This window comes from Equus przewalskii, chromosome 2 (assembly GCF_037783145.1).
Source record: "Equus przewalskii isolate Varuska chromosome 2, EquPr2, whole genome shotgun sequence".
NCBI lineage: Eukaryota > Metazoa > Chordata > Mammalia > Perissodactyla > Equidae > Equus > Equus przewalskii.
This window is the reverse complement of record NC_091832.1, coordinates 37,224,906-37,295,554: the sequence shown is the minus strand read 5'-3', so window position 1 is coordinate 37,295,554 and position 70,649 is coordinate 37,224,906. Positions and strand designations below refer to the sequence as shown.

Sequence of the window (70,649 nt, the reverse complement as noted above, 5' to 3'; positions counted from 1 at the left end):
ATATGATTTATCCTTTGAGAATTCACTTGTCAATGAAATGTCAACAGAGGATGGAACCGTGTCACCCTGTCACTAAATGCAGGCTGGTTTCTTTCTCTCTTGCTGACTGGTGGGCAAGCTAACAATACTTAGCTGCCTCCCAGGGGTTTTGTTAGGGTTAATGAGCTCGTGTCTGTAAGGTGTGCGATAATAGGTTTATTTTCTTCGCTGTAGGACATACCCAGCAGGTTCCCAGGTTATACAAAACCACCCACCATCTTCCACTTATTAACTAGATTCACATAATGTAAACTAGCAGCTGCCTACGGATCCCGGTTTTCTTGCCCACTCACCAGAAGGATCGTATGGCGGGGAAACTTCCACAAGATCACAGCCCACCACGTTCAGGCCTTGACAACCGCGGATGATCTCCAGAGCCTGCCCAAGGTCAAGCCAAGGGGGTAAGCATTGATAATGAAAAGCAACCACAGAGGCTTCCTGGATTTCTCCCAACATGCCCACCTTCTGGCTTGGAACTGTTGCTTTCCCTCAGTAAACATTTATTGCCAGACACACTGGTGGACACCACAGACACACAAATGACCAATGCACAGTCCCTGCTCCCAAGGGCTCCACAGTGTGACTACAGAGATGAGCAAACCAAACATTTCAATATCATGCATTCAGGGCTTCAAGAAAAGCAAGCATAGAGCCAGCCCTGATGGCTTAGTGGTTAAAGTTCGGCGCTGTCACCACTTCGGTGGCCTGGGTTCAGTTCCCAGGCACAGAACCACACCACTTGTCTGTCAGTTGCCATGCTGTGGTGGTGTCCCTCATAGAGGAACTAGAGGGACCTACAACTAGAGTGTACAACTATGTACTGGGGCTTTGGGGAGAAAAAAAAGACGAGGAGGACTGGCAACAGATGTTAGCTCAGGGTGAATCTTTCCCAGCAAAAAAAAAAGAGAAAAGAAAAGCACACGTATCAGCCCAAAGAGGCAGGGGAAGGCTTCTCCGAAGTGGAAAGAGAAGAACTTGACCCAGCAGATGCACATGGGAAGGGCGGCCGTGACAGAGCAAAGACACGTGCAGAGGCACCAAGATGGAGGAAGTACCAGCAGTTAGACGTGGCTAGAAGACAGGATAGGTGAGGGGAATGGTGGAAGAGAGCGGCTTTGTCTGAAAGGGTTTCCATTCTGCAGGTGAAAAGGCCAGATGGATAATAAGCTGAGGAATAAGGATTGTGTTTTAGAAAATTCCCTGATGGGAACTGAGGGTGGCTCTGAAGAGGTGGTTATGACCATCCTCCTTTCTTAGAGGATGTAAGATGATCCATTAGGGGCCGGCCCATGGTCGAGCAGTTAAGTTCACGCGCTCCGCTTCAGGGCCCAGGGTTTCGCCAGTTCGAATCCTGGGCGCGGACATGGCACCACTCATCAAGCCATGCTGAGGTGGCGTCCCACATGCCACAACTAGAAGGACCCACAACTAAAATGCACAACTATGTACCGGGGCGGGGGGGGGGGGGGGGGGGGGGGGCTTTGTGAGAAAAAGGAAAAATAAAATCTTTGGGGAAAAAAAAAAGATGATCGGTTAGGTTTAAGCAGTCTTCATTCATTTCCTCACAAATATCTTTGAGAACCAACTGTCTGTCTGTCGGTCACAGTCTAGGCTCCAAGGATAGTGACCAAAACAAGGCCCTGCCCTCTTGCAGCTTCCCTTCTAGCAACAGCCACACTGCAGCTCTGCCTCCCTGTGCTTACGCTCAGCGGGCCTCGGGGAGCTTTACTTGGGTGTTTCTAAAACTCCCCGACTACCTTGGTAGGTGGTTAATCCCATTGTGCGCACTTTTAAAACTTAACCCCGAAAGGTTAAGTTTAGTGTTCTTAAGAGGGGGTACTACAATATTGTCCCCATGAATCAACTACAGGTGGACCAGAGGCAGAAAGACCAAATAAAGGACCATTGTATCCCAGGTAAGCAATGAGGGCCCTTGCCAAAACCAGTCACTCCTCAAGAAGTGCGTATGCTCCTACGGTCAGCCCTGAGAACAGTGAAGGCGCCGGTGCTCTGCTTTTAAAATCCTCCCCTGATTCCTGAAGACAGTACAAGTCCCAGGAAAGTGGGGAGTTAAGTATCCTCACCCCCAGGAGTTGTCACTGGTGCAGCACCCTTACCTGACTAGGGGTGAGACCAGCAATTTCGGGTGTCCCTGTGCCCGGGGCATAGGCGGGATCCAAGCTGTCAATATCGAAGCTGATGTACATGGGTTTGCCTCCCATCTGCTGCCTCACTTCCCCCATCAGAGGAACCAGCGACTTCATCCAGCAGTCTTCTGCCAGGACCACCCGGAAGCCCTAAGGAGGGAGGAATGAAGGGAGGTCGACGCTTCTGCATGGCAGCACTTCCTGGGCACTTCCCATGTGCCTACCCCAGGCTAAGCTCTTACGTGTACATCACATTGGACCCTCAATCCCCAGGAGGAGGGAACTATCATCCCCATGTTAACAGGCAAGGAAGGGAGGGACAATGACAGGTAAAGAAACGGAGTAAGTAAAAGCTGACCCGTGACGATGGGATCAGAGAGAAGCTTGGCTAAAGCAAGAGTGAGAGTCAGGACAGCTCCTGCCAGCAGTCCCCCAAACAGCTCTGTCCAGAAGACTGGCCTTGGCACTCTAAAACAGGGCACTTGAGTCTTTCCTTTTGGGGTCCTGTCGTATGTTATTACCCAGGAGCCACTCTGGCTAGTGGGTATGAGGATGAGGACTAAGAAGGTGGCCACTCGCCTTGGGCTAGGACTTCCTCAGCTCTTTTCCAAGCCAGCACCAGTGAGGGCTTGGATGGTTTCTGCTGCTTTCCCCAGCCCAGCGATAAGAATCCTCCGCTGCCTCATGAACTAACAGCTTCCCTCCTCTCTGCTCCCTGTGACCCTCTTGATGCAAATTCAGCCTTTCAGCCCCACTTTCTGAACTTGATTAGCAAAGCCCCTGTTGAATCCATAGCCGCCACTGAGTGAGCAATGGAGAGGAGGGCACTTTGGGGGTCAGGGACGGAGGGAGGGCATTCAGTCTGTCACCTTGCTCCGGCTGTAAGTGTAGGGATCCAAGGTCATGGAAGAGCCCCGGATGCCGATCTGCACCACGCGCTTACAATCCAGGAGTCCTTCGTCCATACACCGGCGGAAGGGTGTCCCGTGATAAAGCTTCTCTCCTAGGGCCTTGTCAGCCGTGTCCGTGTGAGCGTCCACATGGAGCAGCCCCACAGGGCCATGCCTGATGACAACAGGGCAGCTCAGAGGCCAGGGCTCCCTGTGGGCCTGAGCACAGCTGCCCTCCAAGCCACCAAAACTTGATGACAATTCATAGCCACAGAGGGCACACTTGGCTTCAATTACTAGCCTTGCAACTGGTTTCTGTCTTCAAACCACTTAGCATCTCAGAAGAAGAATAAACTCAGAGAAGTCAGGCAGAAAAGAGACCTGTGCTTTAGCTTGCATTCACTACTAGTCACCCAGAATTTTCTTCACTCAGAGATGGAGAGGGCTGGGAGGATGAGAAGAAAGGGTGGTGGCTCAGGTGAGCTCGACTGAAGGGTGAACTAATCAGAGCCACGGTTTCTCCAGCTGCAGCACCCAGAAGCAGCTTCCACCCAGCTCTCTCTCCATTATCTCCATCAACGCTGCCAGGCACCCAAATAAACACACAGTACAAATCAGTGCTGGCAAACACAGCTTGGAGAAGAGACTTGTACCCACCCCCCCGAACCAGGATGCTACCGCCATGTCCCTCCCACATATGGATTCTGGAGCTGCCAAGGCCCTCCTCTCTCTTTCTCAGACTGATTAACCAAAGCCAGTGAATCCCTGGTAGACTTCCACTGCTGGAAAATCTGTCTCCTCACTCTCTGGGAAAGGGGCCCTCTCAGGAAAAACCAGGGCCTCCACTCAGCAAGCAACAGCATCGTGCCTGGCAGTATCTGCATCTGGCCTTTGAAGGAAAACAGAAACTGAAGTGAACTGAGGGTGTCTATTTCCCTAGGGCTCATCTTCCAAAAACAGAGGCAAATGCTGAGCGCGCATACCAGAGCAGATCTAAGGCAAGGGGGGTGGCCAGAAGTGTTAATAATAAACGGTCCTGGCTTCCAGCTGGTGACTGACAGACACACCTGGAGCTCGACCTTAATTTGGATCCACAGAAGCAACTCAGTCGGGAATTTCCCATCACCCCCCATAACCTAAGCCACTGAGGTCACCTGATGCCCTCCAGCAGCAAACAACTCATTCCTACCTCCTGAACATTGAAACCTTGCTTGGGCCTAGCCGCTTGGCACTTACTTTTTTGCCATCGCTTGCAATATAGGATATGTGATTGTGTGATCTCCACCTGCAAAGAGGAAAAAGAAGAAAACATCTGCAATGTGGGTAAGATTAGAGGACCATGTATCACACAGAACAATCTTCAATTTGCCCAATTCTGCCACCCTTTCGAATAGAGTGAAGAACAATAATCCTAGCTAAAATAAGATCTTATTCAATAGTGAGAAAATGGCCCCTGGATGTTTGAGATTACACTGTCACTGAAAAGTGGGAATTAAACAAATTGAGGCTTACAGGTAAAATGTCCAGAACAGCGCTGTCCGATAGAACTTTCTGCAATGATGGACACGTTCTGTATCTGCACTGGCCAACAAGGTGGCCACTAGCCACATGTAGCCATTGAAATATGGCTCATGCAACTAAAGAACTGAATTTTTTTATTTTAATTAATTTTAATTTAAATAGCCACATGGAGCTAGTGGCTACCGCATTAGACAACGGAGGCCTAGAAAGTATTACTATTGATAATTAACGACAATAGCTAACATTTATTAAAACTTAAAACATGCCAGGCACGATGCTGGGCACTTTATATGCACTTTTGTTGTCTGACCCTCACCCCAATATAACAAGGCGGGTGTTGGTGTTATTATTCCCATTTTACAGATGAAGAAATGAAGCATAAACAGCTAGTGAGAGGTGGAGCTGAGATTTCAAACCATGCCATCCAGAAACCACACGCCTCGCCACTATGCTCTGCAGGCGAGGCCCTCCGATTTGGCAAAAATAAATTTGGATATTGAGAAAAAGGTGTGTGTCATTTTAACTATTTGTGAACCAGATGGGGAAGAAATGCTATAGCGAGAGTGGGGCAGGGTGGGGGAGGATAAGGGGCCAGCTGCCCTATGGATGGATACAGACCTTGAGGAGCAGGAAAAGACCCCTGTGCAGCTCTCTTCTCAAAGAAAGTCATTAAAACAATGTCCTCGAAATAGTTAAAAAGCCACAATTGAGCCCCTGTTGGCAGCCTTCCCCAGGGTGGGATCCAGAGCTGGGACAAAGGTGAGGGCAGTAGAGGCGCTTGTCGGAATGCAAAGATTAAGGGGTGCCAAAAAACTCAGCAATCAAGATAAACACTGTGTTGATGTAATATTTTTAAAAATCAAAATCAATGCAAAAAAAATTCCATGATAAATTTTAAAGAAAGACAGGATCAGTAACTATGTTGTTCTGAGCCATACTGGAGCCTGACGCAAAAGGGGAAAGTCAGTAATACTCGTTGATTTCTTTGGCACCCCTTAAATTTTGCACCGAGGCCAATGCCTCACTTGCCTCAGCCTAGTCCATCCCTGTCAATCATACTGGTCCCAAAATTTAAATATCCTCTCCCCAGGGGTTAAAATACATGAATTAAAAATGTTCTCTTGGGGCGGGCCCTGTGGCTGAGTGGTTAAGTTTGCACACTCAGTTTCAGCAGCCCAGCATTCGCTGGTTTGGATCCCGGGCACAGACCTACACACCACTCATCAAGCCATGCTGTGGCAGCATCCCACATAGAAGAACTAGAATGACCTACAACTAGGATGTACAACTATGTACTGGGGCTTTGGGGAGGAAAAAAAAAGTGGAAGGTTGGCAACAGATGTTAGCTCAGAGTCAATCTTCCTCACCAAAAAGCATTAAAAACAAAAGTTCTCTTGAGGCCAGCCCAGGGGCATCGTGGTTAAGTTTGGGCACCCTGCTTCAGCATCCTGGGGTTCATGGGTTCAGATCCCAGGCACAGACCTACACACCAGGATCAAGCTATGCTGTGGTGGCATCCCACATACAAAATAGAGGAACATTGGCACAGCTGTTAGCTCAGGGCCAATCTTCCTCACCAAAAAAAAAAAATGTTCTCTTTCCTACTGTCTCCACATTCACAATGGCTTGTCCTGGAGAAGTAGTTGTACTCAAGTCCATGATAAATAAACTCTGAGCACATAGAACGACACTTGTCCTTGCAGATGCCATTACCCAAGGTCAGAGGAATACAGCCAGCGGCTATAATTCTCTGATAGGCCTCTTGAATTAGGCGGCAGCTGTCCTGAAGGTTGTAAAGATTGACATTCACATCTCCTAGGTCTGCAACCATGAGGGACTGGAAGGGGAGGGCCCCCGTGCTCGGGTTGGCTGTTCGAAGCAACACTGATTCCTCCCGGATCCGTCGGGGTCCAAATCTGGAGGAGGAAGAATCATCCTGTGAGCCAATCATAAAGATTTAGAGGCCCTGCCTAGACTGGGGCTGCTCATCTTCTGCACTGTTGACATTTGGGGCTGGATGACTATTGTAGGGGCCATCCTGTGCATTGTAGGATGTTTAGCAGCATCCCAGGTCTGTACCCACTAGATGCCAGTAGCACCCCTCCCCCAAGTTGTGATAACTAAAAATGCCTCCAGACACTGCTAAATGTCCCCTGGGGGCAGAACCCTCCCCCCACCCCCCTTTCTTGAGAACCACTGATCCCGGCTACATATTGAAGAGATTAAAGGCACAGACTTAGGAGCCCATCTATCACCAATTTACTAATGGCATTAAATAATTTCTTAACCTCCCTGAGCCTCAGTTTCCTAAACTGTAAAAGAATAATAATGATGGGGCCAGCCGGGCGGTGCAGCAGTTAAGTTCGCACCTTCCGCTTTGGTGGCCCAGGGTTTGCCAGTTTGGATCCCAGGTGCGGACCTACGCACCGCTTGTCAAGCCATGCTGCGGGAGGCATCCCACATATAAAGCAGAGGAAGATGGGCATGCATGTTAGCTCAGGGCCAGTTTTCCTCAGCAAAAAAGAGGAGGATTGGTGGCAGATTTAGCTCAGGGCTAATCTTCCTCAAATTAATAACAATAATAATAATAATGATATTTATCTTAGCCTATTGTAAGAATTAAATGAGGTCATCTATGCAAAGTGCCTTGCACTTAGTAGACATTTAATAAATGGTGACATTTATAATTCAGACCAGTAGTCAGATGCACTGTTGCTGAGCTGAATGAAAATAGCTGATGCTCAATAATTAAGAAAATGGATTTTACTTCCTCTGACTTCATCTCAGGAAAATTGCCTTAATTTGAGCCATTCTTGAGTCAGGTGACATCTGGAGGTTTTGAGAAGGGGCAGCCAGCTCTTCTGTTCTCAGAGGTAATGTCCCCTGACACTGTAAGCTGGGGGGTGCTCACAGCCCCACCCCAGCAAGGCCCAGGGATAGGCCTGGAGAAGGCTCAGTGCCCTAGACCCCTTCCTGTACCAGTGGATGACACGTGCATTGAGCTCCCAGGGTTGCCTGATGAGTGACCAGGGAAACCGACTGTCTCTCAAACCATTAGGGGCACCTTGGAGCAAGGCACCAGCTTCCAAACTGACCCTGGGCGAGCCGCAATGCCTCTCCCTGTGTTTTGTGTGCACAGTGGCCGCCAGGCTGTCCAGACGCGTGTCTTCCAGTCCTTTGAGCCTTACCTCGCTCCGGGCCGGTTGGAGGTCCCAATGTCCAGGGGCACCCCGACGAAGGCAGCGTCCAGCCCCTCGGGGGAGGCCTGCACAGGCAGCCGCATCATGGAGCAGACACCCACCGGCCGGGCCACGAACTCAGAGCTAGGGGGCTGGTTCCAGGGGCCATCAGAGGCCCGGCGGCTGGGGCTGTGGCCAGGGTCGAAGAGTGCTGTGGCAGGACGCACGCCGTGCCCCAAGTGGCCCGAGAGCAGCCCCCGCACGCCCCCACCGGCCTCCAGACCCCAGGCGCAGCCGGCCCCCAGCAGCCGCAGCATGCCACCGGCCCTTCTGCCCTTTGGCACGTGTGCCAGCCCCCGAGCCGCCGGGCTCAAAGGGCAGGGGCAGATTGAGATGGGGAGGGGCCCAGGCTAGGCTGCTCTGTCCACACGCCCCTTTCTGGACTTCGGCCTCTGGCTCCTTTGGTAAAGAGAGCCACGCCAGGGGCTCCCATTCATGCCCACGTGCACTGTCCCGGGTAGGTCTGCGCCCCCAAAACCAGACCCTTGGCAGCTTCTTCTTCCATTCAGAGTAATATTTTCAAAACTTGAAAGATTTGAAGGAAAAATACCTTTCTCTAAGCGAGAGAAATTGGAAAAGCATTTTTAAAAAACAATGTATTAAGAAATGTCTGAGGGCTGGCCCCATGGCCCAGTGATTAAGTTCTCTCGCTCCACTTTGGCAGCCCAGGGTTTCGCCAGTTCGGATCCTGGGCGCAGACATGGCACTGCTCATCAGGCCATGTTGAGGCAGCGTCCCACGTGCCACAACTAGAAGGACCCACAACGAAAATATACCAACTATGTACTGGGGGCATTTGGAGAGAAAAAGCAAAGAAAAAGATTGGCAACAGTTGTTGGCTCAGGTGCCAATCTTTTAAAAAAAAGAAAGAAAGAAAGAAAAATAAATGTCTGGGTAGAATTCTCAGGAAGCAGAGTCTTTCTAAATAACGTTTTGTTTTGGTTTTTGAGGAAGATTAGCCCTGTGCTAACTGCTGCCATTCCTCCTCTTTTTGCCAAGAAAGACTGGCCCTGAGCCAACACCCAAGCCCATCTTCCTCCACACTATACGCCTACCGCAGCATGGCTTTTGCCAAGCAGTGCCATGTCTACACCCGGGATCTGAACTGAGGAAGCCTGGGCCACCAAGAAGTGGAACGTGTGAACTCAACCGCTGTGCCACGGGGCCGGCCCCTAAATAAAGTTTTTTAAAAAGGACTTAGAGGCAAGCCCACCAGCCTGCAGTCCTTTTTTCCCTTTGTTTTTTCTTTCATTTTTCTTCCCCTCCCCTGAGGAAAATTTGCCCTGAGCTAACATCTGTGCCAGTCTTCCTCTGTTTTGTATGTGGGTCACCACCAGAGCATGGCAGCAGTGGAGTGGTGTAGGTCCACGCCCAGGAACCCGGCTGCCCAAGCAGAGGGTGCAGAACTTAACCACTAGCCGTCTTTTTATTTCTAAGAGGAGAAAAAGATACACAGAGAAAAAAAGAAGGGATTTGTAATGAAGTTATGTAAGCCATTTGGTGGTGGTATATATTTTTTAATATTTAGAAGTTGAGATTGAATGGAAAAGGTCCGAGTTTGCATTAAATAATAACCTTTTCAGGAAAGTCACACATTAAACCCCACACCGGCCCAGCCTCCACTCTGCAGGCCCAGGGACAAGTTTCATAATGGTCAATCCAGGTATTCGGTGTTGGAAGAGGCTGCAAAGCAGCTCCCCGCCATTTTCCAGAATAAAGACAACCTCTCTGCCCAGATGCCACCACTATTTCTTTCATATCGCTTGTCCTGAATGTATCATTTTCTTACTGCTGGTTTTTCTTTCATTCTTCTCACAAATATTTGAGTACCTACTTGTGTGGCAGGCACTATGTGACAATGATTCCAACTTCTCTCCATCTTTTGCTACTGCTGAACACTCCTTTTCTTTGCACTTTCCTCAGGTGGCCTCTTTGACCAAGGACAGCACCCCTGCTGTCCTTCCACCTTTCTGATGGCTCTCTCTCTTTCAATACCAAGGTGACAATTTTCACCTATAGGCGGTAATTCACAATGCCAAATCCCGCCCTTGACTCCAGTCACCTATTTGCTGACTTCCCACCTGGATGTTCTGACAGTGCCTCAGGTGGGCTGCAAGGTCAGCCAGTGACTTTCCACCTCCCTCTCTGGAACCTGCTCTCTGCCCTGTCCTTTGGTAAATCTTGATGGTTTCTTGCATGCAAGCCCTCCCCTCGTTTTGTCTGCTCCTACTCTGGTTCAGGCCTTCCCACCTGTAGCTTTCCAGTTGGTCTCACCACTGCTCGTATCACTGAGTCTTTCCTGCCAGATAACGCTTCCTGAAGCCAGTCCACTTGCTAATCGCATTTCCCATTATGCGTCTTCCCGTACTTCTCCCTCCAGCCATTGTTGACATTACACAGCCCCACTCTCTTGCCTCCTTCCTTTGCCCAGGCCGTATCCTCTGCCTGGAATGCTCTCTCCCCAGCTCCCAGCTCCACACGCCCAATGTTCAGCGGAAGCCCGAGCTCAAACCGCTCTCTCTGAAACGCTCTTAAAAGCTTAACAATTTTCTACCTGGGATTATTAGTACGGGACCTAGAATCAGAAAAGAGTTAAATCCTGTCTCCACCGTCAGTGTATCTCAACCACTCATGGCAGAAGAGAGAGCTCCTCCCCATTCCCCACGGGTCCGGGTATATAGCTCAGAGTAGCCCCCCATTAAGCACAATGTTTCTTTCAAGTTTCATGTTTGATCTTGCAATTTGTGCAAAGTTTTCATTTGATTTCATAATACACGTTTATTTTAGCATAAAAATATATATTATTTGTCAGTTAAATTTTCCCCCCAAATTTTCAGGTAAAGCTGTCAGTCCAATTATGCATCATTTAACCCAGCTCACCCCCATGTACACCCCTGAGGCACCCCAGTTAGGGAAGTGTGGACTTAGCGTGTCAACCTGAGCAACTTACCGTTTTGAACCTATTTCCTGCTCTGTCGAATGGGATGATAATTCTTACTGGTTGTTCTTATGAGGATTAAATGAGGTCCACTGTGAAAGAGCATTGTAAACCACACATTGATAAATAATAGGTAGTGTTATCATTGTACATTTATTTCCTCTACCGCAGAGTTTCCTAACCAGCAGTCATTGCACACTGGTGTACTGCAATTGGGTGACAGGTGGGGTGCAATATAAAGATCCCATGGTCCTTGGGTCCACCAGTTAGGCCAGTCACCTCCGGGGGCATGCAGCCCGTGAGGAGCTCCTCAGAGGATGATCCAAGCAGAGAAGGGTCTGACATCCTGCCCTGTGATCCCCACAAGTAGGCAGCAGGATCAGCGGTATTTGCCGTTTGCCACGTGTCACCACCTGGGCATCAACCTCAGAGGCCGGCTGCACAGCGCACTGCTGCAATCACAGACGAGGGCCCAGGGCCCTGCTAGAGGAGCTGGGTTCCAGGAGCCCAAGGAGGATGAGCAGCAACCCATGGTGCAGCTGGTCACGAATGGAGAGCCCAGGAGACTGGTTGGGGGAGCCTGGCCAGAGCAGCTCCAGCCAGCTGACCCAAATCTGTCTTCACATAGCGTCAGACATTTCTGTACACTTTTGGCTGATGCCCAAGCAGTGTCCTAGCTAACTTCAGGGTGACTGCTTCAACCATGCTTATGGGCAGGGTGATACTAAAAATATTTAACACCTGAGATGGCACAGACATTGACCAATCAGATCAGATGTCAGCTAGCGATAAACAGTGAATACCAGTATAGATCAAATGGACATCAACCCCGAAGGCACGTGCTTTAAATCAGAGCTCTGTCCTTATTTTAAAATGCTTGACATCAAAGAGTTTGATTGGATTCAAAATCCATTAATGTTATCACAAGAAATTTCAATTGTACAATTGTTAATGAAAGAAAATAAAACATTTCTTAAAATATTGTAACTTTCGTAAAGTTTTTAATGTTAAAATGTCCTTTTAAACTTTTATTACCTACTTGCGTTTCTAATTGTTCACGGCGATCCAGAACTTGAAGAGATCCTTCTTGAAAAGTCCTCGTCATTATTGCATATAGCCCTTTCAAGCATAAACACTCCCAGAAGAAAACTAAAATTTTGAAAACACTTTATTTGGCAATTTTACATAAGCTCAATATTTAATTCTGTCTCTAATACTTTCATTTTATTTTTTCAAATCATAATTATCCAATTTATAGAAAATGTAATTATTTGTTTTAGCCAAATCCCATGCAGATGCCCCTAAATCCACCCCCCACCAAGTTTACCTCTGGTAGGACATACAAATTGTATAATTTTCTATGTGTGCCATGACAGGAAAAAGGTTCAGGAGCACCGTTCTAATAACCATACGTTCCAGTATCTGCTTCGTCCTTTTGGCTGGCTTCTAAGGGGGGGGTGCCTTGTAAAAAACAAGTGATACAATAAACGTTTGGTAAGCGAGTCAATGTTTGAACAGATCTTCTGGAAGCTGTGGAGAGCAGCTCTCGGGTGATTACTATTTCAGCCAAAAAACTGTGACAGCCAAAGCGGATGAAGTAAACACCGTGTATGTTTCAGTGGTCTGCTTGGATTCCCTTTGGCCTGGAGAATGATGCAAGGACTCCTCAGGAGTCAACACTTTGAACTTGTCTGTGCTTGTGGAGGCTCAGAAATGATCCTGCAGCAACTCCAGCCTCCCCGAGACGCCCATCTAGGGGCTTTCTGTGACACCCCACTCCCCTTGTTACCTCATCAACGGTCACCTTTACCTTCCTTGTCCTCTAAAGAAAAATACAGATATTTTTGAGATGTTCAGAATACTTTTATCAAAGTTTGCCAAAATCTACACTCTTCTATTTATTTTTCCTAAAAAGTGACACATTCAACAATGCCTCAGGGAATACTTCACACATTTGCGTGGAGTTACCTCCAATTATAGCATAATTTTTGAATATAGAAAATAATATGTACCATTTGAACACAAGATTGGTCGTTCAGTCTCTCTATTCAGCTTGCTGAATGGCCATCTGGAGCCTGAATCATCCGACCACTTTTATCCACACGCCAAGTAATTGGCCCCGTCTGTCTCTCTCTAGTCCAAAATGACCCTTCTAGGGCAAAAGGGAGGGGAGAGCAGGAATTTGTTTAAGGAAAGTCCTAAGCAGTGAAGTTGGGAGTATCACTGTTATGCAGTTTCAAAGTCAAGCCAGGAGAGGGCACAGAAAACTTCTGCTTGATCATCTAACAAAGAAAAGGAGAATTCAGGAAATGGACAGAGCTCTCCTTCAATCCACTCAACCAGGTGACACACAATTTAGGTCAGTTAGTCAGTCTGATTTCATCCTGAGACTGCAACAATTTTATTATACAACAGACTATCTTAATGTAGTCTTTGCATCATTTAATTTTCTTGAAGAAAATGCTCAGATTTTTTTCAAGCCCCAGCCAGACTCCTATGCATTTCTTTTAGTTGGCATTTCTCTCTGCCTCTCTAAGGAAGGCAGCTGCTTCTGAAAAGCCCCTCTTCGTCTGCAAAGCGAGGACTGTTAAAAGGTCACCTTCCCTGACTTCCTGGTGATGATGTCAGCTCAAAGTACGTCATCACCCTGGTCCTTAGAGAGAAAGGTATGAGACAAATGCAAGCGCTGATTATTAATTATAATCTACATACTTTGGGTAAATAGATCTGACTCAGGTTATTAGACTGACCACTCAATAATTAATGACTACAGGGACTGTAGCTTAAAACCAAGTTCTAAAGTGACACAAAGCTCTGGGATACATGGGAAAATACTGTTTAGACAAATCCATCTGAGCCAACTCATGCTGGGCAATTCAAGCCAGGAGAACATCATTTTCTGATTACAAAAGTAATATACGTGCATTGTACAAAAGGAGAATCCACTGCAGTCTACCCCTACCCAATCAAGCTTATATTTCAATGTATATAAGGCTTTTGAAAAAATCAAAACTGGGTTTAGTCTATAAAAAGTGGTTGGCAACTTCCTTTTTTCACCTTAAAATGCCTTGGAAATCTTCAAGATAAGATTTTTTAAAAAAAATCTTTTATTTAGGTGTAATTTATATATCACAAAATTCACCTATTTTTAAGTGTACAATTCAATGATTTTTTATAAACTTGTATAACCCAGTTTTAGAACATTGCCATCAGCCCCAAAAGTTCCCTCATGCCTGTAAATAAGCTTTTTTAAAGGGTACATTTTTGTGGATAATTACAATCATGAATAAGAAGTCCCAGAAATTTCCATCTTGCCTAGCTTTCTTTTGCTGCTGGCAGGCAAGAAGAAAATCGCAAAAGCCTACCAACAAATGTTGGAAGAAAACACCAGAAGCAGATGGACAGCTGTTTGCTCAAAATAGTTTATTCATTCGCCAGCTTTTACTGAGTGTCAGCCAAGCACCAGGCTATTGGTTAAGTCTGTAGGGATGTAAAGACAAGAAAATAGCTGTCTTCGCCTGGAATCAATTGGATGTGAGTTCAACAGTATGCAACCTAACTTAAGAGTTTCAATATTCAATGGTTTTGGGTGGTAAGTGTTCCAGATGGGTGTGACATTTGGACCTCCATTTGCAGAAGCCAAGACAGAGAAACAAGGACCAGATTTACTTCCCCACCTAAAACAACCAAAAGAGGGACAAAAAATATGAAACAATGGTTTTCAATACACTGAGAAAAGTACAACAAAGGAGGTGAGGCTTAGTATTGCCCCACTTCACTGCCTCGAGTTCCCAGGCTACAGTGCAGGGAAGGAAAACTGAGGCAGAGTTCAGGGGAGTCCCAGAGTGAAGGAGTCAGAGCTGAGAATCTAGGGAGACCAAGACAGCTCGAGGTCATAGGGCAGAGCACCAGAGGAGAGAGCTGTACAGAGAGAGTTTTCTAGTGTGCCAAAGTCCTGCTTAACACATATGTGTAAGAAAACTACCCAAGGCTGGGGAAAGAACCACTTCAAAGGGTTAGAGAGAAAGGTGTTTGATGCACACACAGGCTGGGAATAGTGCCTATTCCCACTAGCCAGATTAATTACGGGGCATTGGGAAGAGCATTCATGTAGGTCTCAGGGGGATTAATCGGCCCTAGAATTAGCACTGGTTAGATGGTCTGGTCCCATCTAACAAATCTTAAAAGCAAGACCCAAAAGAATTGAACTATTTCCAAGTAACTTAACTGTACCCCAGAACAAAGCTCAAGAATTACAGGAATACAAGAATATCCAGCACTTCACAAGGTAAAATTCCTAATACCTGGCATCCAGTCAAAACTTACCAGACATACAGGGACTGGCCCGGTGGCACAGCAGTTAAGTTTGCACGTTCCGCTTCAGCAGCCCGGGGTTTGCAGGTTTGGATCCCAGGTGCGGACCTATGCACCACTTGTCAAGTCATCCTGTGGCAGGCGTCCCACATATAAAGCAGAAGAAGATGGGCATGGATGTTAGCTCAAGGCCAGTCTTCCTCAGCAAAAAAAAGAGGGTTGGCAGCAGATGTTAGCTCAGGGCTAATCTTCCTAAAAAAAAAAAAAGGAAAAAAAAATTACCAGACATACAGAGACAGGAAACTGTGACCCACAATGAGTAGACAAATCAGTCAATAAAAATTGACCCAGAAATGACACAGATGTCATTAGCATCTGTGTTAGCAGCAAGAAACTGCTGAATTAGCAACAAGCAAAGACATTAAAACTGTTATTATAACTGCATTCCATATGTTCAAAATATTAAGTAGAGTCATGGGAGATACAAAAAAGATTACAATTGAACTTTTAGAAATGAAAACTACAATTCTGGGGGAATAATTATCTCCTTTATTTTGGATATGACCACTTTATATATGCAATATAAAGCTGCAAAAATGCTTTCTCTCTCCCTTTCCTTTTTTTTTTTTTTTAAAGATTTTATTTTTCCTTTTGTTCCCCAAAGCCCCCCGGCACATAGCTGTATATTTTTAGTTGTGGGTCCTTCCAGTTGTGGCATGTGGGAGGCCGCCCCAGCATGGCCCAATGAGTGGTGCCATGTCCATGCCCAGGATCCAAACCAGCAAAATCCTGGGCCACCATAGCGGAGCGCGCGAACTTCATCACTCAGCCACGGGGCCGGCCCCCCTCCCTCTCCCTTTTCTAACAAGCACATTATGCTAGTAATTTATATTGAGTGTGCAATCAGCCAAAATCACTGCTTTTTGTTTTTCACGCAGGAACTCAGGTCTCCCTTACCTGGGGCATTGAATGCTTGAATTCAACTACAGATTCTATATTTCATCTTGTTAGTTTTGATCCAACATTCTAAGCTGTCTAGATCTCTCTGAATCTTGTTCCTGACAGCTGACTTAGTGCTATCTCCTGACTCTGGTCAACTGAGCACTTGACACGCCTGCTCTCTTTGACTTCCAAGTTGCCAGTAAAGATGCTGAACGAGGCAGAGTACATTAGCACCATCTGGAGAGATTTCCTCCAGGTAAACACTGGCACCTTACTCATCATGCTTTGGGAAGATCTCAATCCTGAGATTAAAATCACACTGGACAGAATTAATGGTAGATGAAATATTGTCCCCCAAGATTAGTAAATTTGAAAACATAGCAATAGAAGTTATCTAAAATTGATGAAAGAAAAAAGAATTTTTAAAAAAGGACAGAGCATCACTGAGCTGTAGGACAACTTCAAGCAGCCTGATATATGCGTACTTGCAGACCTTAAAGGAGAGGGGTAGGTAGAAAAGCACTGGAAGAAAGACAGGCCAACATTTTTCCAAATTTAATGAAAATCAAAAACTCGCAGATCCAAGCAGCTCAATGAATCCCAAGCACAAGAAACACTAAGAAAATCACAGTACCATACCCTAGTCACAGTCTACTTAGGACATTCAAATCTTTCATAAATGATAATATACTGATAGTCATTAATTTTTACATATATGAAACCTCATCAATTCTATAAGTCATTGTGCTGAGTTTCTGGATATCTAATTTCTCTTTTATCATTAAAAATGTCTTCTTGTAAATAGAGCATAAATCGGCTAGCCTTCGCTGCTTAGTCTCTGCGCTCAGAATTGCAGGTGTGTCACCATTTGATGAAGCTTTTTTTTTTTTCTTTTTCTCCCCAAAGCCCCCAGTACATAGTTGTATATTCTTTGTTGTGGGTCCCTCTAGTTGTGGGATGTGGGATGCTGCCTCAGCGTGGTTTAGATGAGCAGTGCCATGTCCGCGCCCAGGATTCGAACGAACGAAACACTGGGCTGCCTACAGCGGAGCGCACGAACTTAACCACTCGGCCACAGAGTCAGCCCCTCATGAAGCTTTTAAGAGAATTAAAGGATGGGATGCTTGGTGAGTCAGTGGGAGTCAACTCTAATCTATAGGTCCTCTAAGTGAAATATACCCTTCAACGTCAGGGGAAATTTCACCTCATTTGTTTAGTTAAAGCCTTTTAAAACAACAAAAAAGGTTGATAACTTTAAGTTCATTATTTCAAATACTGTAGATTCTCAGATGATCAAACTAACAAAATAACCAAAATGAATCCTGAATAGAAATTCTGTGTGGACTATCTGCGCTATTCGTCATTTCCATCTTAAGACTGTCCCTTCATATGTAACTGAAAGTTCACAGATGTTAAGAAATTGTTGTTTTGGCACAAAATCAGATATGGAAAAGAGGGAACTGTGCCCTTAACTAGGAATAGCAATTACCTAGGGCTACTGCTATTCGAAGTATACATCAGGCCCACGGCATCATCTGCACCTGGAGCTTGGTAGACATGCAGACCCTCAGGCCGTGCTCCAAAGATTCATAATATGCATTTCAACAAGGTTCTCAGGTGTTTGCTATACACCGGTTGCTACACATTCAAGCTTGAGCAGCACTGTTGTCTGGCAAATAATTTCTCTGATATTTCCTTATGCATGGAAAAGCAAAAGCTGCTCACCTTATTTCACAAATTGATAGACTAAGTGAAACCCAGTCCATCTATGAGTTAGGTACACACGAAACATCAAACTTTCTAACAAACAGCGAGCCACATACACGTCCCAGGCACACCACAAGCATTCGCGGATTGAAAATGTTGAACAGCAGACTACCACTGTTATTGGAAATCCCAAACACGAGGCCTTTTTAAAGAAATGTCAAATATATAAACAACAAACAAAAGTATTTGACTCTTTTCACCTCTGGGAATATCTTCCTTTTTTTTAACCGAAATCTGTTTTCTTTCAGTCTGCAACTATTCAAGTAACAATCTTTTCAGGAAATAAGCATAGTACACAGAGTCCCTATTGCCCATTTCCCTTCTTTGGTCAAACAAGCCTAAGCGTTGACTCGACTCGCAAGGAAGCTGCAGGAAGCCACGCCTGGGACCACTCCTGGGCACTCGTTTCTTGGTCCGCCACTGCCTCAGTCACATCCCTGCCCGAACTCGAGTCTGAGCCAGTCTCTCGAGCAGAGCTGGGCTCGTCAGTGGACCGGGCCTAAGCTGCGCGGCCCTGCGGCATCCCAGCCGCCGGGTCAGCGCCGGAGGGGCCGGAGCCCGCCCGCCCGCGCACGCCGGGACGCCCGGGGTCGAGCCTCAAAGGCGCAAGGGCAGGGGGGCCGCCATCCAGGTTTCCGCCAGAGAGAAGGTGGCAGCCGCGAAAAGCCCTCGCAGACCCCCGCACGTCCAAGACCACGGGCCGGCCGTCGCTCCCGGGACGATCCCAGGCAGCGGGAGTCCGGCGGGGCGGGGTCGCCTAGCAACCAGGAGCCCAGCGCGCGGACTCCAGGCATTGGCCGGTGTGCGTCACGTGAGAAGGCGCCGCTGCCCACTGGGAGATTCCGCTGCAGGCATGTGACGCGGCGCAGGCGCGTTTCCGCAAAACCCTGGGAGGGCGCTCTGGGGGACGAGGTCGTGGGGATGGCGTCTTGGGGATGAGGGCGCGGGAGCGTTCCCTCGGGTTCCGTGCCGGCCTCGCGCGAAGCGCCTGGTCCTGGCTGGCGAGAGCGAGGAGAGATGAAACGGGCAGTTGAGGCCTTTCCGTGCTGGCTGTAGCGAAGCGATAAGACGGTGCTAAGTTGCGCTCATGTGGCTAGTTTGGTGGTGCAGGAGCATTTCCTGAGAATAAGACTCGTCAGATGCTGAAATCTGCCTCCTGTGGAAACAAAGTTTTGACCAACCGGTTCAACAGCAGCAACTGTTGGGATGGCAGGAAGTTCCGTGACAAATAAGAAGTGAAGATTAGGGATATTAAGGATATTGAGTTAGTATATTCAGCGCTGCCTAGAAGAGAGGTACTGCATCTGGGGCGAGAGGAGGGGTCTTTTGGGGGGAGGTATGGGGACCGTCTTGCTAAAGTAGTTATTGGAGGGGTAGAACTGCCATTGTGGATTTCAAGAGCTAGTTCAGTTTCTCATAAGTAACGAGGCAGTGCCTAGTTAGCCACACGTCAGTTCATGAAATCTAGGTCCCCGTGTGCAGACCAGGATGTATGGGGACCCCGCCACAGTACTGTGATGCCTGGCCAAAAGAAGGTCGAATATGAAAGGGATTTGAGGAGATAATTGGGACGGCCCTGCTCTTTTTAAAAACTGCCAAGGAGGTTGATTGCATGCCGTCCTTTGATTCTAATAAATTTCCTGCCAGCAAGCAGAGAAGTTTCAAATACCATGTCTACTCTGGAACACTGGCACATAGCCTATAGCCATCCTTGATTCCCCTTTCTTTCACAGTCCATATCCAATGCATCAGCAAGTCCTGTTGGCTCTACCTTCAAAATGAATTCAGACCCTGACCGTTTCTCACTACTTCCACAGCTACCACCCTGGTCACAACCCCTAAGATCTCTCACCTGGGTTATTGCAATAGCCTTCTAATTAGTCCACTCTTGCCTTCCTCTACAAGCCAGCCAAAGTGATCTTTTAACACACGTGTCACTTCTCTGCTCAACACCCTCCAGTGGCTTCCTATTTCAGTCAGTAAAAGCTAAAAGCCAAGGTCCTACAAACGCTTACCGCATAACCTGGTCCCATGGGCTCCTATCTGCTCTCCTCCTTATTCGTTGATCTCCAGAAGTGCTATTCTTCATGCTGTTTCATGAACAGGGCAAGTATGCTTTCACATTTAGGTCTTTGCACTTGCTATTACCTGTGCTGAGTGTTCTCCCTGGATGTTCGCATAATTTACTATCACTCCATTCGTCTGCTCAGATGTCACCTTATAAGACAGCCTTTCCTGACCACCTGTGTAAAGCAGCAAGCACTGCGTGCCCCAATTCCACCCCCCTCCCCAAAACTCCTCTCACTCCTCCCTATCTGCTGCTTGCTTTTTTTTTTCTTTATAGCACTTATCACTGCTGGCACATTTTATATGTTCTTTGTCTGTTACCTCTACTAGAACGTAGCTCCATGTGGATAGGCACTTGGTTGTGTTCCCTGCTGTACCACTAGTACCTAGAACAATGTCTGGCAGGCAGTAGAAGTTACTAGTTGTCGAAGAAATGAATAAGTGGTCTATGCTCAAAGTGGTTCTGTTGCTGATTATGCTGAGTGGACCAAAGTTGCTCCAAGTAGCTAAAAGACTTCAACATATCCACAATACTGTAATGATTCAGACATTGGTAGAGCCCACTCTCAGAATGCTTTGTACCCACTTTGTATCTTTTTTTTTTTTTGAGGAAGATTAGCCCTGAGCTAAGATCCGCCACCAATCCTCCTCCTTTTGCTGAGGAAGACTGGCCCTGAGCTAACATCCGTGCCCATCTTCCTCTACTTTATATGTGGGACGCCTGCCACAGCATGACTCGATAAGCAGGCATATGTTCGCAGCCAGGATCCAGGCCACTGAACCCTGGGCCACAGAAGCGGAGTGCACAAACTTAACTGCTGTCACCAGGCGGCCTCCCCACTTTGTATCTTAACACATGGCTCTATACTATTAGCCGTGACACCTGAGATTCCTCCACAGCTGTGATGTGGTGTTCCAAGAAGAAAGATGCTCCGCTTTTTCATGAAAAAGGAGGAGTTTCTTGAAGAGAAAGAATAGAAAAGAGCAATTTAACTACCAAGGTGGGTATTGAACTAGATATATCAAGGGTAGATCAACAAAGTCCTGCTCAGATGTAAGCAGAGTAGGTGAAGTAGGCTTGTGTCAGTCCAGAAGATTCTTGGGAAAATTTACCTTCCCCACCAAGTTCTCTGAAGACCAGAAATCTGCAGCTGATGACTGATAGATACCTTTATCCCCTATTACAATGCAAATACCCTGAGAGATCATATTGTGTTTCAGCAGTCATTAGTACTTTATTGTGAATTAGTCCAGATCCTTCCTTCCTTTTTTTTTTAAAGATTTTATTTTTCCTTTTTCTTCCCAAAGACCCCTGGTACATAGTTGTATATTTTTTTCAGTTGTGGGTCCTTCTAGTTGTGGCATGTGGGACGCCACTTCAGCATGGCCTGGCAAGCGGTGCCACGACCTCGCCCAGGATCTGAACCGGCGAAACCCTGGGCCACCGCAGCAGAGCGCGTGAACTGAACCACTGGGCCATGGGGCCGGCTCCCAGATCCTTTCTTGAGAGCAGGTTTTGAAAGGGCTAAGGAAGAAAGTAGGAGCATATGAGGACTAAGAGGAACAGGTGGAGAGAAAGTTCAGGAGCCAAGAAAGGAGCATAAAGTTGATCTTGCCAGGGACAAACTTTGGCCTCTTTTGTGGGTTTCCCCAGGGTTGAATCTGGTAATCAAAGTACATATTGATCTCTAGCTCCAAACTTCTGAGTAGGCAAATTATGGTGCTTGAAATTACAGCCATAATTACCGGAAATGTTTTGATAACCCAAGAGCACAATGTAAGCTGGAAATGAAGAGGAAGGATTGACCTAAAACAGTGGGACTGAAACGCTATCAGATTTTAGGAAAGATAAGCAGGAAAGGGAGGAGGCATTGCATTATACATAGGCACATGATCCTGGCCTAAGAAAGAGGAAACTGAATGAGAAAGAGTTTTTGTGTCAAGGTAAAATGGGGCACTCTCTGCTATCAGTTGACATGCCAGAAACAATAAGGTAAGATAGGCTTCCTGGAGCAACCAGGGACTGACGATAAGGGAAAATTTTAAAATAATAACATATACCTGCTTTAAAAAAAAAGGAACAAGTCACAAATATCAAACAATTACAGTGTTTGGGGGATTTAGTTCCTACTATAGGAGTTTTTAAAATCCACTGGGGTAGATGCCTTTGCTGATTAGTTCTTTCCAGTCGAGAAGAATTAGGCAAGATTCCTGCGGTAGACAGAAACTTCTCTGGGGTGACCATATGGTGATGAAATTCGGGGTTTTGGAGCACAGTAAGGTGTCGCCAAACGTAATGTGCAGGCAGAGCATTTGTGCTCTAGTTAAAGGTTGGAAACAGATGTTTCTTCCAGTTTGGAGAATCTGCCACTAGCTATGTGAACTTGGGCAAGTTAATTAAAATCCCCACACCTCAGTTTCCTTATCTGTGAAATGGGAATGAATACTAATATTCCTATCTCTGAGGGCTTTTAGAAGGATGAAATGAGGTCTTAAAATCGTGGTTAAGACTGTGGATTTGAGTCAGATTGCCTGGTTTGAATCCTGGAGTGACTATTTATGACTTGTGTATCCTTGGGCAAGTGACTGACCCTTCTCTATGCCTCAGTTTCTTCATCGGTAAAATGGAAATAATGCCTCATAGGATTTTTGTGAGGATTAAATGACTTGACATACATAAAGTGCTTAGAAGAGTGTCTGGCACAAAGTGAGCATTCAGTAAATGTTAGCAACCATCTGCAAAGTTCTTGACACCCAGCAACGATCGACACGTGGGGCTCGTTCTTTTTGGTAGTCCTGCTTTCCAGGCCTCCTCTCAAGGTCCACCCCACCCCATCCTGACTTAGAACTAAGGATTGGAAAGGTCTCAAGCCATTTGTGGTTTCCAGTAACAGAGGTGCAAAGTCTATCTCCTAGAGGGATAGAAGTGGGACTCCACACTGTGAGTGAGATGCCAAGAGGCAACTGAGCAGAGTCCAAAAGGGGTGAGGCCCAAGAGGAAAGGAGCTGATTGGTGAAAAGCTGTGGGAGCTCTCTGCTCCAGAAATGGTTCTCTCAAGAGAGGCAGGAGGGTGGGGAATGAGGAGTTCAAGGACATTAGACTAGTCAGCAGAGCTGTTGACAGGGGGCTTTGCCGCACAAGCTTGGTAGATCCAGTGGGGCGTGGGAGGGTTGTAGAAGATCCTTCCATTCCAAGAAATAGGACCTTGGGTCTGAATCCTAGTGCAACAGAGAGACAGAATACATCTTGGTTACCCGGATGTGCTGAGTATATTTTATTTCTGAAGGTTTTTTTCCTCTTAACTCATGAGTCATTCCTCCCTCTCCCTCATCCTCCAAGTCCAATCCGTTAGCAAGTTGTGTTGACTCTTTAAAATATTTCTCTAATCCACCTGCTTCTTGGTCTCAACTGCCATCTCTTTAGTCCAACCTTTCTCTCATTTAGACCTCTGCTGTGGCCCCCCAAACATTTTCCTATCTCCTCTTTTGCCCCAGGAAAACTCATTCTCGAGGGGCTGGCCCTGTGGCCGAGTGGTTAAGTTCCCGAGCTCCACTGCGGTGGCTCAGGGTTTCACCAGTTCGAATCCTGGGCGTTGACATGGCACCGCTCATCAAGCCATGCTGAGGTGGCATCCCACATGCCACAACTAGAAGGACCCACAACTAAAAATACACAACTATGTACCTGGGGGCTTTGGGAGAAAAAGGAAAACATTTTTTAAAAAAACCCCATTCTCCATTTAGCAGCCAGTGTGAACTTAAAAAAAAAATTTTTAATAGCTTTATTGAGATATAAATCACATATCATACAAATCGCCTATTTACATGTTCAATTCAATGGTTTCTAGTATATTCACATGGCTGTATAACCATTACCACAATCAATTTTTGAACATTTTCATCACCCCAGGAAGAAACTCTGTACCCATCAGCAGCCACTGTCCATGTACCCCCTCCATCACCCACCAGCCTTAGGCAACCACTGATTTACTTTCTGTTTCTATCTATTTGCCTTTTCTGGATATTTCGTATAATTGGAATCATACAATATGTGTCTTTTGTGACTGGTTTCTTTCACTTAGCATAATGTTTTCAAAGTTCATCTGTATTGTAGCAATATTTCTCTCTTTTTTGCCAAATAGTATTCCATTGTATGGATATATCACATTTTTATTTATTCATTCATCTATTGATGGGTGCTTGGGTTGTTTCCACTCCTTGGTTATTATGAATAATGCTGCTATGAATATTTGTGTACAAGTTCTTGTCTGAATGTCTATTTTCATTTCTCTTGGGTGTATGCTTAAGAGTGGAATTGCCGGATTATGTGGTGATTCTATGCCTAACTTTTTGAGGAACTGCCAAACTGTTTCCCAAAGTGGCTGCACCATTTTAAATTCCCAAAAGCAGTGTATTAGGGTTCCAATTTCTCCACATCTTCAGCAGTACTTGTTATTATCTTTTTGATTATAGACACCCTAGTGGATGTGAAAGTGTATCTCATTATGGTTTTGATTTGCATTTCCCTGATGACTAATGACGTTGACCATCTTTTCACATTGGTCATTTGTATATCTTCTTTAAAAGGAAGAATAAATTCTCTTCTTTAGAGAAATGTCTTTTCAGATCTTTTGCCCATTTAAAAAATTGGGGTTGTCTTTTTATTATTGACTTGTAAGAATTCTTTACATATTTTAGATACAAGTCCCTTATTATTTATTATTAATTATTAACTAATTAATTAGTAATTACTTATTTAATTATTAATTAGTCCCTTATTATTATTAGAGATATGATTTGCAAACATTATCTTTCTTTTTTTAAATTTATTTTATTTTATTTTTGAGGAAGATTAGCCCTGAGCTAACATCTACTGCCAATCCTCCTCTTTTTGCTGAAGAAGACTGGCCCTGAGCTAACATCCATGCCCATGTTGCTCTACTTTACATGTGGGACGCCTGCCACAGCATGGCCTGACAAGTGGTGTGTAGGTCTGCACCCAGGATCCAAACCAGTGAACCCCAGACTGCCGAAGTGGAATGTGTGAACTTAACCACTGTGCCACCAGGCCAGCCCATCTTTTCACTTTCTTGATTGTGTCCTTTGAACCACAAAAGTTTCTTATTTTGATTAAGTGCAATTTATCTATTTTTTTCTTTTCTCACATGTGCTTTTGGTGTCATATCTAAGAAGTCTTATGCCTTCTTAGGCTTTGCCTAATCCAAGGTTACAAAGATTTACTCATATTTTCTTCTAAGAGTTTTATAGTTTTAGCTCTTACACCTAAGTCTCTGATCCATTTTGAGTCAGTTTCATATATGGTATGAGGCAGTGATTCAAATTCATTCTTTCACAGGTGGAGATCCAATTGTCCCAACACCATTTTTTGAAGAGACTATTCTTTCCCTCAATTCATTGTCTTGGCACCTTTGTTGTAAATTAATTAACCGTACATGTGAAGGTTTATTTCTGGACAGCATGAACTTTTTAAAAAATAAATCTGATGATGTAATTTTTCTACTTAAAACCCTTGTAATGGCCTTCCTTTTCCCTTTCGGTAAAATCCAAATGCCTCACTGTGGCCTACAAGGCACTACATGATCTGGTGCCTTCTTACTCCTGTCACCTCATTTACCACTTTTTCTCTCTCCCACTCACTCCAGCCCCACTAGCCTTTCTTCTAACAAGACACCAAACTCTTTCTCACCTAGGGGCCTTTGCATTTCCTGTTTATTCTGCCTGAAAACATCCTCTAGGTGCTTCAGATGGCTGATTTCTAATTCCTCAGGTCTCAGTTCAAATATCGCCTCCTCAGAGAGGCCTTCACAGAAACATCCCATCTAAGGCATGTTTTTCCACAAACATCCATCCTCCAGCTAGTCTCTATGACGTCATCCTGTTTATTTCTTCTATAGTAGTTATCAAAGCCTGTACTTATTTTGTTTGTTTATTTATTTGTGTTATTGTCTGTCAGTTCTACTAGAATGTGCACTCCATGAGGCAGGGACCTTATCTGTCTGGTTAGGCTTCAAATCCCTCTGTCTAAAAGGATATCTTGTGCATAGTAGGTGCTCAATATATATGTTGGGGGGCCGGCCCCGTGGCTGAGTGATTAAGTTCGTGCACTCCACTGCGGCTGCCCAGGGTTTCGCTGGTTCGAATCCTGGGCATGGACATGGCCCCGCTCATCAGGCCATGCTGAGGCGGCATCCCACATGCCGCAACTAGAAGGACCCACAACTAAGAATATACAACTACGTACTTTGGCTTAGGGGGCTTTGGGGATAAAAAGGAAAAAAATAAAATCTTTAAGAAAAAAAATATATGTTGAATGACTGTGTGAATACCTTAAACTTTCTAATACTTAATGAGTGAAGTGTGTGCAAGTGAGGGAACTCAGAACTGCTCACGGCATGCGTACCCTGGGTTTGGAGATGTGGGCTTATGTTATTTAGGATTCTCATGGTTGCAAATTTTGGAAACCATTATTCAAAATGTATCTACTCAAATGCCCATCAACCACAGAATGGATGATTGTGGTATATTCACAAAATAAAAACAAGATATTATGCAGCAATGAAAATGTACAAGCTATAATTACATGCACTGATATGGACAAAACCCACTTACTGTTGAGTGACAAAAGACAGACATAAGATTACATGCTGCATCAGTCCATTTATATGTAGTAGAAAACCAAAAAACTAATCTATGCTGTTAAAAGTTAGGATAGCGGTTACACTTGCAGGGGAGTGGGAGGGCGAGTTAGTGATTGGAAAGGAGTATACAGGGTGGGGGTGCTTCTGAGGTAGTGATAATGTTCTGTATCATAAACTGAGTGCTGATCATGCAAGTGTGTTCAGTTTGTGAAAACTTACAACTATATACTTAAGATATATGTACTTTTCTTTTTGTATATTATATTGCAATAAAAAGTTCTCTCTTTTTTTCGGAGTTTATTGACCGTTCTTGTATTCAGTGTGCCAGTTATTGTTGCTTCATGGCAAACCACCTCCAACTTAGTCATGTAAAATAGCCATTTTATTATGCTCACAGATTCTGTGGGTCAAGAATGCAAAAACAGTATAGTAGAGACGGCTTCATGATGTCTGGGGCCTCAGTTGGGAAGCCTCAAAGGCTGGAGATGACTCAACAGCTCGGGCAGAAATCAACCAGAAGTGTTTACTTCGTGTACTTGGTGGGTTTTCCTGGTAATTGGCTTTGATCTTATGTAGATTGTTGCCTGAAACATCTACGCATGTTCTTTCCATGTAGTCTCACTGCCTGGGGTAGTTTGGGCTTCCTCACAGCATGGCTGGTGGATTTCAAGAGCAAGTGTTCCAAGAGAACCAGGCAGAAGTTAGATTGCCTTTTATGACATAGCCTTAGCAGTCACACAGTGACACTTATGCTAGAGTCAGTCTGCCATGATTCAAACAGAGGGACATATAACACATCTCTTAATGGAAAGAATGTCACCACATTGTAGGAAGAACATTATAAGATGGGAGATATTGTCATAGCCATCTTTGGAAAATAAAATCTGTCACACCTGGGCACCTGAGTGCCACTAGAAATAAATGTAACAGAAAAATTAATCAATCCATGATTCCAACCTCAACTGAATCCTTGACACCACCTGGCAATCCTACATTATTCCTCTGCTCAACTTCAACTTGCAATGGTTATTGCAAACCTTCTCTACTGTAGTAGGCACTATGTATGTCTCACCTAACACCCAATCTCAACCCCTCTTTCCCCTGTCCATGTCCTTTAAAGAGGTGAGAAAAGCTAAATACTCCCTTTCCTAGCCTTCCTTGCATCTGTGTGACAAAATTCCGGCCAGTGGGATGTAGGCAGAAACCTGCTGGGGGACCTCTGGCCAAGCTCCTGCCTTGAACAAGAAAATGATGCGCGGAGTGGAGGCAGCCGGCCATACTGGGACCCTTGGAAAAAGGCAAAGATTTGCAGAAATATTGGCCCTGATATCATTGAGTCACTGAACCAGTGCAGCCGTCTACCTCCAAGCTTCCTATCCTGTAAGAAAAATAAAACCCTGTTTGCTTAAGCCACTGATAGTCAGGCTCTCTGTAGCTGATACAGTCACTCTTCGCCAACCTCTGCGCCTCCACCTCTCTTCATTCTCCACAGATGACACTCCCTCTTCCTTTACAGAGAAAAGTCTTCAGCTAGTCATTCTCCTACTTCCTTGCCACCAAACCTACATATTTACCTGCATCCATAGCCATCCTGTTTCCTCCTTCCTTCCCATTAGGAGAGGGGTCCCTACTCCATGGATGGCGGAAAGGGGGGTAAACAGGGAGATGCCAATCTTCCATTTTATCTTCCTCTTTCCGTCTTGGTTTTCTAACTCATCCTCATGTTCTGGGCCTCTGTCGCTCATCAGCTATGTGGCTTTAAACAGGCCATTAAAGTAGCAAATATTTTATTGAGTGGATTTCAGGCTGTGCCCAATAAAAGCACTGCACGAAATACTGGGGGTTGCCAGGGCTAGGAAAGAGACAGTTCAAGCAGAGAGAAAACTATTTACAAGGCAGAGCAATGGAGCCTTGGAGGAACTGAAAGCGTGCTGGGAGGGCAGAGCGCAGGAAAGGCTCAGGACGCCGAGCTGGAGACAAAGGCATGGGCCACAGTGAGCTGGGTTCTATAGATCAGGCAGGGTAAGGATTTTGGTTTTAACCTTAAATCATCGGGACAGGAAGTGAATTAACTTCTCTGAGCCTCAATTTCTACTTCGGAAAATACGTTTTAGAACTATCTGCTTAGTTCTCAGTCTCCTATACTAGCTTGAGAGCTCCTTAAGGGCAAAGACCTGTGTTTTTACGCATTTTTCTATCCACATGGTAGGCACTTAATAAATGCCTGTTGGATGAATAAACGAGTGTGAAGCCGTCCACAGACTTCAGTTATAAAATCAATCAATACGTTTTTCTTTCTCCTCCCTCCTTGCCTTCCCACCCCTTTTCTCGCCCTCCCTCCCTCTTTCTGACCTCCCACGCCCCCTCCAACCCTCTCCGCGCTTCCCGCCTCCCCTTCCCTGGCCCGCCCCTCCGCTGCGTCGCGAAGGCGGAGAGGGCAAGGCGGGCTTTACGGCAGCCGCGTTGCGGCGGGGCGGGGCGCCGGGCGACTGGCGCGCTTGGCGGCAGCAGTGGGAGGCAGGCCGGCAGGCAGGCAGACGGAGTCGCAGGCGGGTGGCGGCGGCCGTGCTCGCTAGTGAGGGCGGGAGGGAGTGAGTCACTGAGCGTGTGTGAGGGAGGGAAGGAGCGAGCGGGCGAGCGAGCAGCCCCGCGCCGTCCGCCCGCAGCCGCAGCCAGGCCGCGCCGCCGCCCTGCGCCGAGGCCGGGCCGAGCCGAGCTGGGTCGCGCCCGGGCCATGCTGCTCACCGTGTACTGTGTGCGGAGGGACCTCTCCGAGGTGACCTTTTCCCTCCAGGTCGACGCCGACTTCGAGCTGCACAACTTCCGCGCGCTGTGCGAGCTCGAGTCTGGCATCCCCGCAGCCGAGAGCCAGGTACGCCGGGCAGCGAGCGGGGCCTCCCTCCCGAGCTAGCCCTCCCGCCTCGGGGCCTCACGCCCTCCCTTTGCTTCTGCTGAGGAATTGGGGCGGAGGGGGGTGGAGAGCAGGCTGGCCCTTCCCAGCTCGCCCCCGCGGCCGGGAGGGAGCTGGAGTCGGTGGCTGCCCCCCGCACCCCGAGCCTGGGGTGGGGTGCTGGGGCAGTAGCGGAGAACCTGACCGCGGACGCACCCGCTGCAGCCCGGGCGGCGCGTGGACTCCTGGGCGGCTCGCCCCACCTTCTGGCTCTCTGGCCACTTCTGCCCTCATGTTATCCCGAGCTTGGGGTGTCGTCGTGGACCTCAGAAGAAGCCCTAGGTTTGCAAGAGTTCATACATCCTGCTTCCCCAACCAGAAATACCAGTTTGGATCACTGTGGGAGATAGATGTTCAACTGCTTTTTTGGAGAAGGTTCCTGCTTAAGGAAACGTAATTCACCTTTAAACGCAGAGATTTGCACTCTAAGTGAAGGAAAAAGTTTGAGACTTGCACTGCCTTGTTATGAGGCCTTTGGAAATGCTCTTTTCCCTGCCACATGCGTTTCTGGTTAAATTCTTTAAAAAAAAAAAAAAGCAGTTATTAGTTCAACGCAAACTGTTTGTTTCTCTGGTTTCTTCCCTGGTAGTAGGCCAAAATCCCTCCTTCTTGTCACAACTCAAGAGTTTGAGTCAGTTCAAAGCTCAGTGCTTTAAGAGGATATTTGCTTTAAAATGGTCTAGTATCGTCTCTGTGATTGGGTTGTTTCATTTCCCTACCCTGCTGTAAAGACGTTAAGCTGCACTTGCATTTTAAATAAGCAGAGTAATTTATTTTCAGAATGCTTTGGGGCTGCCACTAAACAATTGGTGACAGTAACTCTGTGGCCTTCACACTGAAACATTTAAATCTTGACTTGGTAAGTGGACCTCGGAGGACATAGTCTAAACATTAAGAAAATTATAGAAGTCCTCCGAGGCCCCAAAATGTAAATCTTTATTTCCTATTGCAGTTATGAAACAGTTCCAAAAACTATTGCCCAACTACAGCTTGTTCTGCCCTGTGTTATGGTAAACAAATGTGTCAATATTTTGTTCAGAAGTGAGTACAGTTCCTTTACACTGTGTGAACTTTAGAACCTTGGCATAAAGCTCAGCATCAAGAAAGAATTTATTTCAGGGCACACAGTGTCACTCAGATACAAAGTCTGGCCAAAGGTACAGAGAAATTGGTAAAAGGGATTTTTTGTAACTAAAACTAATCCACAAAAACTCAAGAGCCAGTTCCTGTCAATGAATCCCTGAAGGGGAAGGCTAGGAGAGGATGCTTTAAGCAGGGAGGGAAAATGAACTCATATTTTTGAAGGTGGCTTTTTCAATTGTTCTTTTCCCTCTAGCTGTTGTCACCCTGCTTATAATCACCAGCTGGTAGGAGAAAGAAAAAATTAAAATGTAATTTGATTTCGTTGTTATTAGGGCTTGGGAGAAGACAAAGGTTGAGATCGTCTCTACTCCTGCATTTGTTGAGATGGCTGTAACAAAAATTCTAAATTAAAGAGGGTGTCAGATTGAAAGACAAATAATTGTATGGTCAAGGCAGGTACTGTCCTCTGCCAATCCAGAAGGCTAAGAATACCTTAATAATTGAACAATTAGGCTAACTCCGATTTCTTTCTTATTTGTTAGGTCAGTGTTTTGGCATTTACTTCCTTCTCAAGCCAAATTAGCCTATGGAAACCTGGGCTCCAATTAGTGTTAAGCCTGTATTACATAGCCGTAAACAGCTTCTGTTTTTCAAGTTTGTTCTTTTGGATCCATTGCAACCTAACACAGTATCTATTTTAAGATATCTGGTGGTCTGTTGTCTTTCAGTTGCTTGCCCATCAGGGAGGAACAGGATCCACCCTAGACACTTGAGTCATTTCCTTTCACCAAATCATAATAGTAAACATCATTATAGTTTTTACCCGAAAATATGTCATCTTCATTTACTTGAGGTTCCCCCCCTACCTTTACCTCCCAGGGTTTTCCCATATTATTCATCTTTCCTTCCTTCCTCTCATAGTTCTCCTGGCATCTTACCTCACTTCTCTTATTTACCTTCTCCATTCTCTTTCCTTCACTTTCATTTCTGATTCCATTTCTAAAGGGACTTTTTTTTTTTAAACCTTCCTGGCTGTTCTTTCCTGTCCCTGTGTGTCCAGACCAGTGGTCTCCAAACTTTTTTGATCACGTGTGCCCCTAAGTAAAATGTTTTGGAACATGCATCTGTGTGATGTATATAATAAATTATATACATCAACTAATGTTATATGCATTGTATATATGCATGTATATTACATGTATATAATAACTGTAAACACCAATTACATTTTATACATGAAGTAATACTTTCTGTACATTATAAATAGGTACAGAATAGAATTTAAGGAAGGGTGAACTAAAATAAATGGAAATCAAAATGCTACTATTTTCTGTTTTCTTCCTGTATCTGTAAAGAATTGTCTTGCATGCCTGCCCCACATTGAGGATTACTGGTTTAGAATTCAGTCTTTCACATCAGCATCGATTGTGCATAAGCATACACGTGGAAAAAGTGTTCATTTTTAACAGCTCTAGTCTGATTATAGTAGTTATAATGTGATGATAAATTTAGAATAGAAACCATCTCTACTTGTACATGTGATTAAAGCTGGGCATCTTCCATCTCTTAATACAAGTGTGGGCTTGGAAGCCAGTTATGGCTCTGTTTAATGCTTTGATGCAGGCTTGGCTGGGCAAACTTCAAACAATTATCAGAACTTAGTTTCACTTTAAGTTAAAGTCTTTATATTTTTGAAACATCGTTATGATTTACCCCTGTAGGTGGCATGTGGTAAAAAGGTGTGCAGAGTGTGTAAGGACTCTAACATGAAAGGCATATTGAAATGTCAAATAATAGCAGTAACTGTGATCCTGGAAACGCAGCTCTGCGCTCAGCATGATTTGTGGTTTGTAAGACACTATTTTAAACCAGTGGAAACTGAAGTTTTCTCTTATAGCTGGTTTTGGCATGTGTATTTTCACAGGTAATTTTCGTGTATTTTTTTTGGATAGCTACTACATAATCATAGGAAACTTGTAACATATAGAAAAGGATAAAAAAGAACACACTTACTTATTACCTCATAACCCAGAGATAACTGCAGTTTACTTTCTAGTAGTTTTTTTTTTGGTAAGGATTTTTCCCCTTTGTATAGTTAAAATGTATCTTTTAAACATGATAGAACTATATAAACAATTTCATGTCAGTCTTTCTTCAGACAGCACTACATTGTTAGCATTTTCCCATAACATTTCAAATTCTTCAAATTTATAATTTTAATGGGCACATAATATACCATCATATAGTGTACTACAATTTATTTAACAGTTTCCCTATTGCTGGGCATTTGGATTGGGGAAAACTGGAAGCAGTTACGAGTAACATTTCCATGGATATGTATATACTTCAGGCTTTCTCCCCATTTCTGATTATTTTCTCAGGATAAATTCTTAGATATGGAATTGTCAGGTCTTTTGAGAGGCTTTTAGTAACTATTGCCAAATTATCTTCAAGAAGGGTTGTAAAAGTCAATCTGACTATTACATGGGATGGTACATGTAGATTACTTGGCATATAATGGGTTTTCAACTAATAGTAGATACTATTATGAAGCCATTCAGATGTAATTCCAAGCATTTTGTGGCTACTTTATGGTCCTCAATGCTAGAGACGTTAGGATTTCTGTTCATCCAAGGCTGTCATTCAGAGACCAAAAACATTGGACATCATGCTTAAAGATCCTGGAGTGTATTAATTAGTCTATTGTTAAATGTTGATTAAGATTAGAATCCCGTCTCTAGGGCGCCTCCTCTGCAGTAGGCACTAGCAGTTGTGCCACTTTGGCAGATTAAGCCTTGTAGCTGTGTACATTTTCCTGTTGCATGTTCCTCTAACTGGCAAAACTTGAATTTTGAGCTTTGTAGCCTTTGACTTGGGTATTATGATGCCATTACTCATTTTGTTTTTACTGGTAGAAATTTGAAACCACTGGACTAATAGATACTTAACTTGGAAAATCATTCAGATTTATTCTGGGACTTGAGATGCAAAATGACTGTCTTAGACTCTTAACCCTATTTTAACAAAAAGAAATCAGTTCTTTGTGGCAGTTATAATTTCAACTAAGCCTTTGTTTATCTCATTTGCGTCCTTGGACTAAAATGGAATACACCTGCTGCTTTGTCGGCGTGGAGACTGTTTGCTCCTCACCCACATTCTCCAGTCTAGTATTTTTAGGAAATTGGGGCAAATGGCAATATTCCTTATTTCATATGCATGTTTGGTGGTAATGATTACCTGGATCTTACATTTTTATTTACTTAAGATACCTTCCTTTAAGAAAATTATCTTGTCTACTGAGGAAAAGACTGTGTTAGCTGAACAGTGATGGGGTGAGGTAGGGCATCTGTAAAATGGGAGTTCAAAGAGTGAAGACTTAGTGTTCCTTTCTTCATGTTCAGGGCAGGGGATTCACTGAGCAGTGGGCAGGGTTTTGATCCCCCTAGTGAGTACAGGCCCTTAGTGGTGATGGATGGCTGAATAGCTCATGCTAAGGTCACCCAGCTCATCACCAGGCCACTTTCAGCTGCTGTTTGGGAAAGTTGTATGTGGTACTAGGGAAGAGTAGGGGCTTTAAAGTCAGGCGGCTGTGGTTCCAGTCCCGGTTCTCTTCTTAATAGCTGTGCAGCCTCAGGTCACTTAACTCTCTATCTGTCTCCCTGTCCCTAAGATGGCACAAATAATGCCTACCTCCTAAGATGACTGGGAGACGTAAATGAGAAGACATGAGGATTAAGTGGGAGACTTGAAGACCTAGTGTGATGCTGCCTCTAGTAGAAGCTCACTCAGTAGTAGCTGTTGCTCTTTTAATACAGCTTTCCACATCGCATTTCCAGCCTGAAGAGAATTCGGTGATCTTGTGGACAGGAATGTTCTGATTCTCCTGAGTTTGATTTCTTGTTGGAGATAAATAAATGTTCTCTTAGAAGTACAGTTAGAATATATTGACTGATCATATATTTCTAAATATACTGATAGTTGAAGCTCTGAGCCTGGAAAATTAAGGAGTAGGCCTTGGACACTGATACCTTCATTATGGTGGTGTCACGGTGTTGATGCCACCTTGTCAGAGCTGCCTGTGTGGGTTTGGCATGCCTGTTGATTCTTGCTGTACACTTCAACCTTGGACACTTGTCACTTCAGGTTTATGGTGGTTTTTCCAAGCAATCCCACACGTTATAATGACTCTCCAGTTGTATTTCAAACAACTGTGTTGATTCTGGTGTACTTTTACTATGAGATATATGCTTAAATAAGGGAGTGTGAATGGATGGGTAGAGTGACAGTTGCAATCTGTTGTAACATGTTTTAACTTTGCAGGTGAGGGTAAGAACTAACAATACTTTTTCTAGTCATTTATAGAACTTATAAAGTATAATTGGACCTACAAACTCGGCAAATCAATTTTTTTTGCTCATCCCCAGAAGTATTTGATTTTGCAGAGAACTAAATTCAGTTTCCTGTTATTTCTATTCCTCATGTCAGTGCAAGTTCTGAGAGCAGATACGACAGACCTTTTTTTTCCAGTTTAAATCCTGTATTTTTCAGGTTCTGTGTCAGGCAGTCTTACTCTGAGAGCTGTGAGGAAACATCGTAAAGTGGTGGTGTAGCAGAAAGACCTGGAAGGGACAGCTGTAATGACTATCTAGCCCCAAGTGGTTGCTTAACAAATGGGAAATGTGAAGCCTAGACCAGCTGAGTGACAGGGCCCCTGTCAGAGCCAGGGCAGAACTCAAGTTCCTCCGTTTGCATGTGGCCTGGTACAAAGTGAATTGTTAGGAAGAAAACCTTCCAAACTCTGAGTTTATTCTGAACGTCCCTCTGGAGTATATAATAATGCAGGGTGGGTTTTATGCTCATTCACGATGAAGTTACAGTATGCCCTTTATGTGTTCCTTTTCTTTCCACAGCACATTATTTCATCTATTTTTATGTTCTCAGGCTTTCTTCAATGTTTGGTTGCACATCATAATAATATTTTTGTTGGTGGTACATTGCTGATCTTTTTTTCCATCTGTGTTTATTCTTTTCTGAATTTATTCCACTTTTGTTTCCACCCATAAACATAGGAGTGATAAAACTTTGGGGATGGTAGAACAGGAGAAGTATACAGGAAGAGTGGTATTTGGGGACCTTTTAGACTTGCCCGCATGCAAGATCATTTAAAAATGGACACATTGAGATGTCAATGTACAGCCTGGTAACTAAAGTTAACAATACCGTATCATACATTTGAAAGTTGCTTAGAGAGTAAATCTTAAAAGTTCTCATCACAAGAAAAAGAATTTTGTAACTATGTGAGGTGATGCATGTTAGCTACTTACTGTGATATATATATACATCTAATCGTGTTGTACACCTAAAATAAGTACAAGATTATGTCAATTATATGTCACTAAAACTGGGGGACACATTATTTAACAGTATTGTAGTTCGCGTGCCCAGAGTAAATTATTCCCATTTTCTTCCCTGCTCAAAATTAAATCTGATTTTAAAGTAATATACATTAGATTCATTCGTCCTTTAATTCAACAAATATTTGGGCATTATTTATCTAACATGCCCTGTTCTAGGCATTTTGGATATGGTGAACAAAACAAAGTCCTTGTCCTCAAGTAGCTTACATTTTAGTGGGGTAGATAGACACTCAATAAATAAATATAAAATATGTGAGGTGAGGGTACATTTTAAATAGAGTGATTAGGCAAGGGCCCTGAAGAGGTAGTGTTTGATCAGAGACCTAAAACAACAATGAGTGGGGAAAGAACATTCCTCAGGTAGAGAGAAGAGCAAGTGAAACAGGCTTGAGGGGGAAGTTATCATGTTACTTGAGGAACAGCAGTCATTTTATAACCAGCTCTGGTGGTCTAGTGGTTAAGATTCGGCACTCTCACCCCCACGACCCAGGGTTCATTTCCCAGTCAGGGAACCCCACCACCCGTCTGTCATCTGTCAGTTGTCATACTCTGGTGGCTGCATGTTGCTGTGGTGCTGAAAGCTGTGCGACCAGTATTTCAAATAGCAGCAGGGTCACCCATGGTGGACAGGTTTCCGCAGAGCTTCCCACTAGGACAGACTAGGAAGAAGGACCTGGCCACCCACTTCCGGAAAAGTTGGCGATGAAAACACTGCATAGCAGCGCAACACTGTCTGATATGGCACTAGAAGGGGAGAGGATGGCGTTAAAGACCAGGCAGGGTTCAGCTCTGCTGCACACAGGGTCACTAGGAGTCAGGATCAACTCAAGGGCACTAACAACAGCAAATCGTGTTATGAGGTGAGGTCAGGAGGAGCCAGGGACCAAGTTGTTTGGGCCTCGTAGGTGATGAGAAGGACTTGGGCTTTTATTCTAGATATGATGGGAAACCATTGGAGGGTTTTGAGCAGGGAGTGACATTATCTGATGAAGAGGAAAACTATGGTCTTTCTTCTTTGCGCTGTGTAACAGTGATTCATACTGTTAAATCTTTTCTGGTTGTAGATTGTCTACGCTGAAAGACCTCTCACAGACAACCACAGATCACTGGCTTCTTACGGCTTGAAAGATGGGGATGTTGTGATTTTACGACAGAAGGAGAATGCAGACCCTCGACCTCCAGTGCAGTTCCCAAGTAAGACATCTCGTAATGGTTTGGCATCCCCTGACATAAGCATCAGTAGATAAAATCGCACAGTGGTTCAGAGTTTTGGATTAGCTCTGGATTCAGACTACCAGGGTACAAATCCTGACTACCCCTTGCTTGCTGGTACGTAACCTTGGACGAGTTAACTTCTCTAAGTCAGTTTCCTTATCCATAAGTTAGGTGCTATAATTAACCCCAACTCCTAGAGTTGATGTGACAATAATGCGTGTAAAACCTTCAGCATGTAGCAAGCCCTCAATAAACGTTAGCTTCTGTTTTGTAATCAATGATAATTTTATCCTTGGGACTTGAGAGGCTGCATATGCCTGTGGTTCCTGACTGACTTTTGCTGTGTTGTGTCTGGCATTCAGTGGCAGGCCCTTCTGGGGCATTTTGTCAGCCAGGGACTTGCTCCCTCATTTCATGTGATCTCATAACTCTGTTGTAGGAGAAGAGATTCCTCCTCACAATTTATTGTCATTAACAGATGAAGCTCTGATTTTAAATAATGTCTTCAAAGTTACTTAGCTAGTAAGTGAAGGCACAGGAATTAAAACTTGGTGCTTTTTCTATTACCCTGAGTTTTGTGAACATAAAGCAGCTGGACCACCAAATCTGGTTCTTTTCCACCAGCTTTGTTAATCATGTAAAAAGAAACTGTTATCTATCTTAGCTGTTCCATCCAGAATAGGTGTTTATAATCTGGAATCTGTGTGTTGGGATTTGGGAGGTTTCTGGGTCCCTGAAATAATATGCATAATCGTGTGGGTGTGTGCATTTGATGGGGAGGGGTCCATAGCTTTCTTCAGACCCTTGGATGAGTGCGTGAGTACAAACGTTTGTACGGTTCTAATGTGGAACCACTTGATGAAATGTGTGAGTTTTTTTCCCATTCCCTGTCATATTCTGATAGATTTCTTTGAATAGTGTTTGGTCTCTAGCTCACTTGGTTTTAAAGTTTATGGTAACAGCTGATAGGTGTCTGGGTAATGACAGACTCCAGCTTAGAACACAGTGCTTCCATTCAGTCTGAAACTGGGGCTAGAAGAGATCATCAAACCCTGTTCCTCCCAGATCTGGATTACATTAGTCCCTGGGGCTACTGTTAAACTTTAGATAGAGTGGTGGTTCCAATATGCCTGTCGGTGAAAAACAAATCTTCCTTTGGTTAATTTGGTGAGATCATCAATTCTGGAGATTCACTGTTTTTCGTCCTGTGCTGTCCCATATGGATGAGAGAGCCAGTAGGTCAGGGAGGGGAGGGGATCTGGTCTCTAAAGTAAACAAGTTTTTCAGAATTATTCTGAAGTGAATGGACTCTCAAGATAAGTGTAACAGGGCTGGAGATAAAGTTTCCCTGCCCACAGAGAAGGCCCACCCGTGTATGTTTTGCCAGTTGGTATAGATTAACTACCTCACAAAGATCATGCCGTTCATTTCACCTTTTCATTGCTTAGGAGTTCATACACAAGTGTGTGCACACACACACACATATACACATACATTTGCCAGCTGCCAGCTGAGGTCTGTTTGAAGAAGGTGACCGCCTAGTTGAACCCATGCTAAAAGGCAGAAACCGTTGCCTGAATTTAAGCATTCCCTTTTTCTGTTTGAGGTCTCAAAGGCTACAGGGTAGCCTCAGACTTGGGACAAGTATGACCTTCAAATACATTTTGGAGGTGAACAAATGTAGACTCATTCAGTCCTAGCCCCTCGTTCTGGCTCTGCTTGTTTTCTTCTTATTTTTTTTTCTCTCTTTCCTTTTTTTAAATAACAGCTGTATTGAGATATCATTCCCATACCATGCAATTTACTCATTTAAAGGATACAGTGGGGCTGGCCCCGTGGTGCAGCGGCTAAGTGCGCACGTTCCGCTTCCGTGGCCCGGGTTCGCCGGTTTGGATCCTGCGTGCGGACATGGCACCGCTTAGCACGCCATGCTGTGGTAGGCGTCCTACATATAAAGTAGAGGAAGATGGGCACAGATGTTAGCTCAGGGCCAGTCTTCCTCAGCAAAAAGAGGAGGATTGGCAGCAGTTAGCTCAGGGCTAATCTTTCTCAAAATAAAAAAAAAAGGATACGATTCAATGATTTTTAGTATATTCAGAGTTGCACAACCATCACTATAATCAATTTTGGCACATTATCATCACCTTAAAAAGAAACTGTGTACCCATTAATAGTCATTCCCCATCTGCCCCCAAGCCTCCTGGCCCTAGGCAACCATCAGTCTAATTTCAGTCTCTATGTGTTTTCCTGTTCTAGGCATTTCATATAAATGGATTCATGCAGGATTCATGCAGTATGTTGGTCCTTTGTGTAAGGCTCCCTTTTATTTTCCTTTCATTTTAATAGGGTCAGCTCAGCCCGGAGTATAAACCTGAGAGTCGTAGCCTCTAAACCTGTTGTCTCTTTTGGTGTACTCAGCATTGAGAACCTGTGCAAGTTCCTTTTCTTCTGTTTTTCTCTCCTATAAAATGATTACACCTCCTAGCTCCCCCAGGGGTGTGAGAAGAGTCAGCAGTGATACACAGATGAAAGTGTAAATTCAAAGAACTAATATGTGTAGCACATACTTTCAGAATTTAACATCTAACATTTACGCTGTTCACTTGATATGTATAGTATTCTTCACGCAAGGTGTCAGGGCTCTTTGAAGCATATGTCAAAGCAGACTAGGATTTTTCTTAAGGACCACATCCACGTTTATGCAGTTACATCTACTGAGACTAGCTTTAATTTTTAAAAAGCCTAATAAGTAAAAACTTATCTATTCTGGGATATTTTTATAAGCCAAAAACTTGGGGTTACTGCCATTGTCTGCCCCCGCACCCCGACACACACACTCTTCTATTCTTTCCTATCTGTTCGCTCTCAGACTGCAGTCTTTGTATTCAAAGTCAGTGTGACCGCCATTAAAAAGAAAAGTACGAGAAAGAGGATAGGAGAGGTTTTTAGAATGTCTGCGATTACCATTTACTGCTATTATATACCACTTATGAGCAGATATTCTGCTGTTTCCTTCAAAAACTTGTTTTTATGGAGTCGTCTGAAGTAAACTTTGATTTGATTTTCCCCAACAGACTTACCCCGAATAGACTTCCGTAGCATAGCTGTGCCTGGCACATCCAGCTCCCGGCAGCGCCAGCCAGCAGGAGTACAGCAGTCCCACTCATCTCCTGGAGAAATAGCTTCGTCTCCTCAGGGCTTGGACAATCCAGCCTTGCTCCGAGACATGTTGCTGGCCAACCCCCACGAGCTGTCCTTGCTGAAGGAACGCAATCCACCCCTGGCAGACGCCCTGCTCAGTGGAGACCTTGGTAAGCTTGTGAACTTGGAAAGCCATCAGGCTGACCTGAGGTGAAGTAGTTGTGTCACAGCAAGTGTGGAGAAACTCAAGCAACTGGTGTGTCCAACCCACCGTGCCACGTGATTTATTGAACATAGCAGTTGGTTTAGGGAGGTAAATTAGTGCTGATGTCAGAGGCTGAGTTAATTAGCAATAGCGGCAATTTTAGGACTGCATAGAGTTCCAAAATCCAGCTAGCCCAGCCCCCTCTGTTTACATTTTTCCTCTCACCATTTCAGCAGCATGTAACCCAGGTACTGATATTTTAACCTCTTTCGTTAGACCAGCTGACACCAGCTGAAATGCTTTTGGTTCCAAGAAACAGGTTCAGTGCCATCAGCTTGTGTGACAAAATGGAACCCCCTTATTCTCATCCATCCCAAGGTTGCTGATAGTGGGGTTGTTACCAACAGTTTATCTGGGGCTGTATTTGAGCCATTCTTTTATTTAACAGAACACTTATTTTTACTCATCTTTATGAGTAAATTTTTTTCTGTAAATTTCTCCAATTTTACTCTTGGGTTTATGAAACTCTACTGATTAGATTTTAAAACCTAACAGATACTTAATAACTCATTCTTCAATAACCATTTTTTAAATTGAGGTAATATTTACCTACAGAGAAATACGCAGATTTTAAATATATAGTTCTTTGAGTTTTGGCAAACTCATGTAACTACCACCTCAGTCAAGATATAGGACATTTCTCTCACTCTAGAAAGTTCCATTATGTTCTCTTTCTAGTCAGTGTCCTGCCGTTATAGGCTACTACTGTCCTGATAATCATTATAGATTAGTTTTCCTGTTTTTGATCTTTATGTAAAAGGAATCATACAGTATGTCCTCTCTTGTGTCAGGCTGCTTTCACTCAAGTTAATGTTTTTCAGACCCCTCCATGTTGTGTATATTAGTAGTTCATATGACCATTATCTTGGTTTCTTTAATTTCTTATGCAACATATCTAATTGCCAAAGACCATGATGATGGCACATTTAAGTTTATACATTTAAATACACCTCCATTTAAGAAATAGCAAAATAAAGGTGGTTCTTGAACCATGCGTCATATAGTAAGCAATGTTTTCTCTTTACTAATTTTCCTGCCTGTTATCCATCAGGTAATATAGATAGCCTAACAGTAGTTTGCATTTAATTTATCTGCCTTTAGGCAGAGAGTATTATAAAGGAAATGAAACTAGAAGAGGAAGAAGGGGATTGTGGTGCTCTATTTTATTTCTAGGTAACAGGATAATAAGGGCAATAAGGAGGGGAGGAGTGGGTTTTGTCTGCCACATAGAGTTATTCCCCACTGATCTAAACTGAAAAATCATTACCTCTGAGTAGAAACAACGTGATGGATAACTTCTTACAGGTGTAAGTGATTTTTGCAGATACTTTATTTGTTTACACTGAATTTAGGTGAAGAAGTAGTCTTGCCTCAGAGAATAGAAAGTAAATGTAATTGCTCATTTAAAAGAATTTTTAGACTTCCTTTCTGCATCTCTTACAGTTGATTTTGAGAAATTGTTTGATGTGGAAAAGTACTAATAAAGAATGAAAATATAGTGGTACTTAAGATTTGACCCCTTATTTTTGTAGAGAAATTTTCTAGAGTCCTGGTGGAGCAGCAGCAGGACCGAGCCCGGAGAGAGCAAGAAAGGATTCGTCTCTTTTCTGCTGACCCTTTTGATCTTGAAGCTCAGGCAAAGATAGAAGAAGATATAAGGTAATGAACGACCCTTCACCTGAAGAGAAAGATTTAGAGAATCCAGATTTCCCACCTCTGGGTGATCTCGTGTTGGTTGGACATCTGCTTTGAGGTAGCTTCCTTATTCTTCATTTGAGATAGTAACTTCGGTCTTTTAGGTTATTCTCTCCTCTTCCATTTTCCTCACATTTGATTCAGCGTTACAAAGGTACAGGTACCTAACTTAATGACTTTCTCTTCTAAAATTTTAATAAAAACGCCCTGACTAGCATGCAGCACATCTTTAAAGCAACTCACGGTAGATGACCCCAGGACTGAGTGGAAGCCCCCAGCTTGGTCACACTGCTGGATGGGCTGCGCAGGCGGATAGGAATCTTTCTTTAGACCTGATGCCTGGGCACTGATCAAATCCAGGCTGGCACATGATGGGAGTAGATCCATGGGTGCAGAAACTTGTAGTCTGAAGTCTGTTCCTTCTGCAGTTCTTGCACAGGCCTCAGTGGGTAGACTGACTGCCGTTCACATTTCCAACTCCAGTTTCTCTAAGGCTGTGGTTCTCACCTGGGGCAGCATTAAAATCACATGAAAAGCGTTTAAAAAATGTACGTGCTTGGGCTGTACTCCCAAATCTGATGAGTCAGAATCTTAAGGGGTCGGGCCTAACCAGGTACAATGATGCTGATGCCAACCTTGGTCACATTACTAGTCACAAGCATGAGGCTGTTCAGTTAGTACCTTTGAATAAAAAAACAGCTGCTTTATTCCCCTCAGATTCAGTTTCTGTTGCTGACTGTGAAGGCCTTAGTATAACGAAGAGGAACATGACTGTAACGATACTACTTTTAAGGACTGTGTCATCACCATTGGTTGCTTGAATGAAGCCTAACTTGCTCATTATATTATACTGTCAACTTGGAAGTCAAATAATAATGTTCTTATTTCTTTTTTCTCTGACTACATTTGAAATCAGAGAAATGTCAATTGTACACCCCTAATCAGTTGACAGCCCTAAGGCATTCCTTGTGTTCTTAAGTGTTCCCGCTAATTGTATCAAGTAGTAACAAATATCTTTGAGGAACATCTCACTAGTTAAATCTACCCAGAGAAATAGGAAGATATCTGTGTTCTCTGAACTAGACTACATTGTAGCTGTAAAGAACCTGACATAGTTTTCAAGAATAGTTGTGTTCCACACCAGGAAGCAGGAGGGGTGGGAGGGAGAGTGGGGAGGCATCCTAGCCAAACCGTGATACTGAGCGATTAGAAGAGTAGAAGTGGAATGGAGCGTGTCCATGTGACTCACGTTTCTTCCCAGAGGTGGGGTAAAGGAAATGGGGTGATGCATACATTTTTTTAAAGGAGAAAACCTTGTGCATCTGAAGGGACTCTCTACAGAGCCCAGAATAGCCAAAGTAACTGGTATTATCTCAGAAGATTTTTTGCTGAAACTTATTTTGGTTGGAGTCAGTGCAAGGTCAGAAGTGCACAACTAATTTTAGGTTACTTCTAAATTTAATAACATGGCGTAAGAGAAAAGCTGGGTAATTATATCGAATGCCTGTTAAAGTCATCTGGTATGATACAGTAGTGATTACACGGGGTATATGTACACTGAGGTATAATAGCTTGCATATTGGCCTGACTAAATTAAACGAGTGCCTTTCTGAGAAATTTTATTACAGAATGGCTGATAAACCCATCAATTCAGTTGAGCTAGAATATTACTACAGAAAAGACAGGCACTACAGTTTAGAGCAGGGGTCAGCAAACTTTTCCCATAAAGGAGTAGATAGTAAATATTTTAGTTTTTGCAGGCCATAATATCTGTCGCCAGAACTCACTTCTGCGCTAGCAGGATCCCAGGTCTTGGATCCTGTTCTATTGTTGTCTCAGTCTTCAGGTAAGTTGCCCAGCCCCTGCCCTAGTTTCCATTCATGTTGGTGATGTTTTTAAAAGGAGACTGGAAATGAAGACATGAGATGTTGGAGTAAACTGGAACTCCCTTTTATTGGCTATTCTCATGGAAGAATTAGAATATGTTATATAATGTTATAAACCAATGTTAGCACAATAAAAAAAAGAATATGTTCAGTTTTTGAAGAAATGATTTGATAGACCAGGTGAACTGTGATACGTGTCTGTGTAGTTTTCTAAGTCGTAGGTAGGTAGCTAGGTAGGTAGGTAGGTAGGTGCATGTTTTTGGTTATCTGCTCTTATGTTGTTAGCGTTGTATACTAGATTCTTTATACCTCTCAGCAATCCTATAATAGGAATTATTATCCTCATTTTGCAGATTAGAAAGCCCAATCTTAGAGATTTAGCAGCAGGTGCAACCGAAACAATTGAAGCATCTACGTATTATGTTTGCAAACTGTTTTCAATATACTGGATGTAGGAAATGTACCCAGATACCTAGTAAATCCTCAGTTAAATTTGGAGCATTCATGAAATTCTGACATTCTACGGGATAAAAATAGTTGTGACCCTTATTCTCCACAAATTTATGTTCCTATTTCTGAACTTATAAAGAGAGCATAATTGTTTTACATGAAGGTAATTTGTATGCCTTTAGATTTTCTGCCAACCATATATGTCACTACCTCCTACTGAATCACCTATCATAGGATAGAGCACCAATTTCCATTTCCAGGACTCACCTGCTATAGTTTGGACAAAAGATATACAAATCTGCTTTCATCAATATTGTGACTTTGAAACATGTTGCTCTTCATGGAAATAACACTTTCAGTGTACCTGGTTTTTGTTTGTTACAGGCAACAGAACATTGAGGAAAACATGACAATAGCTATGGAAGAGGCTCCAGAAAGTTTTGGCCAAGTAGTCATGCTTTATATTAACTGCAAAGTGAATGGACATCCTGTGAAAGCCTTTGTTGACTCAGGTGATGTCTCCATCCTTTGTGTCTCTGTCTGTCCATCCAACTTTCTGACCCGACACAGGGAGAAGGGGAGACTCTGATGTTGGTTAAAGATGGCAGTAGTCATGGGGCCAGCCCGGTGGTGCAGCGGTTAAGTTCGCACGTTCCACTTTGGCAGCCCGGGGTTCGCCAGTTTGGATCCCGGCTGCAGACATGGCACCGCTTGGCAAGCCATGCTGTGGCAGGCGTCCCACATATAAAGTAGAGGACGATGGGCATGGATGTTAGCTCAGGGCTAGCCTTCCTCAGCAAAAAGAGGATTGGCAGCAGTTAGCTCAGGGCTAATCTTCCTCAAAAAAAAAAAAAAGATGGCGGTAGTCCTTTGGACTGCTGGCTAACAAGCCTGGGGGTTATTGTATGACTTGCCAATCTTTTCTTGTTTGTAATAGGTTTCTTTCTTTAATCATTTCTTTACCAGTTTTGCATTTTGCAGTGTCTCCTTTATCTTCCTATCTCCCCTATTTGGCATCCTGAATTTCTAGGATAGCTCTGTAAGAAATTGGGGAGTAAGTGCATTTAGAATAAGGAGCCATGAAAAGGTGTGTAGAGTACAAATCAAACAAATATTTCCGCCTGGTCTGTGTCCCAGCACTTTGCCAGGAGTGGTGAGCAGTGAAAGGATGAATGGGGCGTGGGTCTTGCCCGTAAAGAACTTAACAGCCAGGTGAGGAGACAGGGAGTTTCCCACTTGAGGATTCAGATAATCCCTGTGCTAACTGGCACCTTTCCTCTTTGTAACAACTCTTTGGTTTTTAGTAAGACCACACACAGCAGCATCATGTGGGTGTGCCTGAGTGGTCTTGTGTGTCTTGCTTCTGGTATCTCACTGGAGGCTTTAAGGTAAGGATGAGCTCCTAGAGGAGTAAAGGCCTCTGCTCAAGTAAATTTTCCTCCATTTGTTCATCTGCAAACTTGAGCCACATACTAGGTTGCAGCTGTCATTAAGAGTTTGTATCTTGAGATGCATACATTCCTGGGAGAAGTAAATTTGCCTAGTGTTCAGTTTTAAAAATATCTATTGAGTGCTACATGCAGGGCGTTGTGCTGAGTCCTTAGGGGTAGGACTTACTAACTGGTGCTTCATAGGGCTCCTGTGTGAGGGAGAGAATTCAATACAGAAGAGTCAATAATACCATACTCCACATTTATTAAGCCCTTACTATGCCAAGCATCTAGCATGGTGCTTAATATCTGTCACCTGCCTCAATTTTATTTAACACTTGGAACATCCCTATGAGCTATATTCTCTTGTTATCCCCGCTTTACAGATGAGGAAACTTTGATGTGGAGAGGTAAAGTCACTCTTCCAGGTACACACAGTTCATGAGTAGTAGACTTGGGATTCAGCCCCACATCTGCCTGATGCCAGAACTCTTACCCACTGCAAAAATACAGTGAATGTTGGATGAACGTAGAGACTACGTGCTTGGTCTGACTGAGGTGCTCAGGCATGGCTTCCTGAAAGAGAGGGCATTTGAACTGAGCTGTCTCCATGGGCAGAGGACTCCTCGAGCTGAGGCCTGAGAAAAGGCAGGAGAGCAGTGAAAGGGACTCTTCTCGTCCTGGGTCAGCTTTTGTGGAGTAGAGTGGGGAGGAAGGGAGAAAAGAGAATTGCCTTCCCAAATTCCCTTTGCTTTCACTATTTTGGGGCCTTCTTGAATTCAACCATCCTCAAATGCCAAGAGCTTTGAGTGCCCATAAAGTGTAAGGTACCTAAAGAGAAATGTGAACAGGCTGTGTTGGAATTGAATGAGAGTAGAGTTCACTGGGAAAGGACGGTCAGTTGAGGAAGAGGTAAGTCTTGAGCTGGGCCTTAAAGCATAAGTGGAATGCAGAGAAAGTGAAAGCAGGGGAGGGGGCACTCCACATGAGGATCAAAGTGAGTAAGGGGCAAAGGGAACAAATTCCTCCTGGAGAAGTGGAGGGTTTAGAGGCAGTCCGAATATAAGGCTGGTGTCTAAGTCTGTTTGGGCTGCTATAACAATACCATAGACCAGGTGGCTTGTAAACAACACAGCTTTATTTCTCATAGTTCTGGAGGCTGGGATGTCCAAGATCAAGGTGCCAGCAGGTTTGGTGTCTGTTGAGGACGTGATTCCTGGTTCTTAGATGGCTGTCTTCTCCATATATCCTCACATGGAGGAAAGGCCAAGCGAGCTCTCTGGCGTATCTTATAAGGGCACTAATGTCATTCGTGCAGGCTCCACTCTCATGGCTTGATCGCCTCCCAAATGCCCCACCTCCTGATACCAACATATTGGTGATTAGGTTTCAACATCTGAATTTTGGAAGGATACAAACATTAACTCTGTAGCAGCTGAAAATAGTTGGGCCAGGATAAAGTGGGATCTGAAGCTGGGGTGATATGGTTTGAAGCTAATCTTATAGAGTAGGAGCCCTTCAGGATTTTTGAGCAGATGCGTAAGTGATCTGAAGATGGTGCTGTTTGGGGAAGACAGAAAGCAGTAACAGATCTGGAGAATTCTGTAGCCCTAAGGGTCAGAACTATTTCCTTGCTTTAAATTATTCATTCACAGAGTGGTTTGGAAACCAGAGAAATTGCCCACTAGCAAAGAGGATGGAGTGTGAGGTAGGCTGATTGCTGTGGTTAGAAGAAGGAAGGTCAGAAATAGCAGAAATTGCATAGAACTTATTAAGATTGGAACAGAGTTTGAAAGTGGGGAGAAGGCTAAAATAAGAGGAGTCAAAAGTGAACAATACCTTAGTTTTATGATTGCAATAAAATAATTACATTGGCAAGGAGAGAAATCCAAGTGACAACTATTTGGAGAGAAAGTTTTATACCTGTTGGCTTTGAGATAGAAATGTCCAACACAGGAATATGGAATGCATCTGAGGGATAGATTACGACGGTAGATAAAGATTAGAGAAGTGTCTTGTGCACGGCTGGTTCCAACTGTGTGGGTGAGTACGTGTAACTGGGAGAGAACAGACCCTAAATGCCCTCTTGCTTAAGGAGAAGAGTGTCAAATGTTGGAGCAGAGAATGGGGAGTTCAGTTCCAGTGTTTTGAGAGACTGAAGGATGTATTTTTCTTGTTGTTGTGAGGAAGATTGGCCCTGAGCTAACGTCTGTTGCCGAGCTTCCTCTTTTTGCTTGAGGAAGATGGTTGCTGAGCTAACATCTGTGCCAATCTTCCTCTGTTTTATGTGGGATGCCACCACAGCGTGACTTCACGGGCAGTGCTAGGTCCACGCCCGGGATCCAGACCTGCAAACCCTGGGTCGCCGAAGTGGAGTGTGCAAACTTAACCACTATGTCACCGGGCCAGCCCCTGAAGGATGTATTTTTTAACTGATAAATTATAGTGTCCCAAAGTTTAAAATAAAAATCACGTGATGTTTAGAGATACACAGTGAAAACTGATCCTAGTGTAAAGTAGTGCTTAATTTGTGTTTCCCTCTGTAGGCGTAGTTTGACGTTATAGAAGTCCTTTTCAGGTAGTTTTGCTCTCTATTAGTAAAGTTTTAAAATACTATTTAATTATTACATTTAAACAAAGCATTCTCTCCTTCAATATCAGCTTTCTACACTATGTTTCAGATTCCAATATGGAACCGAAAGTTGATTTAAGTGTGGCTGGAAACCTGCTAGGTAGTAATGATTTTACACAGAAAAAAGCCTTGGGGTATACTTGTTTCTGCACTGTTCTTAGTGCTGCATTTTTAATCTTACAACAAATGTGGATTTTGTTTTTATTATCTGATGTTTCCCTCCGCCTCCAGGTGCCCAGATGACTATTATGAGCCAAGCTTGTGCAGAAAGGTGTAATATAATGAGGCTGGTGGACCGTCGGTGGGCAGGGATCGCCAAAGGAGTGGGCACCCAGAAGATTATTGGAAGGGTACATCTAGGTGAGCAAAAGGCACTGGGAGTTTTTGTAGGGTAGTGGATTTTTAGACATTTCTTTTGGTTAGGTACATTTGATCCAGCGAGCCTAATCCCTAGAAATTGTAAATCCTATATTCCATCAAAGTTAATACATGGACATGTTTTAGGTGGTTACAAAAAACATCAGTCTCCTATGCACTTCTATCTTCTGCTCCTCAGAGATAATCTCTTTCAACTATTTCAGCTGATTTCTTTTGGTACTTACCTCCATATTTCTAAATAACATGGTTATAGCACTGTTTACTAATATGATTGACAGCTGAGCCATCTAATTGAAAATAATTGCTTTTCCTTTCGTCTACTATTTTTTTTTCCTGGAATTAATAATTATCTCTTTTTTTAGTCATTTGATTTTGTGTGTGTTACTCATCCCTAAACACTTAACTAGTTGTGTAAATCTCCTTTATTCATTTCGTCCTATTGAAGATGCTTCTTCCAGAGCCTGCGCTGCTGGATCCAGGCTGCTTCATAGCTCTTGTTTTAGAATCTTCCTTGACCGTATCCTGAAGATTCCTTTACCCTCAGTCTTATGTCAGATTACATAAATCTCATGTCGTTGTCTTTTTTATTCTGCTCCTCAGTTTGTTAGAGTGTATCTTCCAGTAACTTCCTGAGAAAAAGTGCATGGGAGTAAATTGAGTCCTTAAAATCAGAAGGTCTTTTTTTCCTACGTTTTAGTAGTCTGGCTAGGTTGGAAATCATTTTCCTTCACAATTTTTGTCAGTGTTGCTGTGGAAAAGCTGGCTGCTATTCTGATTCTTGGTCCTTTATGTGAAAGATTTCTTTTCCATTTCTGAGGCTTGTAGAATCTTCTCTTTGACCTCAGTGTTTTGAAATTTCACAATGGTTTACTTGGTGTGTGGTTCTCTTTTCATCCTCCATGCTGGGTACTTTTCAATCTGGAAAAATGTTTGTGCTCATAATTTCCTCCCCTCTGTTACTCAGGTAGGGTAATCCTCTGTCCTGGACTTGTCCTCTAGTTTTCTTACCTTTTCTTTCTTTCATTGTCTTCTGGGTTGGGTGTGTGTGTGTGTGTGTGAGAGAGAGATTTCCTCAACTTTGTCTTCCACCCTTTCTGTTATGTTTTGTATTTGTTTTTCTCTCACGTTAGAATGGTTTTCTCAAATGTCCGGTGATCCTTGGCATCTGCTCATATTGACAAGTGGGACACCAAAAGGATGTTTGGAAGATTCTTTGCGTGGGCAGTCATGGCGATTGTGGGTGACCTGGAAGTTGGGAGGAAGAAAAAGGCTAGAGTCTCAGTAAACTTTCCCTTAATCCCCCTGGTTTTCGATTAGGTCTTGTGTCCCTGTCTTCCTCCATGCCCACCTCTATTCTGAGAGCCTGTTTTTCACCCTCTTGAGAACAAACCTCTGGTCTGTTGCTGGGGTGAAGGGAGGTAGTCGCCTGGCTAAGCAGAGCGCAGAGGGGGATCCCAAAGGTCTAATATGCCGGCAAAGACCTTCAGTCAGTCTTCCTGCTTTGGACCCACCTCTACCCTGTTTACAGAGGTGCTTGTTTCCACCAGTGTATGAGCCTCTTCCGAGTTCTGTGATGTTAATTGGGCTGTTTCTTAGTTTTCTGTAGTCATCTGCTTTCTAGTTCCTAAATTGTGTTTCAGTTGTTTCTTCCATTATTTTTGGCCTTAGTAATTTGTATCTTAAAAAAGCAAACTTTTGGGGCCAGCCCCATGGCCGAGTGGTTAAATTTGTGTGCTACGAATTGGCAGCCCAGGGTTTTGCTGGTTTGGATCCTGGGCTCGGACATGGCACCGCTCATCAAGCCACGCTGAGGCAGCATCCCACATACCACAACTAGAAGGACCCACAACCAAAAATACACAACCATGTACTGGGGGGCTTTGGGGAGAAGAAGGAAAAATAAAATCTTTTAAAAAAAAGCTTTTATAGCAATTTTTAAGGAGTAAGTGGGGATAAATACCTGTGTTTAGTCTTTCATCTCTAATAGAAATATTTTCTTTTTTTCTTTCATTATCCTTTGAATAGATGCTCATTGTAGAGAAATTCAGAAGTATAGAAATGTGAGAAGTGAAAATACCTTAAATCCTTTTATTTAATTTTTTTAATCTTTAGTTATTTTTTTGAGGAAGATTAGCCCCGAGCTAACATCTAACACCAATCCTCCTCTTTTTGCTGAAGGAGACTGGCCCTGAGCTAACATCCGTGCCCATCTTCCTCTACTTTATATGTGGGATGCCTGCCGCAGCATGGCTTGACAATCGGTGTATAGGTCCATACTCGAGATCCAAACCAGCGAACCCTGGGCTACTAGAGCGGAACGTGCAAACTTAGCCACTGCACCTCACGGCTGGCCCCCTTAAATCCTTTTATTTTTATTTTTTATTTATTTATTTTTTAAAGATTTTATTTTTTTCCTTTTTCTCCCCAAAGCCCCCCGGTACATAGTTGTATATTCTTAGTTGTGTGTCCTTCTAGTTGTGGTATGTGGGATGCTGCCTCAGCGTGGTTTGATGAGCAGTGCCATGTCTGTGCCCAGGATTCGAACCAATGAAACACTGGGCCACCTGCAGTGGAGCGCGCGAACTTAACCTCTCGGCCATGGGGCCAGCCCCCCCCTTAAATCCTTTTAAATGAGAATCAGCCACTGGTAACATTTGGACATCATCTCCTTCTGGCCTTTCTTCCATGCATTTTTTTTTTGTCATAAAATGTGGTCATATAGTATATAGAATTTTATAACTGTGCTTTAAGAAAAAGTAACATAACATTTTCCCACCGTTACTATAAATTTCATAAGCATCATTTACATAAGTGCATAACATTCTGTTGTGTGGGTTTAATGGTCAACTTTTGGGAATCTTTTTCCTCAATATTTTGTTATTGTAACATGGCAGTGCATATGTGTGCAGCTTTGTGTACATTTTGATTTTTTTTTCCTCAGTCAAGAAGCCTATAAGTGAAACTACTGAATCAAAGGTTATGAATAGTTTAAGATACTTGATATTGCTAACTGGTACCAATCTGGTTTCTTCAGCTCTGAATGGATAGTCATCTTAATGTCTTTATACAATAAAGTATGTGGTTTTTACCCCTTTGGTTTGCAGATAAAAAAGTGATTTCTTATTTTAAGTTACTTTTCTTTCATTGCAAGTGATAGTTTTTTCTACCCATTTTCCTCTTTCTTTCATATTTCTTTCACTCTTGCTTTTTAAATATATTTGTCTATTTATTAGAGTCTCTGTGTTTTCTTTTATTGATTTGTATAGAATAATCATACCTTACTCTCATACTTTCATACACACAGTAGGACTGAGATTGGGTAGGAAAACCACGAGCTGGTTGCCTCAGAGGCTGAGTTCTCAGATTTTTCATGGTTTTAGGTGAGAAGATAATAGGAAGAGATAGAATAAATACCAGTCCCTAGTGTCCTTCCTTGTGGATGGACAGGTTATGCTGTTTTTCAACTTTTGCTATGATAGGCATGAAGAAAACCTTGTAACGGTAAAGGAAATCTAAATAAAGGAGAGTTATACCACGGATAGGAAGACTCTCTGTTGAAGGTAGTAATTCCCCCACATTTTCAACAGATAGCAACTTTATATTATCGGTATTTATCAACAGAGTCAGAATCCCAATTTTTTTTTGTGAGACTCGATGTGCTAATTTTAAATTTCATGTGGGCCCTTTATTGCAGGAGTGGGCAAGATACTCTGGGATGGCTTCCCCTTCTAGGTATCGAGACCACAGGACTAGAACAGAAACAGACCTGTGTTTACGTGTACCTTGATAAATGAGAGAGGAAGTCTTACAGAGCAGTGGGGAACGCTTCAGGAAATGGTGCTGGGACAGCTGGGTATCCACGAGGGAAAAACGAATCGGAAATTGGACCCCACCTCAGGTCACACACAAAAGTCAGTTCAGGGTTAATTAAAGACCTAGATGTGACAGGCGAAAATCAAGGTTTTAGAAGAAAGTATAGGGGAATGTTTTGCATAGGGAAACATTGCATGTGGTCCTAATCTGGCCACATTAAGATTAAGAGCTTTTTATCCAAAGGCATCATAAAGTGAACAAACAAACTAGGAAAGAATTTCAGTAACACATATAACTAATAAAGGATTCATATTCAGAATATACGCTCTGAATGTGTGTGTTTTCATCCTCAAACTTAGTAAGAAAGACAATATGAAAAATTACAGAAACGCGTGAATAGGCACTTTAAGAGGAAACCCAAATGGTTAAGAAATCTATGAAAAGTTGCTTTGCCTCATTATTAATCAGGGAAATGCAAAATTACTTGTCAGATTAGCAAGATTTGAAATCTAATAATATTGAGTGTTGGTGAGAATGTAGAGCATTGGGAACTTGTATACACTCCTGGAAACGTTTTCCAAAATAATTGATCCTGCAGCAAAGTTGAGCCTCACATCCCCTAGAACCTGTGATTCAGCTTCCTAGACTCTACCATAGAGAAGCCCATGGCACACCAGGAGGCATGTTGGGGAATATTCGTGGTAGTGTTGCTTATGACGGAGGAAATTGGAAGTGACCCAAAAGGTCCTGTAGCGGTAGAATGCAGAAATTGATGGTGGTGTGTGAGACATCACAGTCCTCTCAGGGGTGGTGTAAAGTGAAAGAAATAGAGTCACATGCATCTAAGGGACATGTCTCAAAATATTCTTTGAGTAAGAGAAGAAAGTTGTAGTTCAAAAGCACGAGACTAATTAATATGTTGCTTAGAAATCATATAAAACTGGTAAGAACTACAAGGAAGGCTCAGAGTGATTAACAAAAACCAGGTTAGTTGGAAAGGTTGGTGGAGGCAAAGATAAAGCTGTGATCAGCAGGACATGTAGGAGACTTCTTAGTTTTCTGTTTCTTACCTGGGAAACAGATGTGTGGGTGTTTGTTTTATTATGCTTTATACTGTGTGTAAATTTCATACACTCTTTTGTTTGTAAGATTTAATAATAGCAAAATAATTTTTTTGAAAAATCTTCTGTGTAAAGTAAGAGGAGTAATTGAGGGAAGGGGCCAGGAAGGAGACCCCCCCAGCAAACACGGGCCTTGGTGTTGTGTCTGGTTTGGCAAATAGAAACTTGATTATAACAGGCAATGATAAACGGTTTACTTCTTGGAGGCTAATTAAAAAGTGTACAGATTTTATCTTCCTTTTAGAAAATCTTTTGTAGCTGTATAGGAAGCGGGTGGTTAACTTTGGAGGAATTGGTCTTTTTCTCTTTTTTTGTAATCCTTTAATGCCAGCTTTCCTCACCAGCTGAGCACGTGTCCCCATGGCGTCACATATCAAGCCGGGCGTTCTGGGTAGCAGCTCTACCAGATCCACTTGATGAGCTGGTGCCTTCATTGGCTTTTACACTGATCGTTGGTCTTACTGGATTTTCATACTTAACTCACCTGTTTGCATGCTTTGCTGTGGCTTTGACTGATTGCAGAAAGCAAGACACATAATGATAGATATATTTCCAAGGTTTACCTGGGCTTTTGAAGCAAAAATCAGTAACCTCTTCTCTTCTTCATGTGCTTTAGCTCAGGTTCAAATTGAAGGAGATTTCCTGGCGTGTTCCTTCTCTATACTTGAGGAACAGCCCATGGACATGCTTCTGGGACTGGACATGCTAAAACGGCATCAGGTAATTAAGAGCTTCACTTTCTTTTTGCATCACCTTTTTGTATGTTATATGGTTGTTGCAGCATCATTTCTCTTTGTTGTGTATACTGGAAAACTAAGAAGCATGGTTTTTCAAACCTGGAAGTTTGTTAATTGATGATATTGTCAGGCAAGGTTTGAAATGATGTGTCAGTAGAAATAGAGTCTGTTTTTGTGAAATCTCTCAATCTGTTACATCCTGCTGTCTGTTTTGAGATTATAATAGGCAATTTGGTTCCCTTGTGTGATTTTTAATTTCTCGTTAGAACTTAAGTAATTTTTGATGGTTTTGTAGGGAGGTGTAGATAACACATAATGATGATTTTACTGCAAGTGTGAGTTTAGTAAATCCTTAGTAGCTGGTCAAACAGTACTTGGGGAGAAGAACTTCAGGATTAAGGAAGAAGGTGTACATAAGATGTTGGGAGTGGAATTGTTTATTTAGTACAAGGAGAATGATTTGTAAATATATTTATTTGCAGTGATATTTATATTTCTACTCTGAAGCCTAATAATTAGTTTAAAAATTAATTCCTCTTATTGAAGAAGCAAGTAGTGTCCACTAGATAATAAAATTTTTCACAGCAAGGTTTCATATCTAGTCAAAATTTTTATGGCACTAATACTCTTTAAATTTTTAAAAATTAAATTCCTATAAAATATAATGTATTGATACTCTAATCAAAGTACAGCATTTTAAGTAGAAGGAATGAGTGAATGCATGTTTGGATAAAACCTAATTTATTGACTTGTCACTGCCTTTCCTATTTTTTACTCATGGTATAGACCAGCAGTTTCCAACGTCATAGATAAAGTATATATGTGTGTAACTGTTCTATATTAATTATAAAAATACACAGTAAAGGAGGCTAACATACATATGAAATAAAGAATACTTTTGCAGAGATTGCCTTGCCCACAAACTGCTTTTGAGACCATTGATATAGAGCTTAAATGTAAGCTGTACTTTATACAATAAGCAAAAAGGTAAATGTAAAACTGTATAAATAGTATGTCTCAGTCTTTAAGAAGAAGTCATTTATATGTTTCTAAAAGGTGGGCTGCTGGTTCTGCGTCATATTTTTCCAAACTTTGTACAAGGAATGTATATTACATTTAAATTCAGAAATAAACAGATGTTGTGTTAGACAAATAGGTGTAAACTGTGTCCAGTAAAGATTATTCTGCTATAAACTGAATATTTAAAAAATTGTAAATTAACAGACAGTGTTACCTAGGTTAAAGTTTAAATACTTTTAGGTAAAGTCGTTTTTTTGAGCTGTCTCTGTCAATGTTGCTCTTTGTGAATGGAGTTTTAAACTCAAGATACTAATTTTTCTGCATGGCATTCTATCTGCTATCATCGGTCTTTGGTTTCTTCTTTCTAAGTGTTCCATTGACCTCAAGAAAAATGTACTCGTGATCGGCACCACAGGCTCGCAGACCACCTTTCTTCCTGAGGGAGAGTTACCAGAGTGTGCCCGGTTGGCATATGGGGCTGGGCGAGAGGATGTGCGGCCGGAAGAGTTTGCAGACCAAGAATTAGCAGAAGCCCTTCAAAAGTCCGTGGAGGATGCAGGTATTTGGGGTGAACGAGCTCTTGAATGATACTCTTATTATTGGTGGGTGACCCAGGGAAGTGAGAGCTTCAGAGGGATAGGGACCTTTCCAGTTTGTAATCAGTCTCATCGTCCTGTCGTAGATGTGTTCCTTGTCCTCTCTCCACCTCCTCCCATCTCTAAATAGAATGAAGGAAAACTCCATGTTTCAACAGATCAAGAAACAGCATTCCATTGCTGTGTGCAAGATAGATTGTGGAATTATTTGCTTAGGGACATTTTGGTAGGCTTCCTAAAAAATCTTGTCTTTTTTTTTTTTTGCCTGAAGAAAATTATAACAGTAAGCAGACACTTCCTTTTGAGTTCAACAGTGTGTCCCTGAGATTTTCTTTTGCTTTCCTTCGGCCCGTTTACTTTGAAGGATAGCATTATCACCATGACTAAGCAACCCTAACCTTTTTAATATCTACTGAAAGTGCTGCCACCAAAGGCAGAAGAACCAACAATAAGAAGCATAATTGGATATTAATCAAAACATAGTATTTATGCTCTTAATGAGACCACAGTAGTTTGTCATTGGGCCAAATTAGAACAGTATGTAAACCACTGAAGTGAAGCTACCTAATACTTTTTTTTCTAAGTCTCAGTGCTTATAGCTTGTTCAAATCTAAAGACCAAGCCGTTTTCTGGGTAAAATGGAGGGACAGTTTTACTGAAATCCCACTTCCATAGGTAATTTTTCCTTATCTGTTACAGAGCATTGACTGTGGGATGAATTTTCTAGAAGCTGTAGAGAATTAACTTTTAAGTTTGGGTTATTTTAAAGTCTTGAGCTGTAATTATTCATCAGTGACTAATATCACACATTGCATTTTCTGGTGTGATAAAACGTATTAGAGCTACAAGTTCAGAGAATAGCTTTCTCCAAAAGACAGAAAAGATACGAGCTTTAAAAACAAGCAGCCAGATTTTGCCAGTGTTTGTTACTGGAGAACATCCAAAGGTCTGGCCTTTAGCCTCTTGAGAGTGGGCATGGGTAGCAGATGGAGTTTTCCAAGCTGGCCTTATTCAGAATCTGCTCCACCACCACCTTTTAGCTTAGTTTTACATATAAAGTACAGTTTGGGTGGGTACTTAAGTATTTTGTAGGAAGGGGAGAATTTTGAGTAACCAAGGAGAGATGAAATTAATAGTTTTAATCTTCCCTGCAAGGCAAGCTTGAATGAGTTTGACATACCTACTTAGAAGGTTTTACATTTTTTTAGTAACTTGTCAACTTAGTCATAATACTGTGTATTAATAAAATGAGAATACATTACCATTTTGTGAAATCTGTGTCGTTTCCCCCCCCCCCCACAGTTTTGGTGCTATTATTTGAGAAACATTAGCTGATGATAGTAATGCTTTCTAACCTACTAACAGGTTACCCTCTTTGGGTAATTACCTTCTTTTAATAAAAAATTTAGGAGATTAAAACAGAAACCACAGATATCTTCAGGCATAGTGAAGGGGATGTACCAATTTCAAGGGATTAACAGGAAATGGCTTTTTACCTGTGTGACCTTTTGTTACTGACAGCATATGGCTCATGCTAATGATGATAAAGTTTAAATAGTGAAATAATTCTACAACATCAGGTCCTGTTTGTTTGGAACAGCGACTTGCCAGTATGATCAAAATCAAAACTCTGGACATAGTAGGTGAAAGGATTTCTTTGCTAAAGAACTGTTTCCTTGGTGGATGCCTTGTACCAAAATATCTTTATCTTTTCTATCATTTGAAAAATAATTCAAAGTAGGTGCCGTATCTGATATGTTTTCTAAAAGCTGATTAAAAGATTAAAAAAGTCAAGCCAGGATAGATAATTGGGTTTGGTTTGTTTTTCTTCTAAAAATAAGTCTCAACTGAGAAAGAAATTTGGAAAATGACTGTTACATGTATTCACTCACCTTTACTCCATAAAAAGATTTCCATATCACGTAATTCCATCTATGGGTCTACTTTTTCACCTGTCTCACATTTGCCCATGAATTCTCTATGTGTAGGTGTGTAAAGTTAATTTCTTTCCAAGTTCTTTTGAAAATCTGTTGATGTTGACACACTGCTTTGTGTATGTGAGAGAATTAAAGTGACCAGCAAATCTTTTGGATGTCCAAACTGCAGAAACCTTCCCCACCTTCGATCTGCCAGTTCCTGATTGTAAAGATGGCAAAGGAATGGAGACTATAACCCTGCATGCTGTGTGGTTTGCATTGTTAACCCAAGTTTGCTTGTCTGTTTCCTAATTCAAACAGAGCGTCAGAAGCCATGATGCATGTAGTGTGTGTGTACTGCAGCTGGAGTGGGCCCCAGACCAGGTATTTATAGACACCACGCTAAGCCTTTCATCCAGTCGTCGTCTGTGGTCTGAAAGTCTCTGTATCTGCAGCTGTTTTGGAATTTAGCTTCTGTCATTCACCATCTCACGTCATTTAATCTGGTTACAACTAGCCTGTATATGCATTTGTATGTTGGCATACATACATATCTAAGCATAATTTCCTATTTAAAACTGTCAGTTATTAGAACAGTCCAAGGGGGAGAGATTCCAGTGAAAACTGTCCATCTGGCCACTGTGACTGTCAGATCAAGAGTATCAGCACCACGGCTCTTTGTTGTTTGAGATAACTACTCTGTTAAAGACTTCATAAGTCCTTTCTTCTGAAAAACTGAGAGTTCTTTTTTCACATTACTGTCATAACTACCTGGAGTTACAGAGGAACAGAAATTTTTATTCTGTTGAAGAAGATATGGAAACTTAGGCCAGCTGACTTGTCCAGGATCACAGAGTCAGTAACACAGGCAGGACTGAGGTTTTATCCTTCCAACAACAAAAGCTGAGACTTTGCTTTTCCCTCTGTCCCTAGCCTGACAGATTTTCCACAGGAGGCACTCTGCTTCCATTTCCCTGTAGTATGAATATGGTAGATGTCGGCCTGAGTATATTGGCTGATTATCAAGACGAGGAAAGGTGATTTTAAACTGTCAACCTAGGACTTTATAGGGGTCTGCAGGCTGGTTGTAATTAGATATATAGCATTTAATTTCTTCTTTCTTTTTCCTTGAAAGGAGGGTTTAAAAGCAGGCATAGTTTAGTTACTCTTAATATCCATTGTCCTCATCCTCTTCTTCTGTCCTATACTGACCCAGTTGTCCCCTACATTTCGGACTTAGGCCAGTGAAACTGACCATCTCAGCTCCAGGAGGACTATATACTCCTTTCATATTGAGTACGAAATACATTGAGGCTCTGTTCACTTTGACCTTACCCAATCATTACAACTGGCATACCAATGCAGAAGGCCGTTATCACCCCACCCTACTCCCCGTCCCCATGCTGCTAACATGGATATTTCACTACAACGCATCTTTTCTGTTCTCATTAAGTCAAAATTGAACCTCTTTCAGAGTCTGCCTTAGGGATTGATAAATAAGACCAATAACTGTGTTTCTAGATTGCAGTGGATATAGTTTGCACTGAGATAAATGCTCTTTTCCTGTTTACCCCTAAACTATAAGTAAGATTGTTTCACAAGAAGTCAGTAACTTCCTGACATAGAACTTTATCTTCCTATTATGCCGTTGATCAGTGTTGGATTACAATGATTAGAGCCAGTTGAGTTGTAACTGCATTGCTTGATGACTTCTCAAGTCAAGATCAACCCCCCATGTTGGATGTTAACATTCAGCATGAACCGTTTGAGTTGTGTCTGCCCTAATAGATTGTATTGCGAAGTCCTTTTTGTTACCAGCCTTTGACTTTTAGTTAAAGATCTTATAGCGATGGCATAGAGGTCAGTTTTTAACTGGATCAGTGGCAAAAGGAGAGTTGTTCCGTGGCCTGATGATGCTTTCACTGAGGTAGTGTTTAGGTCTGCCATCTTGTGTGAGTGGCCACTAAGTCGCAGTGCCTCTAAATGATCATTGCCTATTGAAAACTGCCTCTTAGGAACTGTCTCCCTCCCCTGACCAGACACCCGGCCCCACTTCGCACATTTCCCTGCCCTTAAAGTATTTAAATGTTCTTCCTTACTTGTCCTATTTAATGTGGTAAAGTAACTGATAATCCTTTATGAAGTTGCATTATTTGGTAAGATGATGATTGGGATTTAATCCGTTTGATCTTTAGTTTTATTGTTGTTCTCTGAGTCAATGCTCACATAGCTGTATCATGATTTTTGGTAAGTTTGGATAGAAATAAATTAAATAGAATATTTGCTTCCCTGTCTTCAGGAGGTCTCCAAGCATTATGTTCTTCTTTCTCTCTATAATTCCTGCTCTCTCGTAAACACACGTAGTTTTAAACTTCTCATTTATAACCTCAGTGTTCACATTTGAAACGCTAAAAGTACGTGGGCATGAGAATCATTCTAGTGTGGAGATCCTCAAAATCTGTAAAGTGCTTGAGAATCACGTGAGGAGCTTGTTGAAAATGCAGATTCCTGGGTTTACTCCCAAAGGTAGTGCCCCAGAATCTACATGCTTAGTAAACATCCCAGGTAATTTTAGGGCAAGTGGTGGAAAGAACACACATGGAGAAAATATTCTAGAGTTCTAAACTCACTGAGAATAAAAATACATAAATGTCCTTCAGACTTGAGCACTAACCCAGCCATTGTGTGGATGCTTATTAATGGTACTTAAATTCAAAATAGCGAATTACAATATGCATGTTTTATTAAGAAACTGCTTACCTCTTATTCTAATGCTGTGATGTTAAATTGTCTACCACAGTAAGAATGGTTCTTGTATAAGTCTATGAATATAAGACAAACCCGAGTTTAAGGACCTGATTTTGTTCTATCCTGTTTAGATTTGTATCCTCTGATAATTTAGTGGCCTTTGTAACCTGCTTTTTCCTTTCCCTTTTGTTCCATATAGAGAAAAGTGGTAAAGAAACTACCTCACTGGGAATGTCATCGTTACCAACTTCAGATGGATTTAACCATCCAGCCCATCCTTCAGGACAGAGTCCTGAGATTGGTAATTCTACGAGTCTTGCTCACTCTGTCTCTGCTTCAGTCTGCCCCATCAAGCCCAGTGACCCAGACAGCATTGAACCGAAAGCTGTGAAGGCTTCAAAGGCTTCAGCTGAATTCCAGCTAACCTCTGAAAAGAAAGAACAGCTTCCTCTCTGGGATCCTTCTGATTGTGCTTCTTCAGCAGACAGCGCTCCAACAGACCAGAGTCCAGCTATGCCTTTGCAGAGTTCATCCGAAGAAGCCATTCTTGCAGATAATCTGGAGGAATCTGCTGAAAGAAGCACCCAGAGCCTCAAATCTCATCTCCACACAAGACAGGAAGCTAGTTTATCTGTCGCAACAACTAGGATGAAAGAACCACGGAGGTTTCCAGGTGAAAACGGAAGGCATCCAGAATATCAGAATCTGAGTCAAGTGAGTGGCCTTCAGCAGCATGAAGAACCAGAGGATGAAAGGCATGAGATTGTACAACAGAATGCTCCACGTGACCAAGAACATCTTTATAACACAGGGGACCTTGAACTTTTTGGAGAAAGGCAACAGAATCAACAAAAAAGTGTTGATTTGGAAGCCACAATGAAAGGAGACAGTCTACAGCAGCATGTGGACCTTACAGATAGAGAGAAAAATATTCCGCCCTCAGGATGCTTTGGCTGCTCAAATGCAGAAACGCTTATGGAAGTAGATGCAGTTGAACAGTCCCTAGTTGCCGTGCTGAATTCAGCAGGCGGTCAGAACGCCAGTGTTAAGGACATTGGTGCATCTGATCTCACCTTAGATGATCCCTTGATGGAAATAGAAACATCAAAATGTGACCCTTCGTCTGAAATTTTGAGTAATTCCATTTCCACTCAGGATTTACAGCTCCCAGAGAGTAATGTTGAAATGTCTGGAACAAATAAAGAATGTGGGGAAGGCTCCCCCTCCTTAAATCCCTGTGGCAACTGTCAGCCCTCTGTGGAGTCAGCAGAGGAAGCTTGCTCATCTATAACGGCAGCCTTGAAGGAACTTCATGAACTTTTGGTCATTAGTAATAAACCAGCTTCAGACAATACATCTGAAGAAGTTATCTATCAATCAGAAATGGTAACTGAGGACCAAACAAGTATTAAGGACCTTTCTGAAAGATGGACCCACAATGAGCATCTTACAGCTACCCAGAAGGAGCAGTGTTCACAAGTCTCCTTTCACCAGGCCGTGTCTGTATCAGTGAAGACAGAAAAATTAACATATGCTTCAGCTGACACTGGAATAGAAGATGTAGAAAATATGAACTTCAGGGGTCCAGGTGATGGCCTGTTAACAGATAAGGAGAATGTTCCCAAGTCTGGGGAATCAATAAACGAGAGCAGTTCTGTCACTCCAGCCTCAGCTGAAACGTCTAATCAGTTACCCTACACCTTAGGTGTAGAAATTTCACCCAAACTTTTAGCAGGTGAGGAGGATGCACTCAATCAAACTTCTGAGCAAACTAAATCCTTGTCATCCGATTTCATATTGGTTACAGATTTGGGTCAGGGCACACAGAATCCAGTGACAGACAGGCCTGAGACCAGAGAGGATGTCTGTCCTGAAGCTTCAGGGCCACTTCTTGAATTTGAACCACCTACCAGCCATCCGTCATCACGTCCCTCCATTCTTCCCCCGTTAATTTTTCCTGCCGCGGACATTGACCGGATTCTCCGTGCTGGCTTTACTTTGCAGGAAGCTCTTGGGGCTTTGCATCGAGTTGGTGGAAATGCAGACCTTGCACTTCTTGTTTTGCTAGCAAAGAACATTGTAGTTCCTACATAACCATGGAAAAGTGGGCTAGACTGTACTCCATTCCCTTAAAAAAGCTACACACACACGCACACACACTCACCACATATACAGTATATGTAGAAACCTGCAAGCAGAATGTTGAGCCAGATTTTTTTTAAAGATTTTTTTCGGCCAAAGTAATTTATGATCTCGTCTGATGAATTTGTCTATTCTATTTGTTAAAATTTGGGCCTTTTTAAATGTAGTGGCAGTATGTGCATAGAAAAGCTTTTTATTCTCATTAAGATGATGTATTCTGGAATAAATTGATGGTTTTGTGTATAGCATACCATTTTAGAATGAGAGTGAATGCTTTGAAAAGCCGAAGCCTTGAGAAATCCCACTGCACATGCAGCTAAAAGCAGATCAACTTCACACTTTGGCTGTGTCTGTGAAGTTATGCAAGATATGGCTTGTTGACTCAGTTGTCAATTTACAAACTTTTAACCACATGGTGTGGTGTTTGGAATTATACCCAATGCTCTATGTATTATGATTCATCAATTATAAGAGGAAATTGAAGAATAATTGATTAATATCTCCTAGAGTGATATGTTTTTATTCTTGTGGTTAGGATTTGACATTTTAATGGGATGAGCCGGGAGGGTTTAACTTGGGCTGCTTTGTACATCACAGGCTGCTGCATGGATTGCCAAATATCTTGGGTGGGATATTGTGGAAGAATTGACAGTTGAGGAAAATATGGTGCTACCCAGACTTAAAAAACAAAACCAAACTGTAATTCCATTTGCAAATCTTTGGGTGATGTTTTCAAGAACTGTAAGTGAAAAATAATGGCCTAAACACTGGAATTTACTGGAGATTGGGTTTGCTAATATCTCACTAATCACACCTCAACCCTTAATGACTAATGATGATTTCAGTTCAGTGCATGGTTTGATGCCAGCAGTTTATTTCCTTTCTAAATTCATCTTCTACTAGGAAGTTCTTCTGAAGCTCACTTGGAGCTGTGGTCTGAATGAAATATTCAAATGTGATGATAACCTTATCACTCGTCCATCTCGGTGCTTGGAATGGTCAGTCTGTTTGGTGAGTGTCCTCTGTGGCATTGGAGGTAGGAATTGCAGTTGCTGACTCAAGTGGCCTTGGTAGAGTTTTCCATCCCTTTCTTTCCTCAGGAGTTTCTTTTTTAAGCAAGATTTGTCATATTTGTGTTTACCCTGTCAAGTTAGAGTGGGGCATAGTGCATAGATGTATTTATTGTGGCCTTTTTTATATGAGGACTAGCCCTTGGAAATCATTGTCCTGTGGGTCCCACTGTGCAATAATCCTACTAGATAATTTTTTCCTGGAAAATAAACTTCTCTCTATGTACCTAGCAGGAATCTGAAATCTTGGTTTTATTGAAAAGAATTTTGAGAACAATAATTCCTGATTCCAGATTATAGTTTGCAATGCATTTGAAACAGCAGCTTTGAAGGGGTGATTTGTGAACTTAGTGTTAAATGATTTTGTCTAAAGTCTGACTCTCTTTGAAAACTTATTCTTTCCATCAAATTCAATCATGGAGCACAATCAAAATGGAGGCTCATATCTCAGGAGTTTTTGAAATTTTAATTTGGGGGCACTTAGAGACATTTCTCTTCCACCCTATCCGTCTTCTCTCTTTTTGCTATGATGTTTGTATGTGTGTTATGAGACTTTAGTGATGTGATGGAAAGTCACATAAATTCATCATGATCCTCTGAAGTTAGGAAATGATTGGCAGAAAGAGTTGTAGTTTACTGTTTTTAAGAGGGTGCTCAGAACAACAGGTTCGCCTGATTGTCTTTAAAATGTTCTTTGAGACAATCACATGTTGTAGACCCTTTTGCCTGCCCTACACCAAAGATGTAAGATGCACTAGGAAACTGCTTATAGGATTTCTGTCAACCAACTTTTAGAGCTGTGATGGTAATTAAGTAGTTGGTGCTATGATTGAAGCAAAATCTAGTAGCAATGCAATGAACCCCTGTATTTCCTTTATGGGTGGTGACTGGGAATTTATTCTAAGCTTATAAATCTTTAGGGCCATGGAGTGGGGTGGATGTAGGGTGAGGGAATTTATCAATGACAATAGACTCCTCCAAAAAGGCCTTCTGTGTGGAAATGGGCCTGGTGGTTTTCTGTGTGAGCCGTATGGCGCACTGCTCAGACACTTGGCCACTGAATTTTCACAATGTGGAGATTTGGGAATCGGTCCCAGGTGGAATATACGATATCAATCTGGAGAAGGTTTCATTACAATAGCTTTTTATGTATGTATCTGTATATTTATTTTTAGGAGAAAACTGACTAGGCCTATAGTTGTCCACATACTCTTGTTAGGAATACTTTGAATGAGCTTAACCCACTTGCCAGATGTCCTTTTTTTAATCATTTATTTTTCAATGTATAATTGCTTTTGATTTTTAAAATTGTATTTCTTGTCCATCATTTGTGTGAAAGTAAAGTTGACATTGTTAGGCATTTGAATCATTTTTAAATTTAGCAGTTCTAGAACACAAAGGGAATTAAGGAACGCGACACTAGCAAACCTTCATTGTCAAATTTTATTTGAAGTGCAGAAATTAGAGATTAACTTCTCCAAGAATAAGGTGAAATCATTGTGAACTCCTCTGGTTGCCAGTAGAACTGATAAGGGCCAGCCATAACCAGTGATGGGCCACTTTAATGGACGGCTCCTTTGCCATAAACAGGAATGGACAGCTCTGTGGTCAGCGCTTACCTCCAAGAGTGGTCTCTGTTTATTCACCAAAAAGAGGGGAAGATTTTCCTGTATAACTTTTGTATTTCCCTTAAATTGGTTCCTGTGTATAAGAATGTACCTGGTAATCAGACAGCTACACCTAGATTTTGCCCCTTGGAGCTGGTAAGAATTATTTCCACTTGTATCTGTTTAGGCCTCCAGACATCAGCCATTAGCCTTCATTCCCACAGTTTGGGCTTTAAGCATTAACATATAAAGATTACCAGTTGCTTGGCAAAGGGGACTGGATAGATGGTGAGTGTGTGTTAAAACTATCCTGCCTTGCAGCCTATGGAACTTTCTGGAGCTGTTTGTCTCCATATGTACTAAAGGGAGACACACCCCATTTGTTTTTTTCCCTATGCATCTCTCCAGCAAGGGATTGCATAAAAATGGAAAGATACATGAGACTTTGTATCACGGATTTTATGATAGCCAGTTAAAGTGGAATCTGCCTGTTCTTCCCTTACCACAGCTTTCTATCTCTAGTAAAAGCCATAAAAATTTAGTTGGTTTAACTTTTCAGTTCATGTGTATATATACATATGTGATTGACAAATATCCTACAGTTAATTTTTACATAGATTAAAAAGCAAACAATTTTTATATCTACAGATATATTCCTCACTTGTGGTGGCTTTTATCCCACCGTGTATATAAAACGGCCTTGCACATACCTGGGCAGGAGAGTTGCAGTGCATTCTGATTTCTTTTTCCTGCCTGCTCGGCCCCTGCAGTGAGGGTAAGCAGGGTAACTGAACCGCTGCAAACTTCACTTGTTGCCACTGGTGGCACATCATAAGAGAAGCTAACTGGATTGTGCATCCTGCCATTCTCTAGCGCATGTACCAAAAAGCCAAATTTCTCCTTTGAATTTGGTGACCAAGTGTAGCCTGGCTGAACTAGAGAGAACCAAACAGTTATCAAGAGTTTCTCTTCCTAGAAGATAAATGTTACCTTTCATGTTAGGAGGTCCATAAGATAAAAATAGCTTTTTTTTTTTCTGACAGAATCAAAAATGTCAATTCCTATTAAAAGACAAACTAAATTCAAAGCATGTCCTTGAGAACTAGAAATATAAAATCCTGATTCAAGTTCTAGATCTTAATGGTCCCTCAGTAGATATCCTACGAGTTCACTGAATAAACTAAAGAACTTAAGGGCGAGCCTTTGATGTGCTTGGTTTTCTCTTGTGCCTTAGTTTCTCCAAATAGCAGAGGCATCAAATTTTGGTGGAGAATAAAAGTGGAAGTATCAGAGGGAGCTGGGGGAGTTTGAAAATGGCCCTCTTGAAGAGAGAAGCCACTCGTGGAGTAGTCCTGAGGCTCATCTTTATTGTTGATTCAGAATTATCCTGCACCAAGTCTTTGATTTCCCCAGATAGAAGGATTATAATATGAGTTTTTTGCATCAGGAATACCCAAAAGTGGTTTCTAGATGTTTACTATGTTCTTTGTTGTACTATCAGTATTGTAGCAGTTAAGGCAGAGAAACAGTTCGAGAAAATTTATATATTTGAACAAACAGTACTCTTGAAAGCTATGCAGTGTGAGTCTTTGAACAGGAATTGATCAGTTCTTTCATCAAACTGGAAGTGCCAATGTCCGAGGCTCTAGTGAGCTCTGGGGGCACAGGGGTCACTAAAGCAGATTGGAGCTCTGCTCTCGTGAAACTTTCGATCTAGTAAGGAGACACAACAAATTTTAGCTTCTAGAGCAAGATCCGTTTTTGCCTATTAGTATGCTTTTATTTTAAAAGTCATACTAGAGCGATTTGGTTCAAATTCAGAGAAGACTGGGAAAATCCCCAGGCTCAAAATGGAATTAGATGCTGTGAACCTAAAACTGCTCTAAAAAATAAAATATTTTAAAAAGTGGAATTAGAAACCAACAAAAAATGTTTGACGCTTGGTAGAAATCCTTGAAGAGGTGGGGCAGGGGGAGAATGGGCAAAGAGAAGCGCAAGTCAGTGGAAGATGATGCTAAATATGCACCAGTGACAGTCAGCTTTTCCTTTCATCAGGACCTCCTTCCACACAGGGTAGAGATAAGGAGTGTGCTGCGGTGTCCTCCCCACCTCCTTTTTGAGCACAGCTGCTCTGGAATACTGACCATCTGGGCCAGTAGGACTTAGCAGAGGATTCTGCAGGGTTTTGTAGTTTAAAAGCAGCTGAGCGCAAGATGTGAAAAACGGGGATCTAGAGCAGAAAATGTAGCACGCGATGGTTCTAGGACTGGATGGTGGGCAGAATTTATTTACAAAGGGATTCGAGACTACCAGATCTTTCTACAGGACAGCTCCATCAAAAGGACATTCTTTAATCCATTATTTAAAATATCACAATGTATGTTGTAATCCTGAGGCATACGGGTAGAATTTCTAGACCTTAACTACTAGTGGCTTCTGAGGCTTACAATTAGAAAACTCTCACATTTATCAGTTGTGTATTGAAGATTGATAATCTAGACCCTCTAGGGGCTGTAAAAGGTGAGAGGATATAGCTGATAAGTTTTAGGGCACAATTTTATGGAATAAAATCTACAGAGAAAATGGTCCAAGGGTGTAGGAGTGAGAGAATGTTTCTTTTACCTAAAAAAGTTCAGCAAACTATAGAAGACGTGGGGTGGAGGCATGGAATACAAAATTAGAATAATTCCTACAGAAGTATATTTCTTTAAATAGGTACAAGAAGGTCTTCAGTAGCTGACTTGGGGAAGAGGTATGCTGGGGTGCTTTTTCCGGGGAAAATACCTGTCTGATGGGAAATGATTTTGTTCACCAGGGGTTGGTTCTTCACACACCCTTGGATGAATGCGTCTGTGGCTTAAAGAAAGGTAAACTCTATTTCCTCCCCAGGGCAGTCAGATCAGTTTGTTTCCAGATTCTTTTGGTCTGAGATTACCTGAAGCCAACCAGACTTCTCTTTCCTTCCCTGAAGGCCCCGCGGCTTTCTGCGTTTATGCCGCCCATCTGAGACCTTTCCCTCTGAACGATTGTATTTCCATTCTTTAGTCTCCTGATCTGCCTTTTGAAATGTTCTGGCGATCTACTCAGAGCAATTCAACTATTGATTGCATTTGCTTCTCTCAGTGTGCACTTATGATGAAAATTGATTTGCTCATTTTTATTCAAAGTCTCATTTCATGGCAAGTTGGGCTTGTTTGCCAGTTTTGTAGCCACATTTGGCAAATCTGAGCAAAGAGAAACCCCTCTTTTCTCTGTCCCCTTGTTTGTTCTTGCAATTGCTCATGTATTGCTTTACTGACTTTCTCTAAGCTGTGAGACTACTGCATCTTAAGAACTAGGCTGATTGGCAAAATAGACTTGCCAATAGCTCAGTCACTCCCATAATGCTTTGGTTTTGAGAGTTGGGAAAACTCTGAGAACTTAAGGGAACCAAACTCAGGAATCCCAAAGTTGGTTGTGTTGTGCCATTGGTTTAGGGGCTAGACATAGGACCTGTCTGCCGTTGAGTGAACTAGATGCATTTGGGTTTGAGTTTTTGTCACATACTGAAATGTAAGTCAGCCCTAAATAATCAAAACAATTTATTTTATTTTTCTTTTTTTAATAGGAACTTTCTGAAGAAAAAGTGGTGTGTAAAACATTTGATATTTAAGACAATAAAGTTTTTATCATAAGACTCTTGTTTGATCAATTTCTTTTAAAGTGAGATGGTTACTTTTGTCCTCTCTCTATCTCCCTGCCCGTTTAAATAACTTACCCCCAGGCACTGTGACTTAGGGCTACATGCCTGAACACCAGAAGAAATGGGCATCTCCAAGCCATTAAAGTAACTTCCAGATAACCATCGCAGGCGGACAGCTACCTGCTGATAGAAAAGATGGGCATTTTGTGATCTGCACGAGCGGTTGATGCACAGTAATGGAAATAACACTGGCGATGGGATGTTGTGGTTCAGGCTAGTCACTAGAGCCAGGCAGCCAGGCTGGGTTTGAATTCCAGCTTTGCCACTTACTGTGTGGCAAAAAAAAAGCCACAAAGCTGTGATTTTGGATAAGTTGCCTAACCTTTCTGTGGCCTCAGTTTCCTTGTCTGTAAAATGGGGACTATCAGGGTGGTGGTAGGGATTAAGTAAGTTAACACGTATAACGTGCTTAGAACAGTACCTGGCACATTGTGAGAGCTCATTAGGTGTTAGTGTTATTCATTGTATCACAGAAGGGATTTGAGAATGCCAAATGGAATTTCCCGAAGTTGGGCAATTCTGACAGTCTGATGTGTGGGAAGGGCTCTGCACCATGCAGCCAGTCATTCAGGGTCCTAGACTCCTGGGACTCTGCCCTCATCAACATGTGGCTTCCAAGGTTCCTTTGGATATCAGCATCCAGCCGACATATCAGGAAAGGAGAATGAGGGTTGTTTATGGAAGTTTTCATACCAGGCCTGGAAATGGGGTACATCACTTCTCTAGGCACATGTCACTGGCTGGAATCAGTCACATGGCCATATCAACCTGCAAGGGAGGCTGTGAAGCATAAGATGAGCACAGTTCAGTAGTCAGTTAACGGTCCTTCATTTTACCTCACATAGACCGTACATAGCTTTCTCCCGAGGAGAGGGGCCCATACCCCATCCATTCACTCAGCTGACCTGGGTTCAGAATCCTCTGTGATGCCCTGTGCTCTCCTTCAGGTCTTTGTTTTTTCCTCCTGAGGAAGATTCGCCCTGAGCTAACATTCGTGCCAATCTTCCTTTATTTTCTTTGGTATGTGGGCCACCATGCACAGCATGGCCGCTAACAGAGCCATATGCGTCCA

The 70,649-nt window shown here is 42.8% G+C and overlaps 2 protein-coding genes and 2 long non-coding RNA genes across 8 annotated transcripts in view; 1 reads left to right on the top strand and 3 right to left on the bottom strand.

Annotated features, from left to right (window-relative positions):
- Positions 1 to 8,211, bottom strand: part of AGMAT (agmatinase (putative)) — an 8,765-nt gene extending 554 nt beyond the window's left edge. The window contains exons 1-6 of the mRNA XM_008540963.2: positions 7,786 to 8,211; positions 6,311 to 6,513; positions 4,313 to 4,361; positions 3,056 to 3,251; positions 2,157 to 2,336; positions 333 to 417 (exon numbers count right to left, since the gene is read on the bottom strand). Of these exons, the coding sequence (XP_008539185.2) occupies positions 333 to 417; positions 2,157 to 2,336; positions 3,056 to 3,251; positions 4,313 to 4,361; positions 6,311 to 6,513; positions 7,786 to 8,093 (1,021 nt within the window). The 5' untranslated portion in view covers positions 8,094 to 8,211. The remainder of the gene's footprint in view (positions 1 to 332; positions 418 to 2,156; positions 2,337 to 3,055; positions 3,252 to 4,312; positions 4,362 to 6,310; positions 6,514 to 7,785) is intronic.
- Positions 8,212 to 10,594: 2,383 nt separating this feature from the next.
- Positions 10,595 to 11,925, bottom strand: LOC139080728 (uncharacterized). Its single transcript, XR_011535456.1, has 2 exons — positions 11,814 to 11,925; positions 10,595 to 10,866 (listed from the first exon to the last, which is right to left on the bottom strand). It is a non-coding gene; the product is annotated as an uncharacterized lncRNA (long non-coding RNA).
- LOC139080725 (uncharacterized) lies at positions 11,925 to 18,566 on the bottom strand. 2 transcript variants are annotated; one of them, XR_011535450.1, is made up of 4 exons: positions 17,998 to 18,566; positions 15,101 to 15,340; positions 12,787 to 12,926; positions 11,925 to 12,596 (listed from the first exon to the last, which is right to left on the bottom strand). It is a non-coding gene; the product is annotated as an uncharacterized lncRNA (long non-coding RNA). The 2 variants fall into 2 exon arrangements; XR_011535449.1 differs by lacking the exons at positions 11,925 to 12,596; positions 12,787 to 12,926 and adding an exon at positions 14,181 to 14,451.
- Positions 18,567 to 28,973: 10,407 nt separating this feature from the next.
- DDI2 (DNA damage inducible 1 homolog 2) lies at positions 28,974 to 69,511 on the top strand. 4 transcript variants are annotated; one of them, XM_070602580.1, is made up of 10 exons: positions 28,974 to 29,395; positions 37,038 to 37,167; positions 40,263 to 40,499; positions 42,127 to 42,253; positions 45,010 to 45,137; positions 48,919 to 49,047; positions 54,616 to 54,719; positions 56,126 to 56,315; positions 58,590 to 58,652; positions 61,216 to 69,511. In XM_070602580.1, the coding sequence occupies exons 1-9, from the start codon at positions 29,258 to 29,260 to the stop codon at positions 58,604 to 58,606; spliced, it is 1,200 nt and encodes a 399-aa protein (XP_070458681.1). In that variant the 5' UTR covers positions 28,974 to 29,257; the 3' UTR covers positions 58,607 to 58,652; positions 61,216 to 69,511. The 4 variants fall into 4 exon arrangements, with proteins under 4 accessions (XP_070458681.1, XP_070458663.1, XP_070458659.1 ...); XM_070602562.1 differs by lacking the exon at positions 58,590 to 58,652 and having other exon boundaries at positions 29,020 to 29,395; XM_070602558.1 differs by lacking the exons at positions 28,974 to 29,395; positions 37,038 to 37,167; positions 58,590 to 58,652 and adding an exon at positions 39,450 to 39,498.
- The last annotated feature ends 1,138 nt before the right edge of the window (positions 69,512 to 70,649 follow it).

What these genes read in the sequence shown, in the direction of transcription:
- DDI2 (XM_070602562.1), top strand. Translation starts at nt 29,258, where the DNA reads ATGCTGCTCACCGTGTACTGTGTGCGGAGGGACCTCTCCGAGGTGACC. An exon ending in ACCTCCAGTGCAGTTCCCAA is followed by an intron (nt 37,168 to 40,262) that starts GTAAGACATCTC and finishes TTTCCCCAACAG; the next exon opens with ACTTACCCCGAATAGACTTC. An exon ending in TATTGGAAGGGTACATCTAG is followed by an intron (nt 49,048 to 54,615) that starts GTGAGCAAAAGG and finishes CATGTGCTTTAG; the next exon opens with CTCAGGTTCAAATTGAAGGA.